Consider the following 55,646-nt stretch of genomic DNA (forward strand, 5'->3'; position numbering starts at 1 on the left):
GAATAAAATCACCCTGTTTGTATATATGGAAGGGGAGTCAGAGAGGAGGGTGTATTTTACCCTAGAAATGCCTAGAGGAATTGTGTGTTCTAGAACTAAGGAATTCCTATACCATGCATCCCAGTGAGACATACTTTGCAAAAACAACCCCCAAGATCACAGTTAAACCTAAATTAAGATCATAAGCTTCTAGGATGTGTCATTGATCTCCTTCTCTCTAATACTCTAGGTTAGTAAGAACTCAAGAAATCTTTCTTGCACTCAAAGTTATGCAACAGAGAAGGCCTGAACAATTAACTCTGGTGTAAAGAACTATACTTCTTTCTTCAGCCCACCTTGAACAAATGAAGACAACAGAAGTATTAGTACATCTTCCAAAGGAAAGTGCTCTAAATCCAAGGTAGTGTTAATATTTTCACTAACAGTCCAGATTGTTTTGTATACTTATGACTCTTAAGACTTTGGCTCTGCCCCACCCTAATTCTGACATCAGCAAGCATCACAGGTAGCTGTTCCTTGGTATCACCAGAAACAGAGTAAAGAGGAAATTCACCAGGAGACCATTCCAGAACCCACCAAATCTAACTTTGGTTTTCAACATCGCAGTAGATTATTGAAGAGGAACATTGCTGACAGACACCTCTAACAAAAAGAATTATAAAATGAGGTGTTCTATTTTAAGAAAACATCAGGCTGGCCCCCAAGAGACAAGCTATTATCTGTCCTGCAGAGTGACAATGAGACATGCCAAAAAATTATTTGGTATTTATCTGAAGTTCAAATTAAACTGCAGCATCTAGTTTGTGTATGTGTGTGTAGTTTGTGTGTGTGTGTGTGTGTGTGTGTGTTTTAATGCTAAATCTTGCCATCCTACATTCATGTTTTCCTGATCACAAGTATAAAATACACTTCCTGGTTGTAAAAGAAAATGGTTTTGTCCAATTCAAATTTATTCTACATTTTAAAAAATTACAGTATAGCTATAACCCAACTGTGCTAAGGAATTATTTATAGAATTGGGGGGGGGGGGGTTGTGTGAAATTAATGGAGGATTATTTTTTAATTTAAAAAAACTACAGATAGCATCATACATGTCTCACCAGTGAACTTTCATTATTGCTCAAGCAAGTTGATATGAGCTCAGTTAAATACCCACTATGACACGTACCTCACTTAGACCCAGAGCAGTCACCACTGTACTTAACAAGGCACTGGGCAGCACTGGGCACTTTTTCCTGGCAGAACATTGCACATGGTTATGAGATGGGCATACCACCTTGTTGTGTTTTGGGGCATCCAGAATCAGGGGCTTTGGAATGAAGAGATCCGTCTATTTCATATATTACATAACAATGTCAAAGGGATTTTATTTCTTTAAAAAAGTGGTGCAAGGTGGATTGGGAAATGATACATTTTTGACATTATGGGAACTTCTAGAGTCCTGGACTTCTCAAAATAATTGGATGGCAATCTTCTTTATAATTTTCCTGGGAATTATTTTTGAGATCATACTCTTAAAGATTTGTATGTCCTTTCAGAAGAAGCCCGCACTTCCTTCAGAAAAGGATAAGTCAGATGTCCACAAGGTAAGAAAAAAATGCTTGATTTCCTTTTCCAAGATTTTTCAAAATAACACAAAAGAATAACTTATAAAATTGTGTAACTTTGATATTTGGATTACTCTAACTGGGGTCGCAAAGAGTCGTACACGACTGAGCGACTGAACTGAACTGAACATTTTATTGTCTCCCTTGACAGAAAGAAGACAACGGAAGTTGCCTGACAAGCATGAAATTTGGTAAGTATCCTACAATTTCATCAGCTCAGTTCAGTTCAATACAGTTTCATATTTTAATATAAAACTTGTTCAGTCTGAACTTCTCCCACTGATACTCTGACTTTTTTTTATTCCTATTTCTCTCTAGATAATTGGTCAGCTATTTCATCCTCAGAAGCAAGGTAAATGATATATTTTGAAATTAGATGAAACAGATTGGTTTTGTTCTATTCAAAATTACATCTGAATTACAGAAAAAAGTTTTCCCATTTGTATAGAGTACAACAGCAGTTCAACATCATAATTCAGTCTAACTTTGATTTTTATTTTTTAAATTGATTTTTATTGGAGTATAGTTGCTTTACAAAGTTATGTTAGTTTCTACTGTACAGCAAAGTGAATGAGAGAGAGAGAGAGAGATATAAAAATATATATATACATACATCCCCTCTTTTTGGATTTCTTTCCCCTTTAGGTCACCACTGAGCACTGAGTAGCATTCCCTGTGCTCTACACTAGGTTCTCTTTAGTTATCTATTTTGTACATAGCAGTGTATATAGGTCAGTCCCAATCTCCCAGTTCATCCCACCCCCTCTTTCCCCCTTGGTATCCATACATTTGTTCTCTATATCTGTGTCTCCATTTTGTGAATAAGTTCATCTGTATCATTTTTCTAGATTCCACATATAAGTGATATATTCAGTATTTGTTTTTCTCTTTTTAACTTACTTCACTCTGTATGGCAGTCTCTAGGTCCATCTACATCTCTGCAAATGTCACAATTTCATTCCTTTTAATGATTAATATTCCATTGTATACATGTACCACATCTTCTTTATCCATTCCTGTGTTGATGGACATTTAGATTGCTTCCATCTTATGGCTATTGTACACAGTGCTTCAGTGAACACTGGGGTTCATGTATCTTTTTGAATTATGGTATTCTCTGGGTATGTGCCCAGGAGTGGGATTGGTGGGTCATATGGTAGTTCTGTTTTTTAACTTTGATTTTTAAATGGTTGCTCTATTCCAAACTGTATTAATGGATTTTTATATATTGTTGAAATTATCCTTCCAGGTAGATAGTATCATTACTGTTTTTTTTTTAATTTGTTTCAGAGTATGCATGAATACATATATGTATATAATATATATATTGGGGCTTCCCTGGTGGCTCGATGGTAATGCATCCACCTGTAATGCAGGAGACCCAGGTTTGATCCCTGGGTTGGGAATCTGGAGAAGGAAATGGCTACCCACTCCAGTATTCTTACCTGGAGAATTCCATGGACAGAGGAACCTGGTGGGTTACAGTCCAGGGTTGCAAAGAGTTAGACATGACTGAAGCGACCAAGCACGCACATAGTTGCTTTATAATGTTGTGTCAGTTTCTGCTGTACAGCAGAGTGAATCAGTGAATCATACACATACATATGTCCCCTCTCCTTTGGATTTCCTTCCCATTTAGATCGCTGCAGAGCATCATTCCTGTTTTTACAGATGAGGAAAATAAAGCTTAGAGGTTAAGTGGCTTGCTTCTTTCTCTACCCCAACCTCTCTCTCCAGTACAAAGAAGAAATAATGACAAGTTATGATAATTCAACTGAAAAAATATTCATTTAGCACCTACTGTGAACCCAGCAGACCTTGAGCTAGGTTCTTCAAGAGTGCCATGAAAGGAGTTTATACAATCAGAATTCATCCCACATCCTGAGGATACATGAGTGCTAGAGATTAAATACTGACATTGCTACTCTTGGTGCTATCAACATCTTAATTGTTTTCATCAAAATCCATTCAGTAATCATTAGATATCCCTATACAATGGACCTTGTATTATACACTGGTATTCAAATAATAAGCCCTGGAGGAGGTAGTGACCACCCACTCCAGTATTCTTGCTGGGAAAACCCCATGGACAGAGGAGCCTGGCAGGCTATGATAGGTGCTAAATAAATATTTTTCAACTGAATTATCAGAACTGGTGATTATTACTTCTTCATTTGTATTGAAGAGAGAGGTCATGGTAGGTAAACAATCCACTTAACCTTGAGCTTTATTTTCCTCATTTGTCTGTGGGGTCACAGAGAGTTGGTCATGACTGAGTGACTAAGCATGCATGCACAAATAATAAGATAGTATCTCTTCTCAAGAAGCTTATATTCTTGGGGAGGAGACATTCATAAAGGATGATTTTGTTTGTTTTGTTTTTGTTTTAATTGGAGGCTAATTACTTTACAATATTGTAGTGGTTTTTGCCATACATTGACATGAATCAGCCATGAGTATACATCTGTTCCCCGTCCTGAACCCCTCTCCCATCTCCTTCCCCATCCCATCCCTCAGGGTCATCCCAGTGCACCAGCCCTGAGCACCCTGTCTCATGCATTGAACCTGGACTGGAGATCTGTTTCACATATGATAATATACATGTTTCAATACTATTCTCTCAAATCATCCCACCCTCACCTTCTCCCATAGAGTCCAAAAGACTGTTCTATACATCTGTGTCTCTTTTGCTATCTCGCATATAGGGTCATCATTACCATCTTTCTAAATTCCATATATATACATTAGTATACTGTATTGGTGTTTTTCTTTCTGACTTACTTCACTCTATATAGTAGGCTCCAGTTTCATCCACCTCATTAGAACTAATTCAAATATATTCTTTTTCATGGCTGAGTAATATTCCATTGTGCATATGTACTATAGCTTTCTTATCCATTCTTCTGCTGATGGACATCTAAGTTGCTTCCATGTCCTGGCTATTATAAACAGTGCTGTAATGAACTTTGGGGTACACGTGTCTCTTTCAGTTCTGGTTTCCTTGGTGTGTAGGCCCAGCAGCGGGATTGCTGGGTCATATGGCAGTTCTATTTCTAGTTTTTTAAGGAATCTCCACACTGTTCTCCATAGTGGCTGTACTAGTTTGCATTCCCACCAACAGTGTAAAAGGGTTCCCTTTTTTCCACACCCTCTCCAGCATTTATTGTTTGTAGACTTTTGGATAGCAGCCATTCTGACTGGTGTGAGATGGTACCTCATTGTGGTCTTGATTTACATTTCTCTGATAATGAATGATGTTGAGCATCTTTTCATGTGTTTGTTAGCCATCTGTATGTCTTCTTTGGAGAAATGTCTGTTTAGTTCTTTAGCCCATTTTTTGATTGGGTAATTTACTTTTCTGGAATTGAGCTGCAGGAACTGCTCGTATATTTTTGAGATTAATTCTTGTCAGTTTCTTTGTTTGCTATTATTTTCTCCCATTCTGAAGGCTGTCTTTTCACCTTGCTTATAGTTTCCTTCTTTGTGCCGAAGTTTTTAAGTTTAATTAGGTCCCATTTTTTTATTTTTACTTTATTTCCATTACTCTGGGAGGTGGGTCATAGAGGATCCTGCTATTATTTATGTCAGAGGGTGTTTTGCCTATGTTTTCCTCTAGGAGTTTTATAGTTTCTGGTCTTACACTTAGACCTTTAATCCATCTTGAGTTTATTTTTGTATATGGTGTTAGAAAGTGCTCTAGTTTCATTCTTTTACAAGTGATTGGCCAGTTTTCCCAGCACCACTTGTTAAAGAGATTGTCTTTTCTCCATTGTACATTATTGCCTCCTTTGTCAAAGATAAGGTATCCATAGGTGCGTGGATTTATCTCTGGGCTTTCTATTTTGTTCCTTTGATCTATATTTCTGTCTTTGTGCTGGTACCATACTGTCTTGATGACTGTAGCTTTGTAGTAGAGCCTGAAGTCAGGCAGGTTGATTCTTCCAGTCCCATTCTTCTTTCTCAAGATTGCTTTGGCTATTCGAGGTTTTTTGTATTTCCATACAAATTGTGAAATTAGTTGTTCTAGTTCTGTGAAAACTACCATTGGTAGCTTGATAGGGATTGCATTGAATCTATAGATTGCTTTGGATAGTATACTCATTTACACTATATTGATTCTTCCGATCCATGAACATGGTATATTTCTCCATCTATTTGTGTCATCTTTGATTTCTTTCATTAGTGTTTTATAGTTTTCTATATATATGTCTTTTGTTTCTTTAGGTAGATTTATTCCTAAGTATTTTATTCTTTTAGTTGCGATGGTGAATGGAATTGTTTCCTTAATTTCTCTTTCTGCTTTCTCATTGTTAGTGTATAGGAATGCAAGAGATTTCTGTGTGTTAATTTTATATCCTGCAACTTTACTATGTTCATTGATTAGCTCTAGTAATTTTCTGGTGGAGTCTTTAGGGTTTTCTATGTAGAGGATCATGTCATCTGCAAACAGTGAGAGTTTTACTTATTCTTTTCCAATCTGGATTCCTTTTATTTTTCTTCTCTGGTTGCTGTGGCTAAAACTTCCAAAACTATGTTGAATAATAGTGGTGAGAGTGGGCACCCTTGTCTTGTTCCTGACTTTAGAGGAAATGCTTTCAATTTTTCACCATTGAAGATAATGTTAGCTGTGGGTTTTATTATTATAAATATAATTTATAAATTATTTATAATAATTTTATTATATTTATTATTTTTTTTAATTATATAGCTTTTATTATGTTGACATGTGTTCCTTCTATGCCTGCTTTCTGGAGGGTTTTTTTTTTATCATAAATGGATGCTGAATTTTGTCAAAGACTTTCTTTGCATCTGTTGAGATAATCACATGGTTTTTATCTTTCAATTTGTTAATGTGGTATATTACATTGATTTGTGGATACTGAAGAATCCTTGCATCCCTGGGATAAAGCCCACTTGGTCATGATGTATGATCTTTTTAATAGGTTGCTGAATTCTGTTTGCTAGGATTTTGTTAAGGATTTTTACATCTACAGTCATCAGTGATATTGGCCTGTAGTTTTCTTTTTTTGTGCCATCTTTGTCTCGTTTTGGTATTAGGGTGATGGTGGCTTCATAGAATGAGTTTGGCAGTTTACCTTCCTCTGCAATTTTCTGGAAGAGTTTGAGTAGGATAGATGTTAGCTCTTCTCTAAACTTCTGGTAGAATTCAGCTGTGAAGCCATCTGGTTCTGGGCTTTTGTTTGCTGGAAGATTTATGATTCCAGTTTCGATTTTTGTGCTTGTGATGGGTCTGTTAAAATTTTGTATTTCTTCCTGGTTCAGTTTTGGAAAGTTATACTTTTCTAAGAATTTGTCCATTTCTTCTAAGTTGTCCATTTTATTGGCATATAGTTGCTGATAGTAGTCTCTTATGATCCTTTGTATTTCTGTGTTGTCTGTTGTGATTTCTCCATTTTCATTTCTAATTTTGATTTGATTCTTCTCCCTTTGATTCTTGATGAGTCTGGCTAATGGTTTGTCTATTTTATTTATCTTCTCAAAGAAGATAGATAGCTTTTTTTTAAACAAAGCTTTTAGCTTTGTTGATTTTTGCTATGGTCTCTTTTCTTTTGCATTTATTTCTGCCCTAATTTTTATGATTTCTTTCCTTCTATTAACCCTGGGGTTCTTCATTTCTTCCTTTTCAGGTTGCTGTAGGTGTAGGGTTAGGTTATTTATTTGACTTTTTCTTGTTTCTTGAGGTAAGCTTGTATTGCTATGAACCTTCCCCTTAGCACTGCTTTTACTGAGTCCCATAGGTTTTTGGTTGTTGTGTTTTCATTTTCATTCATTTCTATACATAAAAGGATGATTTCTTGCAGTATAGTAACACAATAATAGGAAATCTAGGAGAACATTTTAGGAGACACCTACACCAGCTTAGGGGGTGTTGAGAATGGCTTCATGGAGAAGCTTATACTGGAGCTGAACTTTAAAAGGTAAGTGGAAATTAGTCAGAAAAAGACACTGGTTGGGAGGATAAAGAAGGCCTTATAGGCCATGAACAGAGGCAAGGAAATAAGAAACTGCAGGGTATGTACAACAACTTATGATTATTTCAGGGTTGCTGGAATGGTGAGGATGGGCCGGGAGTTGTGGGTGATGAATGTGAAAAAACAGGCAGGAGTCAGATCATAAAGGACTTTCTCTCATTGTTGTTCAGGCGCTCAGTCATGTCCAACTCTGCAACCCCATAGACTATAGCACACCAGGGTTCCCTGTCCTTCACCATCTCCTGGAGTTCGCTCAAACTCATGTCCATTGAGTCAGTGATGCCATCCAACCATCTCATCCTCTGTCTTCCACTTTTCCTCCTGCCCTCAATCTTCACCAGCATCAGGGTCTTTTCCAATTACTCAGCTCTTCGATCAGGTGGCCAAAGTATTGAAGCTTCAGCATCAGTTCTTCCAATGAATATTCAGGGTTGATTTCCTTTAGGATTGACTGGTTTCATCACCTTGCTGTCAAGGGACTCTCAGGAGTCTTCTCCAACACCACAGTTTGTAAGCCTCAATTCTTTGGTGCTCAGCCTTCTTTATAGTCCAACTCTTACATCTGTATATGACTACTGGAAAGACCATAGCTTTGACTATACAAAGTCTGTATGCCATGTGAAAAGCTTGGAGTTTATTCTGTAGGTAGTGAGGAACCACTGAAGGTGGTTGAGCGTAGGAGTGACAGTTTTGTGTTTCAGCTGAATCACTAGTAGCTGTGTGGAGTACAAACCTGAAGATTACTTGACTTCAGTCTAATTTCTTTTGGTTGTCAGGTGTAAAGGGGCTTTATTCATGTAATGTGGTTGTTCTATTTGTATTTATTTATAAATATTTATTTGTTTTTGGGTGTGTTGGGTCTTAGTCCTCACTGTGGTGCACAGATTTCTCTAGTTGTGGTACGTGGGCTTACTTGCCCCACAGCATGTGGGATCTTAGTTCCCCAGCCAGGGATTGAACCCATGTCCTCTGCACTGGAAGGTGGATTCTTAACCACTGGCCCACCAGGGGAGCCCCTCCCTCTGCCTTTCTTGGTGTTGGTTTTACCTTGAGGTAAATAGAAAGATTGCCACCAAGAGTTTCCAAATCAGACCAGCAATTTCCAGAGGATGTAAGAGGCCAATTCTTCCTGTGTCTTTCTTAGGAACAAGGCAACTTTTCCCCGAAGTTGTTAAATGTCTTTGTCTTATACTGGGATTATTTCATACCCACTCCTTATTCAATTACTTGGAAATGAGATTACTATATTAGATTTAGCATAAACCCTTGAGGTAGAATGGATGTTGAAGAGTACGCATCCATGATTATTACTCCAAGCTATAATTTTGCTTTAGTTTTAAGGACAGATGGTGGTACCAAAGGTGACATGATACTAAAGATGATGGGTAGGTGTATCAGTCAGGGTTCAGCAGAGAAATGCAAAAAAGAGAGAGACAGATAAAACGAGTTTTATAGGAATTGGCTTGCATGGTTATAGAGGCTGAGAAGTCCCCTGATCTACCAAATAAAAACTGGAGACCTAAAAAAGCAAACGGTATAATTCAGCCCAAGGCAGAAGTCCTGGGGTGGCAGGGAGTTGTGCAGTGCTGGATGGTCTCAGAGCCCAAAGACCCAAGAATCAGGAGCTCTGATGTTTGAGGGCAAAGAAGATGGACATCCCAGATCAATAAGAGTCGGGGAGTTTGCTCTTCCACGTATTTGTTCTATTTGAGCCCTCAGTGGATTGGATGATGCCAGCCAATATGCCCAGGGCATATCTTCTGTATCTTCAGGCTGCTGATTCAAATGTGAATCTCTTCCTGAAGCATCCTCACAGGTGCTCAGAAACAGTGTTTTACCAGCTCTCTGGGCATTCCTCAGCCCAGGCAAGTTAACACACAAAATTGACTACCACACCAGGTAACAAAAATGTGTATACAGCCTGTATATTAGACATTAATAGCTTCTCCTGACAGTAGAAAGAACTTGAAAAGTATTTGATGTATTTTAAACATTCACCTAATAATTTTGTGTTCCTGTGAAAAAAGGTAATCAATAGTTCAGTCTAAAATACTCCAAATTCTATTAATAATTAGAAGAATCCAAATCAATGAGATTTTCCTGTATAAGTAAACATGTAGAAAAACTATTTGTGCGATGGGGGTATATGTTGATGATTTAATTTATTAGCTTCATGGCTCTGGACTTCCCTGGTGGCTCAGACGGTAAAGTGTCTGTCTACAATGTGGGAGACCCAGATTCGATCCCTTGGTTGAGAAGATCCCCTGGAGAAAGAAATGGCAATCCACTCTAGGACTATTGCCTGGAAAATCCCATGGACAGAGTAGCCTGGTAGGCTACAGTCCATGGAGTCGCAAAGAGTCAGACACGACTGAGCGACTTCACTTTCACTTTCACTTTCATGGCTTTGTTCATGATGATGAGTTATTTAAAACTAGGGTCATTCTTCCAGTAAAGGACAAGATAATCTGTGTTCCCTGGAGAGACAGCCACCAGAATTTCTGACTTAATTATATGAGTTTCAGTTTATGATTTTAGGGTACCTTACCATGAAACAAACTTACCATGAAACAGACACGACTTAGCAACTGAACAATAACAACTGTGAAACAAAACTTAAGGGGCATCAGAATCACCTGGAGAGCTTGTTAAAATTCAGATTTCCAGGCCCCACACCTAGGGCATCTGATTCAGGAAGTCTAGGGTGGGATCTGAGATTTTGCATTTCTGGTCATTTTTGCATTTTGCATTTATGATCATTTTGCATTTTTGATCAAAGTGATGCTGATGTTGTTGGTCTGAGCATTGCTCAGTTCAGTCGCTCAGTCATGTCCGACTCTTTGCGACCCCATGAATTGCAGCATGCCAGGCCTCCCTGTCCATCCCAACTCCCAGAGTTCACTGAGACTCACGTCCATCGAGTCAGTGATGCCATCCAGCCATCTCATCCTCTGTCGTCCCCCTCTCCTCCTGCCCCCAATCCCTCCCAGCATCAGAGTCTTTTCCAATGAGTCAACTCTTCGCATGAGGTGGCCAAAGTACTGGAGTTTCAGCTTTAGCATCATTCCTTCCAAAGAAATCCCAGGGCTGATCTCCTTCAGAATGGACTGGTTGAATCTCCTTGCAGTCCAAGGGACTCTCAAGAGTCTTTTCCAACACCACAGTTCAAAAGCATCAATTCTTTGGTGCTCAGCCTTCTTCACAGTCCAACTCTCACATCCATACATGACCATGGAAAAACCATAGCCTTGACTAGACGAACCTTTGTTGGCAAAGTAATGTCTCTGCTTTTGAATATGCTATCTAGGTTGGTCATAACTTTCCTTCCAAGGAGTAAGCGTCTTTTAATTTCATGGCTGCAGTCACCATCTGCAGTGATTTTGGAGCCCCCGCCATGAAGTGATGGGACCAGATGCCATGATCTTCGTTTTCTGAATGTTGAGCTTTAAGCCAACTTTTTCACTCTCCTCTTTCTAGCATTGCTAGACCAAGCCTAATCATTTGAGGTAGAAAGGATGCTGGAAGGTCCACTTCCATGACCATTTGCTGCTGCTCTTTAGTCACTAAGTCACGTCCAACTCTTTGCAACGCTATGGACTGTAGCCCACCAGGCTCCTCTGTTCATGGAATTCTCCAGGCAAGAATCCTGGAGTGGATTGCCATTTCCTTCTCCAGGGGCTCTTCCTGACCCATGGAGCCAACCCGAGTCTCTTGCATTTGCAGGCAGATTCTTTACCTCTGAGCCACCTGGGAAGCCCTCTGTGATCAGTTGTTGTTATTCAGTCACCAATTCGTGTCCAACTCTTTGTGACCCCATGGACTGCAGCACACCAGGCCTCCCTGTCCCTTCCCATCTCCCAGAGTTTGCTGAAGTTCATGTCCATTGAATTGGTGATGCCATTCAACCATCTTCATGTTCTATCGCCCTCTTCCGTGATAATTATTTTAACCAAAATTATGTTGAGAAGCATTACCCTAAAATGTAGGCTTCTCTCTTGATCAAAAACAAACAGCTGTTAAACAATTAGGACTTATATAAAGCTATAGTTTATGACATTGGGCACTGTTCTGTTGTACCTCTTAAATTCCCATAAGGATGTTTTCATTCTTGTCAAAACTGTCACACAGAGAACAGAAACTGATATTCCTTGTAAAAGGATATAATCTTAATCTGCAACTTTGTCAAAATAGACAGTCAAAAGTAGACTTTTGGACAGATTTTTGTGGGGAAAAATCCCTCATTCTCCTAGATATGAAAATAACTTACTTCACTTTGTCAGTGGATTGATTTATTGAATGAATGCAACTAGGTAATGAATTATTTTGTAATGTGGATAATGACTTCCCAGCTTATCTCTACATTTAACTATGTTTTCATATACTATATTGGATTTCCTTAAATTTCAAAGAGAGTTCTTATATGAAATAGGTCCTCAGTGACAATTGACTCACTGTTTTCTTATATTTCAGAGTTGATAACTATTCAGAGAGAACAACTGCTTCATCAATTACATCTGAAGGAAATGAAGAGTACTTTGAAGACAGCGTTCCACCACCAGATGAACCACCACGGGCAAGTACCAGTGAAAGTAGATTTCGAGTAAGTCACTTTAGTGAAAGTCATATAACATCTTCAAATGGGACTAGCTCATCATCTTTGTCACTATTTCATTCTGAAGTACAGGAAATTTTGCTAAGGTGTAGCAGGTGCCCTAAAAATGAACATGAAACAATACAGTTTTCATCAAAGAAATTATTTTCCATAATGAAAAGTAACAAAAGTAAAAATAGGACATTTTCTTCTGACTTTAACTTTTCAAGATCTTCGAGAGTCATTATAGAAAGTGAAGATCTAGATGTGGCACCATGCCCTCCTGCCCATCTGTTTCTTTCTAGAGACCAAGTCAGACTTCTGGAAGAAAATGTGAGAAATCAAAGCCCTCCAAAATCCAAAGCCACATTAGAGAATAAAACTACCTCTCTGTACTCAATCTCTCTAGAGCCCTTGATTCAGAATCAACATTCTGCTACAATGGACCTTTCTGCCCAAGCACAAGCTTCTTTTTCCAGACAAAAGGCTACTCAGAGTCAAGGATTTTCCAAAGCCCAATTTACTGGTCAAGCCCACCAATTTTTTAACAATCAGGCATCAGTCAAAAGGCAGCCTGAGAATGAGGCCAGATACTCTGCTCTGCCTCAAGATTTGGTGAGGGAACCACTTACTAGCAGCACCCAAGACTCCTTCCAGACCGCAGACATGGATAGGTGCCAACATCTGGTCCAAGTTCCACAGTCTATTGAGACTCAAGATTCAGTCAAGGGCCTAGGGTCTGATACAAAACACTCGGATGAGACCCAGGATTCTGTCTGGTGTGAAGAGTCAAACAAGAGTAAATATTCTATCCCAGGGCAAAACACTATTTTAAAGGATGCCAGACATCTGGTTTTACCTCTGAGCCCAAATTCAGTTGATAAAGTGATGCCACAACTAGAGCATGTTAAGAGTGAGGGCCAGAAACAAATTGCTTCCTCAACATTAAACCAGTCTCCTGCATATGGCTTGCTGCCTCTCATGACCAGGCAGAAAAACAGAAGAAAAACATCACGCAGTAAAAGTGAACTTAGCCTCAAAGATCCACCTCAGAAGTCAAAGAAAACACCAGCTTCACAGGTATTTCTGACCACAGCATGTCATACTTCAGAGTGCAGCCAGTTAAGATATGAACATAAAACTAAGAAGAAAGAGTTACATCAAAGAAAAGGTGTATCAGGTATAGCATTGCATTTTACATATGCTTTCAAGCTTGTCCCTCCTTATATTAGGAAGTATTACAGAAAAAGACAAGCAAAATTCACTCCAGGTTTAACAGAATGTAGAGATTTTCTGCTGAAACCAGATCAGTCACTATGTGCAGAGAAAGTTAATTACATAGGGTCTGTTGAGGAAGAAGGAACCACGGGGAGTACTGAAAATGAAGAGCAGCATGGCAGAAACAATAAAGAACTAGAAAACATTTCACAAGAAATTCCATCTCAGCTAGAACAGTCTTTCGTGGTCAATACTTATCAACAGAAAGCACCTTGTCCTTCATTAACAGAAACAAACTGGATGAATAAAGAGTCTCTTGAAGATCCAAAGGAAATGGATATTGCAGAGTCTTGTGCCCCAGATAGCAAAACAACATCTGACGTGCCTGTGGCAAGGCAAGAGACACCTTTAGAAGAAGCCATATCAGAACCTTTGCAGAAATGTGTTTCCTCTCCCCAGATGGAGTCAGACAGAAACATGAAAACATGGGAGGACCTACGAGGTGCAGAGAATTCAAATCCTGCCCTTTCAAGCAGAGAGGAGTTACCAACGAGTATATCAGAAATGCAAAGGTGCTTCTCACAGGGGAATACAGACAGAAAATATCTTCTTGAAATTGTTCTGGAGTCTTCTGATATCAACTTGTTCGTTCCCCTAGGAACCAAAAAGCATAAAAGCAGTGGACAACCAGCAGGTGTAGAAATTCAGGAGAGGCCAGAAGATGTAACTGAGAAGGAAAAAAATGCCTTAAGAGCTCATGTGATGGAAGAAGATGACATAAGTGGAAGTGAGGAACTCGAAAGCAACACTAGAAGCAACATTAACAATATGCAAGATGAAAGAATATCTGCTGCGTTTCACGAAGCCACTCACACTGCCCTTTCTTTACCACCTCGTATGAAAATGCAGGGTGGATTAAAAACCAAGATGGATACATCAGAAATAGGACTTAGATTTTCAGCAGTAAAGCCAGACAAATTACCAGATGACAGGAAAATGTATTTTTCCTTTGAGAAGAACTGTCTAGTTAAAAAGCCACAAGAAGACAACAGAGAGGAAGAACAGGCTCCACACGAAGCAGCTTTGCAGCAAACGCCAGGCCTCAGGTTCAGCCCACGACTACAGCAGAAGCCCACGTATGTCAAACTGGAACCAGGACAGAGTAGTTCGAAAGGTCGAACCACTCAAAATAAAGACCTCGATGTTTACCCACAAACTCTCTCTACAGAGACGACTGTGGAGACTAACCCACGTCCCATGATGGATCCATTTCAAGTTGAGGTGAAGCAAAGCACAGACAGAGCCACGGGCAGGGAAACTGTAGACCCAGTGCATCCTCTCACCGTGTTTGAGAGCTTGCCAGTTTTAACTGAATCAACAGAATGTGGTGTCCCTTTGGGTGGAAGCCCTGAGAAGTTCCTGGATGCTCAGATTGCAGAAGAAAAGCAGGACTTAGAAGGAGTTTTACCTGAAGTTGCCCTGGGGTCTTTCCATAGGCATATGCCTCCATTATCAAATTTGAAAAGGAAGAAAATCAGAAAAAAAATACCAGGAACCACAAATGTACTTGGTTTCAAATGTGTAATTATGAAACTAAAAAAGCCACCAAAATGTCACAGAAGATTAAGAAGCAATTTCAAAATCATGATTAAATACATACTTCAAGATAAAACGATGGCAGATACGCTTCTGAATGTTACTGACCCTTGTCTGTCTATTTTGCCCCATGTTAGAATGCACAGCAGATTAAATGTAGGGAATCACAGTCATACCGAGCTAAAACAAGAAACATCAGAAGCTGAAAGAGAAGAAGACTATTTAGATATCATTAATAAAGGAAGTGACTCTGGAAACACACTAGAAGCAGCTCTGTTGCAGGAGGAAGTGAGTGGGGACCAGGAAGCTTCCCCAGAAGTAGTCCTTGAGGATTGCTGGAACCTCAGATTGGATGAAGATCCAGAGAAAGAGCTCAAATCCATGAAAGATATGCAACAACCAATCACATTTGCAGAAATCATGGCAGAGTCTATTCACATGGCCACAACAGGTCCAGTTCGTGTTGAAAATATGGAGGAAAGCCTGATAGCACCCACAGATTTAAGATGCACTGAAGATGATTCTGAGATATCTCCTCCCACATCAGAAAAATCACTGATTGGAGACCGTTTAAACCAAACAAGAGAAAGTGATGTGCCAGATGATGGAAGTGATACCAGGGCAACAGGTTACTGTTTTGCAGCAATGAAAGCAGAACGACCTGAAGATTTACCAGCAGTGTTCCCAAAGACTTTTAATTACCATATGCCTGTCTTATCTCATTCTAAAGTGAAGAAAACTAGAGTAAGATTTTCACACATAGAATGTAGAGTGAACTCCAAGTCTGTACCTATGAAGGCATTGAAGCCATCCATTTCACAAATGTGTGATTTCACAGGTCATCAAAGAAAGAAACTGGAATCTGACTTTAAGGCCAAGTTTGAAAAGATTGGCCAAGCTAATGGACTGGAATATGAATTTCTAAACACCCTTTACTCTCCTGTGCATAGCAGGTTACAAGAAGAGACAAAGAGCTTCTGCCGTGTTCAAGCAAAGCTCCGGGGTCTAGCCGTTGAAGAAAGACCACTGTATGTTGATTTTTTTGATGAGAGTAATACACTCTGTGACGGAGAAGAAAAAGGACAAGATGTAGAGGAAAAGGAGCAAAAGACTTTGCTAATAACGGCTCCGCAGCATAGCCAGTACCTCTGGATCAATGGATGTCGAGGAAAGGAGACTCACCTTGCCGAACCAGATGCAGGCCTGCACTGTTTAACAAAGGAGCAAGATAAACAGCACCAAACATGCTTTAAACAAGCTGCTTTGCAGACTGATGTCCAGATGGGTCCTCAAGAAGCCAAGGAACTCCTGAAGACCAACAAACCAGAAGATGACCTAACAGCCCCTGTGGGTCTGGAGATTCTACCTCCTGAAGCACGGAACTCATCACCTGTGAAACTTTTGAACATTCCAACAGAGAGTGGCGTAGCCTCTGGTGGAAACCTCACAAGGGAACGAGGTTCTTATTCTGTGGATAAAAATTCAGCATTACCAGAAAGTTTGCAAGTGACTTTCTTGCAGTCTTCTGATTCCATTGACACCTCCGTTTCTAAATCTCAAAGAAAGAAAAACACACTAAAACTGGCAAGAAAGCAAACAGTGAGTCGTAGATACAGAACTATGAGAGAACAAAACCTATCCACTCTGCGTATGCTCCCTGGCAGGCAGAGAAAAGCATTGCAATGCAATTTTCAAATGAAGAACTTACAGCAAAATAAAAACAAAGGAGATGTGTGTTCACCTGTCATTCTCTCCAGGGTGCCTGTTTTGCTGAACACCAAAATGAGCATCGGATTAAATGTGGAGACAGATACACAAAGGATAACAAGACTTGATCATACGCAAATGCAAGAGAAATCACCCAATGAAAGAAAAGTATGTTGCCCAGCTTCTATTGATATGAGTAGTTTACCTAACAGTGTGAAAGACAGGAAGGAGGAGGGGGCAGGGGAACAAGATTTACCAATTCCAGAGAGTGGCCAAGGCTTCATACTCAGTACATATCAGGAGCAGGATCATGACCTTATCAAATCAGATGAGGGGCAGAAACAAATAGGAAGTATAAATATCCAGGTACAACCACAAACACATTTTGCAGAGAGTATTTTGAGCTCTACTTCATGCCCAACATTGGATCCATTTCCACTGAGAAAGCTAGAGAGCGATGCTAGGTTTTTTCCTCCAACATCAGGAGAAGCAAAGTTTGATGAAAAAATATTTTCTGCAAGAGAAGGTGGTGTTCCATCTGAGGCAAACCATCAAAAGGAACAAGCTGGTGGTACTGAAAAGGAAGAGAAAGTGACTTTAGATTTCTGCATGGCTGCTTTATCTCTATCCAAAGGCAAGAGAAACTTCAAACAATATTCAGACATGAAAATCCTGATGAATCCCAAATATGGAATTTTAAAAGCAAAGAAACCACCCATTTCACACATGCTCAATATCAAGGGTGGTGCTAGACGAAATCGTAGGAAAGAATTGGGATATAACTTGACCACCAAAATGGGACAGGTGGGTCAGAGTACAAAAATGGCAGATGGCAGGGACTCCCTCCTGAACATCATCCCTGCCATTAATAGGTATAGTGACCAAGAAGGGGAAAAAGACATGTTAGGAGAAAAAAGACTCAGTTCTGAACAAGTAAAGCAAAATATACCCCCACATGAAGGGAATGTGACTCCAGATGACCCTGAAGAAGGTGATCTTCAAGATGAAGAAAGTGAACAGGAGATGTTACTAAAAGTAATTCCACAGCTCAGCCAACATTTCATACTCTGTTCAGACCAGACGAAGGAGCTTGAGCTTCACAAACCAGGAAGCAAAGGATATGGGGAAACTCTGTTTTTTACCAAACAGGACATCCCCCAGCACACACAGCCTGAAGATCCAGTGCAGACAACACAGCCGAAGAGAAGCCAGCAGACACAAAACAGCACAGTGTGGTCAGCGAGTTCAAACCTTCCTCTTCTAAAGTCGAACGAATCACTAACCGGTCAAGTTGTAATTGATACAATGAAATGTGACATCCCAAGTGATGAGAGCTGCACGGGAGAACTGGATGATCTTGGTAAAGAGGAAGAGTCAGAGTTTAAAAAAGATCTACAAGCACCTGTCCCTGAGTCTTCAGCTACTGCCACACCTGATCCCCCTGCACCTAAACAGGGGAGAAAGACATTTACATGTAGAGCCTTAAAAAGTAAAATGAGTCCCAAGTGTGTTGTTATGAAGGCACGAAAGGCACCAATGTCACAGATATTTAACATCCCTGGGAATGGCTGTCTGAAAACCCTCCCTTCGAAAACCCTGCGATCACAGATCGTTGAGTTTTTGATTGAGATAAAATCCTCTGGGGCGCTAGAACATGTTACTGCAGAGAGAAAGGAAGGAGGAGCCCAAGAATTGCTGGCAACAATGCTGGAGTTCTGGGATGCAGCCACACTTGCTTTACCTGTGTCGAAAAGAGAGAGAAACCACTCAGAACTTACAGACAAGATAAATAAAATGAGTCCCAAATGTATCACTTTGAAGGCAAAGAAGACACCGATTTCCAAGACATTTAATGTCACAAAACGTGGCGCGCCAAGCCGTGGTAGGCAATTTGAAGGCAAGTTCAAAACTGTGAGGAAACAAGGTCGATCACTGGCAGCCACCACACCAAAGGCCACCTCCTCTCCCGTGTCGGTTTCACTGGACATGAAGGTGCATAACAGAACCAAAGTAGAGACAGACATGCCGGGGAAGATGAGGTTCCATCCTGTGATACAACAGCAAGGACACTGGTCAGATGGAAGGGGAGCCTGGTGTCCCTATTCTAGGGCCAAGAGGGAAAACGTCAGGAAGGAACTCAAAGGCCACAGTGGAGAAGCAGCGCCTCAGAATTTCCAGCACCTCACTTCCCGTACTCATCATATGAAGGAGGCTCGCTTTGTGAAATCAGATCTCAAACAGAAGTATTCAGCAAGGGGGAAAATCCCAGAAGCACGAACCATAGCGGAGGAGCTGCAACAACAAACATTTTTCACACAAACTGTCTTGCGTTCTGTGCCTTCTTCTATTCTGAATTCACTTCCATCTGAGAAGGCACCAAAAAGGACAAAAACACAGAGGTCAAGGATTTTATCTCCAGCGACAGAGAAATCACTCGGCGAATCTTTAGCTGTTAAAGCACCAAGTGACGTCCTGTCTGAAACAGACCCAACAAAGGAACTTGCTAGTTCTAGTCCAGAGGGAAGGAAAGAATTACAAACGGATTTACAAGGGAGAGCCCTACAGTCTTTTGGTATCTCCAGGCCAGATTCACCTGAAATTAAAGGGTTGAGAAATGTAGCATTGATCCCTACGTCTCGAACTGGGGAAGCCCAGATGGCATCAGTTTTGAAGACAACTAATACCACTAGTCCCAGTGCCCCCAGCCATGGAAAGGAACTGGTCTACACCTTTGATAACATGGCCAAAGAGTTATCTCAGAGTATGTCAAGTATATTTATGAATACTTCTTTTTCACCTACACCTGTTTCACCTGCCACCAAAACACATAAAAAACGGAAAGCCAAGAAAGACCCAGTCGAAGTCAGTATAAAACCAGAGGGCAGGAAAAGACTGTGTAAAAGATGCAGCGCCTTAGGCACCACATCTCAGTCAAGACGGCAAAATGAAAGAGAGGGCAAGGAAGCTGCATTCAATACAGAAAGTAGAAAAGATGAAAATACGCTTATTACAGAGCAAGACATGCAGCAACAAACACTAGTTTCAGAAAATATATTGGAGTCTACCTGTTCTCCTCTGATAATTCCATTTCAAACTGAAAAGGTGAAGAAGAACATCCCAGCATACACAAACATACTGCATAGAAAATGTGAAAAGATTTCATGTGTAAAAAGAGGGAAAGCGATGTTCAACGGTCTTTTAATTGATGAGGAAGTGTTTAGGACTCCCACAAGGAGGCTGGATGCTTCCAGTCCAGCTCCCCTACAACTTGAAGAAGAGAAAGACATAAAAACTCAAAAAGTAACAAAATACACAGCTGATCAAAATATCCCACTTCCCAAGTCAGGGATCTCAGCGCTTGGAGATTCATGTAATGAAAGCTCTAGAAGGAAAGTGAGTGGTTCTATTGTCAAGAAACATAAAGAGTTGCAAAGAGATTTACTAACAATATCCACAACATCTGTTTTGTCTCAATCTAGAAGGCAGAAAAAAGCACTAAAATTTCCAGAACAGAAAGATCTTATGGGTCCCAGATATATAACCATGAAGGCAAAGAGGCCTCTTTTTTCACAGGCGCTTAATATCACTGAGCACGGTCATCAGTACTGTAAAAAGAAACAGGAATGTTATTTAAAGTCTGTGATAAAAGACAGGCAACAACATAAAAGTATAACGGATGCATTTTCATCTCTCACACCGGTTTCAACGGATAAGATAGATATTGAAATTGATAGCACACCCACAACAGGGACAGATCAACCAAGAGTACAAACACACAACCACACCTGCCCAGAGCTAGAGAAATCACTGAGTGTTGGGGAAGCATGGGAGGCCAATTTGATTGATACACAAAGCAGATCCAGCAACACAGGGAGAGTGAGTGTGCCACATGAGAAGGAAGAGGAAAATGTCCCAGAAATATCAGCAGAATCAGTTCTGCATGAGAGCCAAAATCTCTGTTTCACGCCTCATCATGTGAAAAATCTTGGCCCTTGCAAATCAAAACCTAAACTGGATAGTTCAAAAGGTAGAAGTACTTGGAATCTGTCTTATGTGCCACAAAACATGAGGCAAGAAGAACATGTTAGAAAAACTATTTTAAAGCCTGTCTCTAAAAGCGTGATGACTTTAATTAGAGTCCAAACACTGAAGAAAGGTCTTCATACTCAAGAGGAAATCCAACACATGGCAGATCTAAAGATCCCATTTCCAGAAGCTAGGAAATCAGAGACTGGTTCCTTACACTGTGATGGTGTCTGGGATGGAAATCCTAGGAGGAAACGAGATAGTCCCATTTTTAAGAAAAAGGCAAGGAGTCAGAGTGACTTACTAGGAACAGTCTTAAAGTCTTTAGGTTTCTCCAGCCTTGATTCATCTGAACCTGAGAGCCAGAGTCATGCAGTAGAGGCTGTAGGCAAGAAAAGTACAATGAGTCCCAAGCAGGTAACTCTGGAGGCAGGGAAGCTACCAGTTTTACAGGAGCTTAATAGCACGAGGTATCTTACCGGAAGCCATAGAGAGAAAAACCACAAAGCTAAGACCAAGGCAAGAGAGAAGCAATGGGATGAAGGTGCGAGAGAGACATCATTCCATGCCAGTGAGGGAGCTAAGAGTCCACCACCCACATTAGTGACTGATAAACTCTCATTTGATACCGCAGCAAGGGACAGTCTGGATAACCATAGAACACTTTACAAAAATCTAGGTGATTTTGTTACAGAGAAAAAGGCAGAGCTGGACAAAAACTTAGCCACAGTTCTCCTGGGGCCTTTCGATTTATTCATGCCTGTTTTATCTGACTCTGAAAGCCAGATAAACACAGTGCAAGAGAAAATCATACCGAAATGCAAATGTTCAGTGATGAAAAAAAAGGAGCCACTCATTTCACAGCTATTTAAAATCAGTAGGCAATCTTCCACAAAACAGAGGATGAGACTTAGATCCAGCGTAGAAACCAAAATGAAAGAGACGCACTCAGGTAAAAATGAGACTGATATGTGTACAAATGCCACTTACTTTGAAGTGGATACCTCCAACATTAGAAGGCAAAGCAGATTCCAAACAGAGGCAGACAGAATATCAGGGTTTAATCCTGTACAGCCAACACACATGCAGTTGCCAGTCGAAGACAGAGTGGTTTTACAGGCACTTAATGCTGCAGGTCCCGCTGCTTTAAGCATTAACAAAAAACAGGAGATAGACACACACAGAGAGAAAGCTGTGTTAAACACAGACCTAAAATCTACAGATGCTTCTCCATCTATTCCACCATATATAAAAATGGAGCAGTCACCTAACACCTCAGGTAACTATGAAGAATCTTCTGAAAAGAGAAATGCCCTAAAGAAAGCAAAAGGTATGGAGGAAAAAGAGTGTGAACAACAGGTCTTGTCTGGAACACCTTCACAATATACCCAGTCATTTGAGTTTCTGCAAAAGAAACAGCAAGAACCATGTGTCTCAGGAAACATCCAGAACTCTGCTTATGCCTATACACCTCCTTACCCCCAAATCCTAAACCATCAAGCTAATGTGAAAACAGCAGGTGTAGAAAGCACTGTGCCTACTGAACGGGTAAAATCGAAGGCAAAGAAACCATTTGTTTCCCTGATGTATAACAGAGCAGGGCATGGAACCCGAAGCCACGAAAAGGAAACAAGGTTTAACACCAAGAAACAGAAGCCAGGGTTCCAGCAAGATAAAACTGAGGTAGAATTCTCTCTGAAAACTATTTGTGACCCTGGGTCTATTCCACCTCAAATTCAAGAGTTGATGGAAGCAAAAAGGGAGAAAGGCAAGCCAGCAAGGCCAAAGAAATCGCTGAACACAAGACAAATAGCATTTTCACAGTCCCTTGCTAAGAGTGCCAAATCCAGAAATACGAAAACCCTGAGACAGTGTATCAGAGAGCAAAAAGAAAATTGCCAAATTGCTTCACTGGACCTCTTCCCACAGTGTAGATATCGATTCATGATGAGACAGCAACTGAAGAAGAGCCCCACCCATGTCAAGTACACAGTAAATTTGAAAAGAGAAGCACATCCCGATCAACCTTCACCAAAGAGAGAAAGCTGCTCCACTACGTTTGACATCTCAAGAGTTAGGTTACATGCAAAACGCCAACGCCTCATCGCCCTGGGAGTAAAGGAGGGAGGCAGAGACAAGGCCCAACCTCCAGCATCAACTCCACAGAGGACGGAAATATCTGAGAAAACAGATATTTCTTTAAGTTCAAAAGGACAGAATATGTGTCTTCTAGAGTCAGATGCTTCTCAAGAGAAGACTTGCAAGGAACAGGATCTGCTGAAAGAAGGAAGGAATTCAAGGACACTGGTGGAGCCGACTTGGTACTCCATTACGGAAACCCCTCATTTGGAAAATACCATTCCAAATCAACTGGGAAGAGATGGCTTAAGAGAAACTTATACCTTACAAGGTTCAAAAGGACAGATGTTTCTTTGTGCAAATGCAGAAGCCCGGCAATATACACCTGCAGTGGAGATTGGAGACGTGAAACCAGATCCTATTCCGGAACGTCTCCTGGATTCAACATCTCGCCCCAGTGGGGAACTTCATGTGAGAGAGGCAGGAAATGCAACACGGAAGGAAAGTGTTAGCATCCCTGTTGTTTCAGGTGTCAATCTATGGGAAACCAAGATGCCAAAGTTAACGAACCTTCTATTAACATCAAATGAACAGAAAATAAACTGTTCCGAGAAAGGGAGGACAGAGCAGCAAAACAGTTCTAACCAGAAGAAAGGAAGTCTTCTGGAATTCATTTCCTCTTGTATATTGTATCAACTCCATCTTGAAAGGCAAAAGAAAGAAATCTCAGCCAAAGGAATGAGTTCAGCAGTTTTGAGTCCAGTGGTCCAGAAAGCATCAAACACAGTAGATATTCCAGTGGATCAACCTCCGTGCTCAGAAAGAAGAAAAGAACTTCAACAGGAAGGTACATGCAAGACTCTCCCAACATCTCTTTCTCATTCTATGATGAATATATTTCAGATTAAATTACCAGGAGTAATGAAAGCAGCAAAGGAAGTAGATAGTCCAAGGCACCACGATTCAAATACAGAAGGAATTGGCTTGCCTGTTGCAGGAACAGAAGAGCAACCAGAATGTGTACAATGTATTTGGCCAAATCTTGCTTCTGATACTTCAAGAGATATATTATTTCAAAGTAAGATGCCATATGAAAAGACAGTATCAGAAGAAGTAGTTAGCACTGTGGAGTATACTCCAAGTACAGAAGGACTTGATTCACATATTACAGGAAAAGGAGACCAGCAAGAGAAATGGATGTCTGAGACCCTTCAAAAGTCCACATCTCACTCCCAAGCAGGTCCCCACCAAACTAATATCTCAGTGCAAGAAGTAAAGTTTGATGACACAAGTAAGATGCATTCTGAATATTCAACTCCACAGGCTAAGGAAGCATTAAAAGGAATGGATGTTATTTTTGGATATACACAAAAAAGTGAAAAAGGAAAAAACTTACCCAGCGTGGAACAAAAGCAGCAGCACCTACTGATTCCCTCTGAGAATTTTCCCTCCCTAAGAATTCCCTCTGAGCATATATCTTACCCTCAAAACAATCCCCGGCTCCTGCCGCATTTAACGCCTCAGACGAAGGAAGCATTATCAGAAGTAGGTAATGTGTCGAGCAGGACAAAAGGATTAGACTTGATTTCTAAAGAACAACTAAATACTCAACGTGAGTGTGGCCTGGAATGGACTGTACCCTCAGGTCCTCCAACGCAAATGACGAGACAAAATACAAGGCCACCTTTGGAATCATCCAGTGAAACTGCAAAATATCAGAATGTCTCGTTGCCGAAAGGAAATAAATTATTGGATGGGGAGCAGATAATTGATTCAATAACAAATGCTAGCTCCCCCAAGCTAAGTGTTAGAAAGAAGGTGCACTTAGGTAAAGCATGTCAAAAAAAAGTACAAAAAGAGGTGTGTCTGCCTGGATTTTTTTCACATTCTCTTTCTATCCATATGCCTCCTTTGCCTGAAAATAAAAGACAGAAGAATGACCTAAAACAAGGAGTTGAGAAAGACATGGTACCCACCCAAAGGACTTTGGAGAAATTGATATTTTCAAACGTATTTAATACCACTGACTACGGTGGCCCAGGCAACAGACCACAACTGCCGAGGAAGATTAGAATAAAAGGAGTCAATGTGAAAGGAACACTGAATCCCAACATTACCTTGAAGGCAAATAAACCATCACGATCACACATGCTCAGTGAAAAGGAATTGCCAGGGCAGTTGAACATTGTAGAACAAGAGATCGAGGGGCAGATAGGCAAAGGTATATCAGGTGTGAAACTGACAAACTTGTTTGCTTCTGTACCATCTCTGTCACCTCTTGATTTGAATTCAAGAACAAAAGGAGGAAGAGATACGTCAAGAATACCACAGAACTGCCTTCCACCACTAAAGCTCCAGGCAACATCAAATATCAGGAAAGCGTCATTTGCAGAGTCAATTAATAGAGAGAGTTTAAGCAACATAATAGAATCAAAACATTTCCCACAGCAAAAGAGGGAAGATGGAGACAATATAGTATATGTGAAAGATAAAAGGAACTGCAAAAGGGCCACCTTTAAAAGAAAGAAAAAACTTTTCAAACACACACCGCATGGAAATGAACCTCAGTGGAACAATAAAGAGCAAGAGAAAATGATGCAGGAAGATGAAAGTGATGGAAATGTAGTTCTGAATAAGCCCCATGCCTCCATTCCATCTTCTTCTCACCTGGAGCAGGGTCCTGGAGTAAAAGAAGCAGCATCACAAACAGTATCATGGTTCTGCCCTCCATCACTGACCTTCCAGGAACTGTCAGATGCAATGATAACATGTAAGGAGCCAGCTGATGATATTTTAAGCAATATAGCAAGATCAAAATATATGTCACAGGAAAACGAAGACAGAGTGGACATGGCTTTGAAAGAGGTAAAGCATCCCCAAAGAATGCCTCTGGAGGTGAACCAGTCTCCAGTTGCCCAAGAATTGCAGTTGAACATCAAAGAAAAAGAGAAAGAGATACAGCAAGATAAAGGTAAACATTTTGGGATTCAGAGACAGTCTTGTGTTTGCATCTCTTCTCCACCTTACTCTGAAGTGGACACAAGAAGGGAAGGAGAAGCAGTCATGCTAAGAAAAACAAGATCCTGTTTTCTACAACCCAAACTCCGGGAGTCATCAGATATGGGAAACAAAGCATATGAAAAGTCTGTTTCAAACAGGGGAAAAAAAGCTAAAGAACATACAGTACAGGAAGAAGAGGAGAGAGTTAATATGGAAAAAGTCCTACTTTTGAAGAAAAAGAATTCACCACTTTTACAGGAAATCCAGCTGGACGTCAAAGAGCAAAAGAACAAGATACAAAGAATTCGTGAACCAAGTGTGATTTTGATCTGTACTTCCAGACCTGCCACTTCTTTTAACTTGAATACAAGAATAATAGAAGCAGATGACAGAGCTAAAGTAACAAGATACTCTTGTTCAGAACTACCCCACCAGAAATCATCAGATGTAGAGAAAAAAGCAAATCGAGAGTCAACTGAGAGAGGTATCATAAGCGATGTACAAGCAGCAAAGGAATTTATGCCCCAGAAAGGAGAGGATCAAGGAGAAACAGCCAATATGAATTATATGAGGTACTCCAAAGAAACAAGTTCCAGGGCAAAGGAGTTCCCACTTCCACATGTTCCCAGTAACCCTGGGAGCCACAGCCCCCAGACTAGAGATGAACCAACAAACAGAAGAGAAAACCTGGGACATGCACAGGAAAGAAAAAGTGAACTAGATGAGGTCCTGACAGGACTTTGTCTACCTCAGTTTACATTAAACAAAGGCGAGAAAGAGAAGCAAGGAGCTCTCAAATCCTGTCTTCCACCGTTATGGCGCAGGAAGTCATCAGATGCACAGGAGTTAAAATATACAGTGTCACCTCTGAGTGAGATCTCAAGTGATTCAAAAAGAACAAAATACATGATGCAGGAAGAAAAGGATAAAGCAAATATTTTTGTGAGGGACCCAATGCATCCCAAGTGCTTAGCTTTGAAGGTAAGGAAATCCCCGCTTTTCTGTATGCTCGAAGCAAAGAAACTGCAGGTGAACATTAAGGAGCAAGTGAAACGGGAGCAGAAAGGCAGAAGGGGCACAGTTGTGATTCTGAGCAAAATCTGCCCTTTTGTCACTTCTTCAGCTCATCTTCAATCTGACACAATAAAAGAAGATAAAGGTGGTCTTGGAGTCCTAAGGCACTCTGTGCCACATCTTGAGATCCAAGCCTCACGGCCTTCAGTACAGAAAGCGCCTCTAAAATCAACTGATAGAAAGAAAGAAAAACAATATCCGCCACCAACAGAAAGGGACAGAGCACACGCTACAGTTGTGAGAGGCTCGGTGCATGCCAGTGGCTCAGATTTCAAAGCAAAGACATCATCCCCGCCTCATGTGTTCCGTGTAGCCAAGCACAATGCTCTGAGCAGGAGAAAGGAAGTGCAGCCAAGCACGGAGGAGAGTGCAGAACGGGGGCAGGGGAGAACAGGAGACCCTGGTGTGACTCCAACAAAAACTCATCCTGCCTTGCCGTCTCCATCAGACTGTAGACTGGATGCAGGAATCAAAGAAGACAAACACTTTCCTGCAGTCACGGGATTCTCTCCACCATTTCAGCTCCTTGAGTCATCAGGTACAGGGAAAATCAGACATGCAGATTTCAGTCAAGGTATTAGCTCGTGTAATATAACAGTAAGAGCTAACGGACGTGTGTTGTATAAAGAGACGGAGTTCAGAGTAAAAAGAAAAGACGAGAAAGATAGAACACACCCCAAAATCAGAGCTGTGGAAGCCCAAACATCCCCACTTACACATTTACTCAGTAGAAACAGACTGCCTTTGAATGTCAAAGAGCAAGGGAAGGAAATGCAGGATGGCAATGGTGAGCTGGGAATGGTTCTGAGGGAAACTCGTGCCTCCTTACCTTCTCCATCTTACCTGAGACAAGACATTAGCAGAAATGAAAAGAAAGATACAGAAAGAATAAAGCAATCCTGTTTTCCACCACTGAAGATTTTTGATCCACTCAATCTAAACACAAAAGCAGATGCTAAGTCATTTGATGGTTATTTGTTAAAAAACAAAGCTAGACTCAAAACAGATTATGAAGACAGAGTGCTTCCAATATCTGTGCATCAGAAGGCAAAAGAATTATCACTTTCACATAGATATGATACCAAAGAATCACAGTGCAAAATGAAAAAGCAAAAGAAAATGGTACAGAGAGAGGACAGTGAACTAGCTACAAGATTGAAAAGCATCTGTTCTTCTTTTCTGACTCTACCATATCTTAAATCTGATACACCAGAAGGAGACAGGTACATGATAAGAATCACAAAATTGCCTCCCCCACAAGCAGAATCACCTATTATACTTACACACAATCTAACTGACCTTCAGGAAAAAACTAAAGGCAAGGTTTGGGAAGATAAACAGGAGCCAGGTGATGCCATGCAAACTGAAACCTGTGCTTCTCTATCTTCTTCTCTTCACCTTGATGAAAACACCAGCATAAGAGAAGAGGGCATGTCAATGCTACCAAGGTCCTCTTTTCCCCCAGTAAACTTCCAGAAATCATCAAGTTCTGAGGAAGTGATACATGTAGAGTCAATGGCGAGTGATACTGTCATTAGTCCCCGCAAAGAAAAATATTTGCCCCGGAACAAGAAAGAGGACGGAGTAGAAAGAAGAAACTTTGTGTCTCCCAAACATCAAGGAAAGGAGATGCAGGAAAGTAAAGATGAACCAGGTATGCTTCTGACCAAATTTTCTACTTTATCCCCATCTCTCTCTGCCCTCAAATTGGATAAAGAAGTACAAGTTGATGATGAAATGCTAGCACGTACAAGGTCTGTTTTGCAGAGAGTATCATCTGGAGGGAAATTATATACACACACAACTAGTGGTGATACCCCGGAAGATGCTCGAAACCTGACCAAATCTACTTCATCACCGTTTCTCCCTGCCCTCAAGTTGGATATAGCAGTACAAGTCAATGATGAAAGGCTAGCATGTAGACAATCTGCTCTGGGGAGAATGTCGTATGCAAGAGAAGTAGTACATACAGAGACAATTAGTGATAATACCATGAAAGATGTTCAAAACCTGACCAAAATTTCTACCTCATCACCACCTCTCCCCACCCTCAAATTGCATAAAGAAGTACAAGTTAATGATGAAACGCTAGCACATCCAAGGTCTATCTTGAGGAGAATTTCATATCCAAGGGAAATAGTACACAGAGATTCACTTAGTGACATCACAGTTCAGTTCAGTTCAGTTCCAAAAGATGGTCAAAACCTCACCAAATTTTCAGCTTCATCACCATATCACTCTGCCCCCAAGTTGGATAAAGAAGTTCAAGTCAATGATGAAATGCTAGCACTTAGAAGGTCTGTTTTGGGGAGAATAGCATATGCAGGAGAAACAGTACACAGAGATTCAATTAATGGTGATACCATGAAAGATGGTCAAAACCTGACCAAAATTTATGCTTCATCACCATTTCTCCCCACCTTCAAATTGGATAAAGAAGTACAAGTCGATGACGAAATGCTAGCACGTGGAAGGTCTGTCTTGGGAAGACTATCATATGCAGGGGAAACAGGACGTACAGATTCAATTAGTAATGATATCACAAAAGACGGTCAAAACCTGACCAAATTTTCTGCTTCATCACCATCTCTTTCTGCCTTCAAATTGGATAAAGAAGTTCAAGTCAATGACGAAATGCTAGCACATAGCAGGTCTGCCTTGGAGAGAATTTCATATGCAGGGGAAATAGTACATATAGAGACAATGAGTGGTAATACCATGAAAGATGTTCAAAACCTGACTAAATTTTCTACTTCATCATCATCTCTTCCTACCCTCAAACTGGATAAAGAAGTACAAGTTGACAATGAAATGCTAGCACGTAGAAGGTCTGCCTTGGGGAGAATTCCATATGCAGGGGAAATAGTACATAGGGGTTCAATTCATGGTGATACCACAAAAAATGGTCAAAACCTGACCAAATTTTCTGCTTCATCACCATATCTCTCTGCCCTCAAGCTGGATAAAGAAGTACAAGTCAATGATGAAATGCTAGCTCTTAGACGGCCTGTTTTGGGGAGAATAGCATATGCAGAGGAAACAGCACATACATATTCAATTAGCGATGGTATCACAAAAGATGGTCAAAACCTGACCAAATTTTCTATTTCATCACCATCTATCCGTGCCCTCAAGTTGGATAAAGAAGTACAAGTTGATGATGAAATGCTAGCACATAGAAGGTCTGTTTTGGGGAGAATATCAAAGGCAGGGCAAATGATACATACATATTCAATTAGTGATGATTCCAGGAAAGATGTTCAAAATGAGGAACAACCTATTCCTGAGAAAGAAGAGAGGGACAGAGAAAAATCAGTAGATAGGAGAGGTGTGACACACACCAAATATATAATTTTGAAGTCCGAGAAATCACCTTCTTCATATACACTCCACAGATCAGAACTGTATCTGAACCTTGGAGGGACAGAGCAAAAGAAACAGGAAACTCAAGGTAAACCACCTGGTAAGGTGGTAAGAAATATTTATCTTGCTGCCCCTCCAACTAAGCCAAAATTAGACAAAGGTACACAAGTAGATGAAGGAAAGCTTGGAATTAAAAAACCCTCTCTACTTCCACAAATGATTTCAGCATTATCAGATGCAAAGAAGAGAACAGATACAAAGGGAATTAGTGGTGATGTAATAAAAAGAAAACAATGTATGTCAGAGAAAGAAAAAAAGCTTGATGTGAAAAATGTAGATATGAGGCTACGGACCCATCACAAAAAATCAGTGATTTCACCAATTCCAGATATCCTTAGTACAAAGAAATTTGTGTTGAATGTTATTAAAGAGCCAGGGGGAAAAGTACACAAAGATAAAGATGAACCAAGTATGGTCCTGACAAGGACTTTTGTTTCTATCCCTTCTGCACCTCTTTATTTAGACTTAGGGAGCAAAACAGACAAAGACACACCAGAAATCACAGGATCCTCTGGGTCACAGCAAAATCTCCAGGAAACATCAGATACCCAGAAAACAGCAATTAGAGAATCAGCTGCTGGTGAGAGGGAAATTGTTAAAAACGCAGAATGCTCAGTGCCAGAAGATGCCATGCAACAGTGGACATCAAACTTTGTGATCAGTGTACAGCAAAGGAGGGAACCTCTACAAGTCAAATCTGAAGGAGATGTGAGTCAGTTACTTTCAAATTCACAGCAGGAGGACTTTTATGTCACAGGGTATGGTACTATAAAAAGTGGGAAAAGGCTGGAATGTTTCTTTGCAGGGTCAGAGGCTCAGCAAGAAAAATACAAACCAGAAGCTTTGGCTACAATTCTTTCCTTCCCCATGATGGATCTCACTAAAATTGAAAGTCTGAAGAAAGAAACAGAAATAATGAGTAACTTAAACCATAAAATAAGTCCTCATGTTCTAGTTTCACTGCCAAGGAAACTATCCAAGGAAATATATGGCACACTTGGCTCCCCTGTCAGTTCAGAAGGATTTTCTGCTTCAAAGCAAGATGTCCACCACCAACAAGAAGCTTTATCACAAGCATCTCCAGCATCTACAGATCTATGTAAACTTGATAAGCCAGAAGAAGATAGACAAAACAATGGAAAAACAAATGAAATGTCCCCTCCCAAAGTGTTAGCACCACAGATAAAGGAACCCCTTGAGGAAATGAATATCACAGAGTCAGATGCACTCCAAAATGCAGATCAAGAAATTGTCATGAAAAAGCAAGTGGTGCTGCAGTCTGGGAGTGGACAAAAGACCAGAGTGGATTCTAGTCTTTCTCTGAAAATTCCAGTACAACATGTAAAGCAAAGGACATCATTGGAAATAGATGTGCGCAAGCAAACTACAGTGTGCCCTGGAATACAAATGCTACCAGGAATACAAATGGGTATGACAGAGTTTGATGCCCAAAGAGGGAAAAAGGAGCACACATTGCTTGTTCCAGATAAAGAGTCACACAATCTAGAACCACCTCAGAAGTCTGTTTCCTCCTGGACTTTTCCACTTCAATCTGGAGATGTGGGGGGAAAAAACGAAACTGACACTGGCTCTACGGGAAATCTGGAGCAAAAAAAGTTAGACATGAAAGAAGGGATATTAAAAATAGAGACAAACATAGCTGTCCATCTAGAAGAGGACAAAATAGAAATGCACAAACACACCATTGTTAATCTGGAGGAGGAGGCAATAAAAATGGACACAAGCAATACAGTGAACCTGAACACTGCATCTCTAAAGGCAGAGGAACCTCAAATTAAGACTCAGGTAATCGCTCCCATGGCAAACAGATGCCCAATCAAGCAAAAACATAAAAAGGAACAAGAAGTGTCCAGTGCAAAACATAACATTCAACTACAAAAAAAGCTTCAAAAACATGCTCTGGATTCATTTTATGCCTACATTCCTCTTTCTCCCAAATTAGGAGGCCAGAAAGGCAGATTAACAATAGCAGACTTGAAAAGAGAATTGGGCCCCCAATATTTAAATATGAAAATCCGAAAACATCCAATTCCACAGATTCTAGGCAACACGGGACGAGGTACTCCAAGCAATCGAAAGAAATTAGAGTATAACTTTAACAAATCAAAGAAAATAGCTTTGAGAAGAGGAGATGCCTCAGAAATATTTATCAGAAGTCTTTCTATTTCCACAGTGAGTCCATCTCAGACTAAAGACCCAGTAAAATCTCAGACAAACCTAGAAAGTGCAAAGAGAACCCGTATTTCAGAATTCCAGAAGAAATCACCAAATACTAGTGAAACTATGAAGACAGACAGTTCAAGCATTGTGAAAGAAGGGAACCGGAATTTTACAGACACAATTCCACAGGATTCCCAGCCCTTCATGGTAGACAAACAACAAATGCACAAACTTCCTAACATCAAATCAGAAGCAAACCTCAGCAGAGAGATAAATAAAAATTTAGCTCCACAAACAATCGAAAGGGTTGTTCCAGACCAGGATATCTCAAGGATCATAAAAGAACCTGATGTGCTTACGATCAAACAAGAAAAGGCACCAAAACCCACTGAAACACCCACAGACTGTCTAATCATGTCTAAAGATCCAAAAGAAAATGTGGAAAGGATTGTAAAAGAAACTTACTTGCTTATGGTTGAACAAGAGGCACCAAAACCCATTGGAACACCTACAGAGTGTCTAATCATGTCTGATCCAAAAGAAAATGCAGAAAGGATCATAAAAGAACCTGACTTGCTTACAGTTGAACAAGAAGAGGCACCAAAACCCACTGAAACACCCACAGAGTGTCTAATCATGTCTGAAGATCCAAAGGAAAATGTGGAAAAGATTGGTAAACAACCTGACATGCTTATGATCCAGCAGCAAAAGGCACCAAAACCCACTGAAACTCCTACAGGGAGTCAAATCATGTCTGAAGATCCAAAGGAAAATGGGAAAAAGATTGTGAAAGAACTTGATCTGCTTATGGTTGAACAAGAAAAGGCACCAAAACCTAGAGAGTGTCTAGTCATGTCTGAAGATACAAAGGAAAGTGTGGAATGGATCATAAAAGAACCTGACTCGCTTATGGTTGAACAAGAAGAGGCACCAAAACCCACTGAAACTGCTACAGGGTGTCTTATCATGTCTGAAGATCCAAAGGAAAATGTGGAAAGGATTGTAAAAGAACCTGACATGTTTATGATCCAGCAAGAAAAGGCACCAAAACCCACTGAAACTCCTACAGGGAGTCAAATCATGTCTGAAGATCCAAAGGAAAATGTGGAAAGGATTGTAAAAGAACTTGATTTGCTTATGGTTGAACAAGAAAAGGCACCAAAACCCATTAAAAAACCTAGAGAGTGTCTAGTCATGTCTGAAGATACAAAGGAAAGTGTGGAATGGATCATAAAAGAACCTGACTCACTTATGGTTGAACAAGAAAAGGCACCAAAACCCACTGAAACTCCTACAGAGTGTCTAATCATGTCTGAAGATCCAAAGGAAAATGTGGAAAGGATCGTAAAAGAACCTGACTTGCTTCCAGTTGAACAAGAGGCACCAAAACCCACTGAAACTCCTACAGGGAGTCAAATCATGTCTGAAGATCCAAAGGAAAATGTGGAAAGGATTGTAAAAGAACTTGATTTGCTTATGGTTGAACAAGAAAAGGCACCAAAACCCATTAAAAAACCTAGAGAGTGTCTAGTCATGTCTGAAGATACAAAGGAAAGTGTGGAATGGATCATAAAAGAACCTGACTCGCTTATGGTTGAACAAGAAAAGGCACCAAAACCCACTGAAACTCCTACAGAGTGTCTAATCATGTCTGAAGATCCAAAGGAAAATGTGGAAAGGATCGTAAAAGAACCTGACTTGCTTCCAGTTGAACAAGAGGCACCAAAACCCACTGAAACACCCACAGAGTGTCTAATCATGTCTGAAGATCCAAAGAAAAATGTGGAAAAGATTGTTAAAGAACCTGACATGCTTACGATCCAGCAAAAAAAGGCACCAAAACTCATTGAAACTCCTACAGGGAGTCAAATCTTGTCTGAAGACCCAAAGGAAAATGTGGAAAAGATAGTAAAAGAACCTGACTTCCTTCAAGTTGGACAAGAAAAAGCACCAAAACCCATTAAAATACCTACAGAGTGTGTAATCATGTCTGAAGATCCAAAGGAAAATGTGGAAAGGATTGTTAAAGAACCTGACATGCTTACGATCCACCAGGAAAAGGCACCAAAACCCACTGAAACTCCTACAGCGTGTTTAATCACGTCTAAATGTCCAAAGGAAAATGTTGCGACAATCATAAAAGAACCTGACTTGATTATGATGGAGCAAGGAAAGGCACCAAAACCCACTGAAACACCTACAGGGTGTCTAATCATGTCTACAAATGTGGAAAATGTGGAAACTCACATGAAAAGCACCCTAAATATGAACAGTTCTCCTCCAAAGGTAGAAGAACCACAAGATGAGACTCAACTCGTTGATACCACGGGGTGTGCCTCGCCACTCGATCATAGGGATCAGAGTGAACGTGTACAGGACACAGCCATGCAAAGGGTCCAGCAACTAGAAACTTCTCTAGGAATTGTGCCTATTCAACCCCAAGCTAAAGGTAATGAAAGAAAAACAGTGGGATATAGTCCAAGTGCGGGAATTATGATTCCTATTTGTGAAGCAATTAAAAATGTTCTTGAATCCCAGATAAAAAGCATGATTCAAAACAACTTTTTTCCTAAAAACCTTGAAAAAGTAAAAGACAATAAACCTGATGATTGGAAGTCACAATGTTTCACAAGGGGTCCGAGTACACAATCCATGACAATACATCCTGAATTGCGGCCAAAACCTATTTTAGAAAATTTTACTTGCAAAGAAAAAATCAAGCTCACGCATCATTTAGAGTCAAAAGCACCTGAAATAAGGCTGAATTTGATACCAGAGGTGGTAAAACAATCCTTTCAAAGGTTCAGCTTTTATCAAAAATTGGCTATTTCAAAACATAACAGTTGGAAGCTCTATCCAAGACCTAAACAAATGTTCTTTTTGCCTCTGGAAGGGATTGATACTATAAAGTTTAACCTAAAACACAAATATGAAAAAGACTCACCTCCTGTCGATCGTATGAAGTCACTGATTGTTAATGTTTCAAGAGGCAGTGAAGAGGCTGTGAACATTACAAAGTTAAGGAGGATGAAAGCGCTAGAAAGTGGAGCACCTTCATTGACTTCCACTAGAGAGAAAACATTGCCTCATATTCTCCAGAACTGCTCAGTAGGAGAGAAAAACAAACTCCTCATACACTTTTCTAAGAAGACACTGGAGATTCAAATGAAAGCCTTTCCCAGAATTGTAAGGGAATCTTACACAATGGCCAATGCTCAGGATGGAAGGAAACCTTTATCTAAATGTGTTCATTCTGTGGTCAAAGTACCAAAACGAAAAAACAGAGTTTTGTTACTTTTTGAGGAAAACTCTCTTCATCAGATAGATCTTGACTTACAATACAAATACCTTCGTTTTCTCCTGGGTTCTCCAGTTGCAAGGATGTTCCCTAAGCCAATTGCATTTCCCAAACATAGTCTTAAATTACAGACAGTTGCAATATGTAAAAAAGTAGACAGCAGTGGGGAAAGTGGCGGTCATTCCATTAATACACAACCATTAGAACATATCCCTTTCAAAAAACAAAGTTTCCATGAAAACTCATCATCAGTCAGAAATTTCTTGGCACCTACCCAGATGTGTGCCCCTGACCCTGATCAACACAGCACAGTGCAGAAAGACACCACGGCTCTTTCTACGTTAAAATCTCATGTGACTCCAGAAAAAGATAAAAAATGTCATGTATGGTTTCAAGAAACAAGTACATATGAATCTGTTGATTTAAAGTTTCAGAAAAAGGCTCAGGATGCAGGTGGTTCCCATTCAGTTCAGAATTTTGAAGATTTTACTGACAGTCAGACAGATATCGAGAATTCAGGTAACTCGGAGGAAAGCTCAGCTCATGATGTACTTGAGAGTGAAGACTGTATCTTTTTAGATGCCACCCCTTATTTAAGGCAGGAAGCAGAGAGTATTCTATTTGAATTACAGAAAGGCATACCTGTGGAAAATCTCTACAAGAAGAAGAAAGTCAAAATGGGTTTGAAACCACTTTACAGTGAAGCTTTGGGTTCCCATCATGTTAGAGGTCATCGACAACACCCGTCAATTGTGACACCCCATTCTTATGAATCCCATAAAAGCAGGACACACAGGTCATCCTCCAGCATTACACCGCTTTCTTATGAATCCCACAGAAGCAGGAAATATAGATCGTCCTCCAAAATGACACCATCATCTCATGAATACCACAAAAGCAAGAAACGTGGATGGTCCCCCAAAATGCAGCCTCCTGACCTGTGGTGTCACAGCTCCTTAAATATCATCGAGGTTCCATCTGTATCATCTTCCATTTCTTTCAATGGGGAGATGCTTTCACAGACTACAGTAAGTGGGAAAAATTATTTAGTTCCCTTAACAGAATCCAATATTAAATTACATCTTGCAAAAAGCCAAGGCAGACCTCACAGGCATTCAGAAAGCAGAGAAAGAAGGAAGGCCAAATTGGACTCCTTTAGAAAGAACAACATGCCTTGGGAATGTGATGAGAGTTACACAAAGAGTAAAGAGAAACACACAAGAAGGAAGAATGTGAGGGATTATGAATCAGAAAGACTGGATTATTTCCCAAGTAAATACAAATCAGCAGCAAAACCTCATCAGGAGAGTATCAGCTTCCATTCTGAAAAAAAACAAAACCAGCCATTTTTTTATGCCTGTATACCAGCAGACTCACTGGAGATTATACCCCAAACCATTCGCTGGACTATTCCCCCCAAAACTTTAAGGAAGAGAAATTTCAGAGTTCCCCTAGTGGCCAAGATTTCAACTTCTTACAGTATATGGAACTCATCCAAAAAGTTGTTGGGATCGCTGTTAGAGTCCTTCAGCTTACTTCATTAAAAATATTACCATTTCAAGATTCATCTAGAAAGGACAGCTGGTTGCTAAGATGGTATTCTTTGCAAAATAAAATCGTATTCAGTCAAATGGCTTCCTCATGAAGTGTTTTCTAAACTGACATTCTACAGTAGATTTGAATCTACTGTTCTGAGAGGGTGCGTTGGGAAAGCAAATGACTTTGGGTTTGGTCTAGCCATGCAGGAGAGCTCTCTTTAGTTTGTGCCGCCTCCTTATAAGCCCCCAGAGGAGAAGCCCCCAGGTGCCAAAGCCCCCTTCCCACCCCACCCCACCCCAAAGACTGCAGGGTGAGTTGGAGGAAGTGTAGCCCATCAATGAGATTGAGGAAGAACAACCTGAAAGGCAGGGGGACATAGATGCTAGAGGGAGACAGTTTCAGGGAGCAGCAAGGCTTGAACGTCACGTGTCACAAGATACAGGAATAAAACACTTCCCTGAGGACCCAGGTTCCTCTGATGACTTTGTCGCCGTCCCCAGTGGCAAGCAGAACCCGCAGCATCTCCATGACCTGCTCACCATCTGCCATAGCTGGGGCATCAACATGCTTGAGGACCTCAGACCGCACCCCCAGGCTCTTAGAGGAGGCCCGGAAAAGCCGAGTCTGCCCAGGGGCTGCTGGGAAAACCCAGATCTGTGAGGCTGAGGGTGCGGTGGTGGGATTTTTAGCACCATGTGAATTTTTTTGGTTGTACTTTGTGCTGGCTTATTTCTAGTATGTTAATAAAATATTGGTCTCACTTGGGGAAAAAAATCCTTTTTTTGCCTCAAAAATTCCATAATGTTGATCATTTTATTTTACTCTTATCACCATTATATTCATGCTAGGGATAACAGTGCTCCTCCCTCTATTATAAATGCTACTTGATCTCTTTGAAACACATTATTTGCTGTGTGTGGAATATTTGGGCATGCTTGATAGAAAATTATAAAACATTTCAATTTTTTTTTTTTTTTACCAAGGAAAGTATCTGATTTTGTACAACTTACACAGAACTTTTTTAGTACTAAAAACAATGAAATTATTTCACTTCTGATATTTAACAATAAGAAGACATTACCTCCCCAAGACAGGCCCCTACAGCCACAGACTAGACTCTGCCATCAGCATACTACTGGTCTTGTATCTTCTGTGAGTCGTCTGTCGTGTTTGACAATCAAGTTGAATATTTTCTTACTTTTGATTGTAGAGAATTTTGAACATACGCACAAAAAGGACAAAAGTATATGTGTGCCCCTCACTCAGCCCTAAAATATTAACCTCTAGTCATACCTGCCTCCTCTACTTCTCCATTAGTGTTTTGAAGCAAGTCACAGATATATAATTTTTATCATTTTACAAATCTCTACTAGAGAGATTATTTTAAATAACCATCTCCTATCTAAGAAGCAACAGAAATTACTTGGTATCAAATATGTAGTCAGATGATTTCCAGCTCTCATGAATGTCATTTTCTAATGGTTCCCATTCCATTGTTTTTTGTTTATTTTCTGACAATTTTTTCAAATCGAAGAAACCAGGTTGTTTGTTGTGTAGCGTTTCCCATAGCTTGCATTCTGCTGATCGTGTCCCCATTTCAGACTGAAATTATTTAACCCTGAATTCCTTCTTGTTCCTTAAAAGGTCTTTAAATAGATTACACAGCATGCAGCATTTAGAGTAAACTGTGTTTCAGAAGACTGTCTGGGGTGGGAGCTGGGAGGGCCATTCAAGAGATGGGGAACATACATAGACCTGCGGCTGATTCACGCTGATGTAAGGCAGAGACCAGCACCCTGCCACAGAGCAAGCATCCTGCAATAAAAAATAAATAAAATTTAAAAAAGAAGATTGCCTGTCACTTGTTGGCAGTGCAAACTAGAGCTGTTACCGCTATGTGCCTATTATATATTTATCTTCTATATAGAGCCGTTCTATAGTTACGTGTTCTATAGGGCTGTTACAGGGCTTCCCAGATGGTGCTGGTGGTAAAGAACCTGCCTGCCAATGCAGGAGACATAAGAGATGTGGGTTCGATCCCTGGGTCAGGAAGACCCCCTGGAGGAAGGCATAGCAACCTACTCCGCTATTCTTGCCTGGAGAATTGCATGGACAGGGGAGCCTGGCGGGCTACAGTCCATAGGGTCGCAAAGAGACAGACACGACTGAAGCAACTTCACACACACACACACACGGCTGTTACACAGTTACATGTTAGATACATGCTAAGTTGCTTCAGTCATGTCCTGTTTTTTGCAACCCTATAGACTATAGTCCACCAGCCTGCAGATGGTGACTGCAGCCATGAAATTAAAAGACACTTGCTCCTTGGAAGAAAAGCTAGGACAAACCTAGACACCGTATTAAAAAGCAGACATTACTTTGCCAATAAAGGTCCGTGTAGTCAAAGCTATAGTTTTTCCAGTAGTCATGTATGGGTGTGAGAGTTGGACCATAGAGAAGGCTGAGCGCTGAAGAAATTGATGCTTTTGAACTGTGATGCTGGAGAAGACTCTTGAGAGTCCCTTGAACTGCAAGGAGATCAAATCAGTCAATCCTAAAAGAAATCAACCCTGAATATTCATTGGAAGGACTGATGCTGAAGCTGAAACTCCAATACTTGGGCCACCTGGGGCGAAGAGCCGGATCATTTGAAAAGACCCTGATGCTGAGAAAGATTGAAGGTGGGAGGAGAAGGAGATGACAGAGGATGAGATGGTTGGAATGCATCACCGACTCAATGGACATGAGTTTGAGCAAACTCCAAGAGATGGTGATGGACAAGGAAGCCTGGTGTGCTGCAGTCCATGGGGTCGCAAAGAGTTGGACACAACTGAGTGACTGAACAACATCGGTCAAGAATTACCCATGTGGAGGGGGTACTGGCAAAATGATGAACACCCAAGCCAAGTCTTCTGGTGACCCTAATGGCCTGCCTTCTTTTAGAAACAAGTCTCTGGGGGAGCAGAGACACGTGTTTCCTCTTGGCTTTAAAGACCCAAGTTACAGCAGATGGTGACGGTGTAGTCCATGTGCCATGAGAACTGCGGACAGAGAGACTTAGGTTTGAGTTTTAAGGTAATGAGGGAACTTGGGGGAGGACAAGGCAGAGACGGTGTTTGTCATAAGTGAGATGAAGACTTAGGTCTGAGGATTTCCTAGTTCTATGCACACAACTGCACCCCATGCAGGGCGTGATTCATTATTTGGAAGAAATAGAGAAAGCAGGAGAAATTCATGCTTAAATCAGAGGTTCCAAACTCTCTCAATGCCTTCAGCGCTTCTGAGTTTTTTCATTGCACCCCTTAGGCAAAATGACCAGAGATGTATTAATACATCTTTTGTTACCCAAACATTACTGACTGGAGTGTTTCAATATTCATTTACATAATAAAATTGCTGGCCACAGGCATTAGTTTCTGCAAAAACCTCCCGATCAATAATGTGTTAAGCAGCATATGTTCACGACTTAATTATGTTTTATATCGCTTGGAAAAAATATATAAATTCAAAGAAAAAAATATTTGTATTTCATTCTCACATAACCACACTTATTAGTGGGATGTGTGTGCCTGCCTGTTGGGCACTGCACAACGTTTAGAACTTTAGGAATCAGATTGGACACTCCACATTAATTGTGGTGCAGTACTTGCTTTTCTTTCTGCAACAGCTAAAAACCTCAGCTTCACAAAGAAATTAACGTAATAGGAATGTAGCACCATTTAATAATCGTGAACTACCTTGAGCTAGCAGTTCACGCTGTGTCCAGCAGATGTCGCTCTATTTCCCTCACAAGTTAAACCGATTCCCCGTGGCCACAGGGCACAGGTTTGGAAGCACAGAGAAACACTAACAAAAGGAGTAGACAAAATAAAAGCCCCATGAAGTGACTGCTGTCTGTACCCAAAGGATCAGGAAAGAGGAAGCTGAGTAGGACACGGTACTTTTGACAGTACCCACCCTATTCCAGATACTGAGGCAAGAGAGGCGGATGGCTCTCCCCAGGGTAAAGCAATGGGAGATTCACTCCCTGCGGATGAAAACTGCGTGACAAGAAGAGCGAGACAGTTAAGGCGAGGTGGCTGGGACCCGCTCAGACCACATAGTTCTTATTCTCAAAGTCAGGAAACCGCCCTGACCACACATGCTCAGAAAAGGCTCCGTGGAGGCCAAAGGGGAGTTACGTCAAGGGATGTTCTACCCAAACGCCTTTTGGGTAAAATCCGTCTTGTGGTTAAGAGGTGTGTGTGCACGCATATGGGAGGATCCTGAGATATGCCAAATATGAACTGGGAACCAAGCAAATCAAAACGACTGGCCAAAGGAAACCCAGAAGAAATGCCCCATTAAAGTAATTCAAACCACTAGTCAAAGCTATGGTTTTTCCAGTAGTCATGTATGGATGTGAGAATTGGACTATAAAGAAAGCTGAGTGCTGAAGAATTGATGCTTTTGAACTGTGGTGTTGGAGAAGACTCTTGAGAGCCCCTTGGACTGCAAGGAGATCCAACCAGTCCATCCTAAAGGAAATCAGTCCTGAATATTCATTAGAAAGACTGATGCTAAAGCTGAAACTCCAATACTTTAGCCACCTGATGTGAAGAACTGACTCATTTGAAAAGACCCTGATGCTGAGAAAGACTGAAGGTGGGAGGAGAAGGGGACAACAGAGGATGAGATAATTGGATGGCATTACCGACTAGGTGGACATGAGTTTGAGTAAACTTTGGGAGTTGGTGATGAACAGGGAGGTCTGGTTTGCTGCAGTCCATGGGGTTGCAAAAAGTCGGACACGACTGAGCGACTGAACTGAAACCACTATGAGGGCAAGACTCCGCAACTCTCTCTCTGACTCTGCCCTTGTGTCTACTCACACACACTGTACTCTTTTTTTCCTCTGAATAAATACTTGCTTCACTGCTTTCTGTCTTTGTGGGAATTCTTTTCTGCAAAGCCAAAGGGCCAGGGCCCTTGTCACTGACCACTGGACTAGTGGCTAGGATCTGGTGCTTTCTCCACAGTGACCCAGCCTCAACCTCTGGCTGGGAACCCAAGCTCCGCTCCAAGCCGTTGCAGGCCAAGGCCACCTGAGATCGATACCACAAGTAAATCACACCCTTTCCTCTCTGCCCTGGGCCCCGTGCCAGTGTGGACTATGCCCTGTCCTCCAATAAAGAGTGGATGCCCCCCCCCTCCCTCCCAGCCCAGGGGTAAACTGTCCACAGACTGAGGCTGGTGCCCAGACTTTCACCAAATGGGAAACTGTTAATAACAGCCAAGGTAGAAGATTTAAAGAGGAACTAGAAAAAAGAGTCCAGAATGTATGAAAACATTACTCTCATCCCCCAAGAACCAGGAGCATGTCGTCTCACTTCAGTGAGAAAAGACAAGAATCTGTGCAAGATTTTAAAGCAGCCATCATAAAAATGCTCCAGTGAACAATTAGAAGCACTCTTGCAACAGATGAAAAAATGAAGACAGAAAAGAAATAGACGATAAGAAAAATCAATTGAAAAATATTTTGCCGGGAAAAATTCAATTAAAAAGCTCATTGAATGGGCTCAGTAGCAAAAAATGCAAATGACCAAAGACAGAATCAGCGAGAAATTCCCAGACAGGATACACCCAAAGAAATTCATGCCAAGATACACCATCATAAAATGTTTGAAAACTAAAAACAAAGAAAAATATTGAAAGCACTCTCTGCTATCCAAACCCTCCAATGAATCCCCATCTTATTCAAAGAAAGAAAAGGCCATACAACAACCTCCAAGGCCCTGCATGATCTGGCTCTCTACTAACCTTCCAGGTTCATCTTATATTTCTCTTCCTTTGACTACACACTCTAGCCACACTGGCCTCCTTCCTGTCCCTTGAATGTTCCAGATATGCATTTACCTAGGGCCCTTGCTCTATTTATTCCCCTTCTCAGAAATCTCCTTCCCCAAACATTTGTTGAATTCATTGAATGACTAGAGTGATAAAATGAGACCATCCACATGACACAGATTCTGAAAGTCCCCCATTCTTCCACTAAAATGTTCTATACTGGCTTCCCCAGAGCGCAACTATGGAAAACAGTATGGAGCTTCCTCAGAAACTTACAAATAGGAATGCCATACAATCCAGCATGTCTACTTCTAGGTATTTATCCAAATAAAATGAAAACCCTCATCTGAAACTATGTCTGTTGCAATATTGTTCAGGATAGCCAAGACAGGAAAATAACCTAACTGTCCACCGATGGACAGATGAGCAAAGAAAACGTGAGAGATTTATACATATACGTAGATATATTCATTTATTTCAGTCTTTAGAAAAAAGAATGAAATCTTGCCATTTGTGACAACATGGATAGAACTTGAGGGTGTTATACTCAGTGAAATGAAAAGCGGAAGTAAAGTCGCTCAGTTGTGTCCGATTCTTAGCAACCCCCATGGACTGTAGCCTGCTGGGTTTCTCCGTCCATGGGATTTTCCAGGCAAGAGTACTGGAGGGGGTTGCCATTTCCTTCTCCAGGGGATCTTCCTGATCCAGGGATTGAACCCAGATCAGCTGCATTGCAGGCAGATTCTTTACCATCTGAGCCACCAGGGAAGACCAAGTGAAATAGTCAGAAAGAAAAAGACACGAGCATATGATCTTACTTACAGGTGGAATCTAAAACCAAGCAAACAACCAAAACCCAGTCTTGGAGGCTGTCTGAGATATGAGATGGGGTGTGGATGAAATGGGGGAAAAGGATCAAGAAAACTCCAAAAGGAGGAGGGGGGAGTTGGGGGAAAGCAATTCTGTTACTTGTAGCAAACAGTGATAACTTGGGGACTTCCCTGGTGGTCCAGTGGCTAAGACTCTGAGCTCCCAGTGCGGGGGACCTGGGTTTGATCCCTGGTCAGAGAACTGGATCCCACACCCTACAGCTAAGAGTTTGCGTACTGCAACTGAAGATCCTGCGTGCCACAGTGAAGACCCAGCGCAGCCAGATCAATCAATCAATCAATAAAATGCCTTTTTTAAAAGCGATAGCTTGATACAAGTTAAAGTTCCATTTTTTCTAAAATTCATAGTGTTGTCCTTAAGGGAGAACATATTGACAACTAAATGTGTATATTTTCACTGATTTCATTTTAAGACTCATAAATTTCATATATATTTGTTAGTTAAAAAAAAAAGAACTGTCAAAGGACTCTTTCTGATTTTTCTGCACAACATATAAACCATCCCATAGCTTTCGCAGCAACTCAGATATTCCCTCTAAATACCCAGAAAAGCACAATACTACATCTTCGCCAACTGATTAGTAGATTTAGAACATGCATTTCATCATAGGATTACAAGAATTATTACAAAATAAGCCATATCACTTCTCCTTGCTGACAAAAATAGACTGGAACTCTGGAAAGGAAAGTGTGCCCTTCATCCAAGAATCTCAACTGATTGTGAGTGGCTGCACAGTAAATTTACCAGGACTCAGCATTGCTCTGTGTTTGTCCTAAGTTAACATGTCATCAGTTCTTCAAAATTCAGCTGTTGCTGCCATATCACCTGCCAAAGGGAGTAAATACATCGCAACGTACGTTCTAAACGCCATGTAATACCATCCTGAGGTTCTGATGGACAACGCAGAGCCTGTGACCTGACCACAGATGACCATTTCTTTAGGGAACTCCTGTTCCCATGGATACGGGAGAAAGTTCATCAGCCCACACCCATCAAGCACCAGGCATACTTGGTATACATTATGGCGTTTACTCTTCACGTGGACCCTAGCGTTAACTGCTCCATTTTATAGATGAGGAAACTGAGGTTCAAAATTTCCACAACTTGGCCAAAAATGAAAAAGTGAACGTGTTACTCAGTTGTGTCCGACTCTTTGGGACCCCATGAACTGTAGCCCACCAGGCTCCTCTGTCCATGGGATTCTCCAGGCAAGATACTGGAGTGGGTAGCCATTCCCTTCTCCAGGGGATCTTCCTGACCCAGGGAATGAACCGGCGTCTCTTGCATTGCAGGCAGATTCTTTACCATCTGAGCCACCGGGGAAGCCAAAGTCATCAATTAATGGGCAACATCTGAGTTCTGCTGCTGCTGCTAAATCACTTCAGTCGTGTCCGACTCTGTGTGACCCCATAGATGGCAGCCCACCAGGCTCCCCCGTCCCTGGGATTCTCCAGGCAAGAACACTGGAGTGGGTTGCCATTTCCTTCTCCAGTGCATGAAAGTGAAAAGTGAAAGGGAAGTCGCTCAGTCATCTCCGACTCTTAGCGACCCCATGGACTGCAGCCTACCAGGCTCCTCCATCCATGGGATTTGCCAGGCAAGAGTACTGGAGTGGGGTGCCATTGCCTTCTCCAATCTAAGTTCTACCCCCAGTCTAATTCCAAAGCTTGATCTCTAATTTGTTGAATCTCCGATTCATTAGAGAACAGGATACACAATCCACATTAGCTTTAAAGGTCAGGTATGAGATTCCAAAGGCAGCTACTTGAGGCTGTGTTTCCAGACAGACAGAAAGGAGGCACTCTGGGAGCTTCAGTTTCCTCTCAGCCCCTCTTTGAACTTTCTCACGGTCTTGTTTTTCCAAAACCACTGTTCCTTCTTAGCTGGCCAGTTGAAGCAAATGGGAAAGTGGAAAGGCACAGAACAGCCAGCCAGGGACCTTGGGGTCAGACCCAACTCCGTTACTATCTCCGAACCTCCCTGGGTTTTTCTATTGTAAAATCAGAGCACTGTACTAGGTTAGTGGTTTCCCTTATGTGAGCCTGAATAAAAGCTACTTGACATTTTGAGCTGGCAGAACCTAAGCTGTCTCCTCCTAGCCTAAGATACCATGACCGGCATGAATTCTCACCAAGCCCTTCTCGACAGCTCACACCAGCCCACCGCGATCTCTTCCTTCTCTGAATTCATGGCTCATTATCTACCACAGACAATGCTGCCCTGACATTTACAGGGCCCAGGGCAAGAATGCAAGGCCCACATACCCTTTGTCTAAACACGTAAAAGTTATCAATCAAACTAACAAGCTGTGATACAAAACATGTTCTAACCTTCGAGGTAACAAATAAATCTTCATAAAGCCTGGGCTTAAATTTAGAACTCCCAGACTTCGTGGGGATCTGCTTGGGAAACTGGAGAGGGTGGGGGTGCAGATCTTGGCTCATAGCCCCTCACCCCTCCTGTCCCCATTTGGCTCCGATCTCACAAGGAAGGACAACATCACACTTGCGGGTGTGGACACAGCACAACAGAAGCTCCATCAGCCTTCCCCAACACACACAAATACACACTGAGCGATCCTTGCCTACTGTTGCGTCCTGCCATGGGTGACTTGGAAAAAAAACACATCCAGACCCTAAGGGTTGGCTCAGGACCATGGGGAGGGGTATTCTGGAGTCCAGGGAACCCCCAGCACATGCAGAAGGTGGGTGGGTACCTCCCCTGCCACACACAGCAGGCACTCCTTCCCTGCAAGGTGGGCTCTGGCTGGAAGAAAGCCAGGCCCTCTGAGACCTGCATGCAGAGCAGGGGACTCTCTTGCTGGAGACTTGGACGCTTGCTGGAGTTATTGATGGAGATGTCACCAATAACTTTGGGACATTCCTTTCATGCTTTCTTAATCTCCCCTTATCTTCCCCTTGTCAGATAAGATCTTTAGATAGTTTTGCTTCCTGTGGGTCCCAGCCCTTCTCTAACTACCAGGTTTAGGTAAGAGAATTGGATCTTTTACTTCCAGACTACCGACAGAGTTTCCTTTGCAGAAAGCCTCTTCCCTTGCAAGCTTCCTTACTTCACATTTATACAGAATTCTAGAAATCCAAGCCACCAAGGCTGGTGACTCAGATGGTAAAGAATCTGCCTGCAATGTGGGAGACCCAGGTTCAATCCCTAGGTCAGGAAGATCCCCTGGAGAAGGGAATGGCAACCCACTCCAGTATTCTTGCCTGGAGAATTCCATGGACAGAGGAGCCAGGTGGGCTATAGTCCATGGGGTCTTAGAGAGTTGGACATGACTGAGTGACTTAACAAGTTCACACTCACTTTCAGGAACCAAATGTATCATCAGCCATTCGGATTTTCATAGCCTAAAAGTATTTCCTGTCCACTTCATCTCGAAGTTGATTTTCTAATTTACTTGTTGTCTATTGTAAACAGATTTCTCTAGTATATTCATCACAGTCTTTGAAACAGTGTATATCCACGTAGGGCTTCCCCTGTGGCTCAGTGGTAAAGAATCCACCTGCAATGCAGGAGACTCAGGAGACACGGGTTCGATCCCTGGGTCGGGAAGATCCCCTGGAGAAGGAACAGAGTCTGACACAACTGAGCACATGTCCATGTAGGTGTCTGTGGCTCCCTGGATGTATGGCTCTTCGGCCAGATATGGGATCCTTGGAGTCCAGCCTTTTCTAGCAGTGGTTGGTAAATACTATCTAACTGCCTCCCAGCCTCAAGTGATGACAAATGAGACAGTCAGCACTGCTCCAGATCTCTTTCTGTGGTAAATTTCTTATACTTTAGCTCAGAAGCTTTTCTGATCTGTAAGGAGGGAGTCCAACAGAGGGTGAGGGGAAAACGGGCAAGGTCCTTGTACATCTGAATCCTGGCAGGTCCCCAGGAAAAATATGGAAGTCCGGTAGCCCAGCAGCTGTTTTGCTCAAAAGTAGCTGGAAGAGTGGCACAGAGGTGTTTAGGTTGCCATCTTCCCAGAAAACCCACTACATTTACAGCACTTTTTTGTTTTGTTTTTTGGCCTCGAAGCATATCAGGGGATCTCAGTTCCCCTACCAGGGACTGAACCCGCGAGCCCTGCAGTGGAAAAGTCCTAACCGCTGGACTGCCAAGGAAGCTCTACAGCACTTGCTAAAGCGCCTGTTCAATCTTGAAGGGGTCTGGCAGACCACCACCACTCCCCCCACCCCCCCGCCATGGTGCCATTCCCTACTCGTATACCATAAACAATACGGTAGTGTTCTTCTCGTCCACAACTTCACAAATGTCAGATAACTGTCAGTCTTTGAAATTTTTCCCCTCTAATGAGAATGAAATGGTATCTCACTATTGAGATTATTGTTTAGATAGCTTTATCCAGATAGCGTTGAACACAGTAAACCACATATTCTTCAATAGTACAGTTTTCGAAGTTTGACACAAGTTGATACCCATGAAACCATCACCACAAACAAAATAATGAACATATCCAACACTCCCCCAAAATTTCCTCGTGCTTTTAAAACAATCTCTCCACCCTGCTTTTCCTCACCCACTCCACACCTGTTTTGCAGAAAACCAGTGACCTGCTTTCTGACAAGACAGATTAGTTTGCATCTCGTAGAATTGTATGTAAATGATTCATTATTTTGAGATTCATCTGTGATGTAGCATGCATCCATCACTCATTCCATTTTACTGCTAAGGAAGTACTCTGCCGAATGAATATACCATAATTTATTTATTCACCTATTGTTAAACATGAGAGTAATGCTTGGGGCTTCCCACGTGGCGCTAATGCTAAACAATCCACGTGCCAGTGCGGGAGATGCAAGAGACCCGGGTTCGATTGCCGGGTCAGGAAGATCCCCTGGAGTAGGAAATGGCAACCCATTCCAGGATTCTTGCCTGGAGAATCGCATGGACAGAGGAGCCTGGGGGGCTACAGTCCGTGGGGTCACAAAGAATCAGACACAGCACAGAATAGTATCTAGTTTTGGGCTACTCCGAATAAAATTGCTATGGGCATGAATGTAGAAATCTTTGTATAAATGTATTGCTTCATTCCACTTAAGTAAACTCCTAAGCTGGATTTGATGTCAGACGTCAGACCTACATTTGACATGTTAGTAAGCTATGGAGCCACCTGGGCTTGCCCTGGATTCCACCTCCCTTCTCTATTGCCTTGATACAGATGTGGAAATGGAGGCGCAAAGTTTCAACGTGTGTTTGTTAGTCTCTCAGTCGTGTCTGCCTCTTTGTGACCCTGTGGACTGTAGCCCACCAGGCTCCTCTGTCCATGGGATGCTCAAGGCAAGAATATTGGAGTGGGTTGCCATGCCCTTCAGGGGATCTTCCTGACCCAGGGATGGAACCTGGGACTCCTGCATTGCAGATGGGTTCTTTACCATCTGAGCCACCAGGGAAGCCCACCAAAGTTTCAGTAACGTGGCCAAAGTCACCAGTTAATGGACTCATCTGAATTCTGTCCCCAGTCTAATTCCAAAACCTCACTAGAGAATGGGATACACAAGTCACATTATTTTTAAAGACTGGGTATGAGATTTCAAAGGCAGCTACTTTAGATGGCACCCCACTCCAGTACTCTTGCCCAGAAAATTCCACGGACGGAGGAGCCTGGTAGGGCTACAGTCCATGGGGTCGCAAAGAGTCAGACACAACTGAGCAACTTCACTTTCTTTCTGTCTTTCCAGACACAGAGGGAAGGCACTCTGGGAGCTTCAGTCTCCTCTCGGCCCCTCTTTGAACTACCGCACACTCCTGTTTTTCCAAAGCTGCTGTTCCTTCCCAGATGGCCAGCGGGAGCAAATAGGAAAGCAGAAAGGCCCAGAATTGCCAGCCAGGGACCACGGAGTCAGACCCAGCTGTCACTATCTGCCGAACCTCCCTGGGCTTTTTCTATCACAAAATAAGAGCACTGTACTAGGTTAATGGTTCCCCCATGTGAACCTAAAGAAAAAATACCTTTTTAGCTGGCATAGTCTCAGCTGTCTCCTCTTAGCCTAAAATACCATGACCGGCAGTGAGTTCTCACCAAGCCTTTCTCAACAGCCTACACCAGCCCACCGTGATCTCTTTCTTCTCTGATTTCATGGCTCCTCACCTCCATTGACAAGGCTGCGCTGACGTTGACTGGGTCCAAGTTAATCGCAGCACTCACCGCTCTTGTTTTCTGTTTCTCCGGGATCGCTTCTTCTGCGGACTGATGTTCAGTGTATTGGGAACCACTGATTCCTGCAGGTCACCCAGTTTTCTGTTGTTTCAGGCAGATGGGTAAATTCAGTCCCCATTACTCCATCTTGACCAAATGCAGAGAAGTACCTCTTCCAAAGCCATAAATTCGTATTTATTTTTGTCTCTCTTTTGCACTTGATCTTAGCTAAAAGGCTGAGAAGTGATATTTTCGTCATTCTTTAAAAAAAATAATAAATACATTTAAGGTTACAAGTTTTCCAGTGAATGTTTCTTCCACATCCTTCAGACTTTGGATACTTAGTTCCTTTTCTGCTCATTTGAATGGTTTCTAATTTCTGCTTTGTTTTGTTACTTAATCTATTGTCTAAAACAGGGGTCCCCAACCTCCAGAGTCTAATGCCTGATGATCTGAGGTGGACCTGATGTAGTAATAGAAAAAAGTCATCCGCAAACCATCCCCTACTTGGTCCATGGAAAAACTGTCTTCCACAAATCAGTCCCTGGTGCCAAAAACTGTTGGGGACCACTACTCTAAAAGACTGAAGTGGGTTGCCATTTCCTCGCTTGGGGGATCTTCCTGACCCAGGGATTGAACCGGAGTCTTTTATGTCTCCTGCATTAGCAGGCAGGTTCTTTACCACTAGGACCACCTGGGAAGTCCATTATAAAACATGCCTCAAATTTCAGAGAACAGTGCAATGAATCTCTGTGTACCATTTCCCCAGATTCAGTAGTTATCAAGATTTTTCCATATTTATTTCATCTATGCATATCTGTTTTCTTTTTTATTATTGTTATTTTCAAGAGAATCCTAGACAATATGTCATTTCCCTCCAGCATATTTTAGTCCCTACAATAAAAAAACATTTTCTTCTTTAACCACAATGTTATTATCACACCTAATAAAATTAACAGTAATTATTCAAAACCGTTTTATGATCAAGTTCTCCTGATTATCTCAAAATATTTATACACATTGTTTATTTAAAATAGGATCGAGGGACTTCCTTCCTCCTGTGGTTGAGACTCCACGCTTCCAGTGCCTCCACTGCAGGGGCCACTGGTTCGATTCCAGGTCAGGGAACTAAGATCCCACATGCCAAGCATGGCAAGGCCAAAAAAGAAAAAAAAAATTTTTTTTAAAGGATTGAATCAGGGTCCATTCATACATTTGGTGGTTGTGGATTTTAAGGCTCTTTTGATCAAACTGAATCCCCCCTCTTGCTCCTTTTCTCCTGCCATTGGCTTGTTCAATAAGCCAGGCTAGTTGTCCTGTAGAATGTCCCACGTTCCGGTTTTATTTAACTTCTTTTCTATCCCCTGTATGTCTCCTACTTCACCGTAGAGACTTTATTAGGTTCAGGTTTGACTTCTTTTTGGCAAGTATGTCACAGATGGTGCTGTGTGCTTCATATCGCATTGCATCTGGAGGCAGCTAATGTCGAGTTTCTATTTTCAGAGACGCTAAGGTTGATCAAAGGATTTGGGTGGTGACAGCCTGATCACTCCATTAGAGCTCCCCACCAATCATGGGTCAAGTGACATCCTTTGCTGACTATTGTCTGACTCAACTATTGGGGGTGACAGAGTGTTACTTTCCTGTCATTTCTTATATGCATTAGCTGGAAAGTGAAAGTGTTAGTCACTCAGTCCTGTCTGACTCTTTGCAAGCCCATGGACTGTAGCCCGCCAGGCTCCTCTGTCCATGGGATTCTCCAGGCAAAAATACTTGAGTGGGCAGTCATTCCCTTCTCCAGGGGATCTTCCCAACCCAGGGATTAAACCCGGGTCACCTGCATTGCAGGCAGATTCTTTACTATCTGAGCCACCAAGGAGATTGGAATTCTAGTATTAGCTAGACTTCCGCTGTAAATAAGAACTGTCATTCTTCAATTAGGGCTGTTTGACTATCCGAAGGGTGAGGTAGGTATGTAATTCTTTCCTTCTAATTGCCAGTTTTCAGAGTAAGAAACTGGTGCCCTCAGACAAAACCCCGATTCCAAAACCTACAGGCACCGCGAGATTCACAGCAACACTGTTCACAGTACCCGAGACCAGGAGGCCCCCTAAATGGCCACTGGCAGACAAGTGGGCAAAGCGGATGCGGTGCATATATATATATGTACACACACAATGGAATATCACTCAGCCATGAAACAGGAATGAAAAATGCCATTTGTGGCAACATAGATGCACCTAGAGATTATCACGCTAAGTGAAGTAAGTCAGACAGAGACAGATAAATATCATATAATATCACTTATACGTGAAATATAAACTATGACCCAAATGAACTTATCTACAAAGCAGAAACAGACTCACAGACAGAGAACAGACTTCGGTTGCCACGGGGCACAGATGGGTCGGGAGGTTGGGCTGAGCAGATGCAAACTATTGTATACACAGCGCATGAGCAACAAGCTCCTCCTGCACAGCACAGGGATCTCTAGTCAATATCCTGTAATAGACCAGGATGGAAAATGTGGAAAAGAATACATATGCGTAACTGAGTCATTTTGCTGTACAGCAGAAATTACACAACATGATAAACCAGCTATACTTCAATTTAAACAAAAGCAAGAAAGGAAATGGGCGCCCTGGTACTTGCAATGATGTGCAGTGAGCTGGGTCTCTCTTTCATTTTCTCTCTTCCATATATCCATTCAACTGGTTGAATTAATTGAATGAATACACATTTCTTATTAATTCCCTAATTGTGCCCCTCTGTGAGTTGAGGGCCCTCTAGAGCCAACAGCTTCAGGGATGAGGTGGGGGTGGGGGGTAAAAATTCCCCCAAAGAGCCAGTGGCCACTTTATCTCAGAAAGCTATGATGCTGCTGGGGTGAGTCCTTCACAAGCAAACCTTGTTGGGCTCTCCCCACCTGTAGCCACTGAGTTCCAGTTTACTGCCTTTGGATGGGAATATCAGCCTTGAGAGTCACCTGGTTCCATGAGAGCCCAAGAGCCCAGGAGCTGCTCTTCAAAAGGTGGGGTTAGGGGAGTCGCATCAAGGGGTGACAAGTTCAAAACCCCTGGGGCTGCACCTGAGTGGAGGCTCCTCTCTTTGCCCAAGACTCCACTGCCAATAATCATTAGTCACAGAGACTTATATAAATAGCTCAGACCTGGCCGAAGGCCATCCCCCAGGGAACCAGTGCTCCTCTGCATGGTCAGAATCATTCTCTCTGGCACTCATGGGACTGAAAGGGCAAGGACCTAACATCGTCCAGATATAAAAGCATCTACACCAGCAATAGTCATTAACTTCATACCTTATTAGAGAAATGTAAACTCAATATCCTTGCTGAAAGGGACCTTTGCAGTTATCCGTTTCTGCTTGGGTCAGGTCAGAGAAAAGAAACCACACGTTAATACAACAGGGCATGTCGAATGCAGAGAATTAATAGCTGTAACAGGAGATTGGGATAACGAGGCATTGGCTATTAAGAAGAGAGCAAAAAGACTGTAGAAGCAGCAAATACAGGGAGCAGCTGCTACCCTTAGGGCTGGGACGGGACCCCCTTTTCCCCACTTACCTCCATCGATGGGGCTGAAACCCACATCTTGTTGAGAGGGCAAGGCCCCAGCAAGCCTGGTGGGAGAGAAGTTGCCCTGGTGGTTGGTGCTGGTCATATTCCTTGGAAGTCTGCCCTAGAGGGTGCCAGGGAAAGGTGTTCCCGGGGAAGGACTGAGCTACAAAACTGTTCAAGGATGTTGGGGGAGATGCGGGTTCACTGCTTCCCCTGGTGCTGCTGACTGCAGGGTCCCTTGCACAGAGCAGCAGAGGAGCTTTGAGCTCAGCAGAAGCTGGGGCCTGGGGAGGCCACGTGTGCCGAAGGAGCCAGACCTGGGAGGTCCTCTCGGTGGCGCCAGCACACCTGGACCAGGAGGAGGACCCTGTCCACCTGCGCCCTCTACTGGCAAAGGGTAGCATTGTTCCTGCGGGCAAAGGAAATATGTTTAAGGAACCCACAGCTATTTTCACAGAGCAGGCAAAAAAGGGTGAATTTCCCTGGTGGCTCAGACTGTAAGTCGTCTGCCTGTAATGCAGGAGACCTGGGTTCCGATCCCGGGGTTGGGAAGATCCCCTGGAGAAGGGGAATGGCAATCCACTCCAGTATTCTTGCCTGGAGAATTCCATAGACAAAGCAGCCTGATAGGCTGCGGTCCATGGGGTCGCAGAGTCAGACATGACTGAGCAACTTCACTGGTTCACTGGGTGGAGCTGAAAGGCAGGAAGCCTGTGATTGGCACAGTTCACCTATTGAAAGGGACAGTTCCTTGTATCACTATTATGAAAAAACTCCAGAAGCAAATGCTTCCCAGGTGGTACTAATGGTAAACGACCCACCTGCCCGCGAATGCAGGAGATACAAGAGATGCGATTTCCATCCCTGGGTCAGGAAGATCCCCTGGAGGAGGGCATGGAACCCACTCCAGTGTTCTTGCCTGGAGAATCCCACAGACAGGGGAGCCTGGCAGGCTACAGTCCATAGGGTCGCACAGAGTCGGACACGACTGAAGCGACTTAGTGTGCATGGATGCCAGAAGCAAATACAATAAAAGGTTATGTTAAAATTTTAAGTGGTGGGACTTTGGTATTTATTATATCTGTTTTGTAACTTTCTAGATATTTTAAGCTTAGCAAAGAGAAAAAGTGATTGATATATTACTTCAGCTCGAGAACCCTTGAGCTGATAGATAAATCCCTCTGTACTGTGCTGTGCTAAGTCACTTCAGTAGTGTTAGACTCTTTTCAACCTCATGGACTGTAGCCCACCAGGCTCCTCTGTCCAAGGGATTCTCCAAGCATAATCCCTCTACATTTAAAGAAATTGACCTACATCAACTTTTTAAACATGTAGGATCCTGAATTCTGTTGAAGACACAAGAGATAATTTGTTCCCATCATTTATTCATCGTGTCACTTGTCTTAGTCGCTCAGTTGTGTCTGACTCTTTGTGACCCCATGGACTGTAGCCCGCCAGCCTCCTCTGTCCATGGGGATTCTCCAGGCAAGAACACTGGAGTGGGTTGCCATGCCCTCCTCCAGGGGATCGAACCCATGCCTCCAGCTTTGCAGGCGGATTCTTTATTGATTGAGCCACCAGGGAAGCCCATTATTTATTCATACTTTAATTTATTCATTAAACCTTTAAGAGCATCTCTTCTATGATGATAATCATCCCAGCCCCCAGCCCTCAATTTCCTCACAGTCCAGGGGGCAAGAGATAAAATCTTGGCTCGTTAAAGTGGACCAGAATGGAAGAGAATGCAAGAGAGGTTTATACTCAGAAAGTTTTGGAAGTTCTCCTGGTACCAGGATGCCTGAGTTGTGGTGAAGGAAATAATAAGAATTATCCAGGAGAGACTATTTCAGAGAGAAA

At 42.0% G+C, this 55,646-nt stretch overlaps 1 protein-coding gene and 1 long non-coding RNA gene across 3 annotated transcripts; one reads left to right on the forward strand and one right to left on the reverse strand.

The window, feature by feature from the left end:
• The first annotated feature begins 985 nt into the window (after positions 1 to 985).
• CCDC168 (coiled-coil domain containing 168) lies at positions 986 to 39,143 on the forward strand. The gene is made up of 4 exons (XM_025262602.3): positions 986 to 1,586; positions 1,759 to 1,798; positions 1,926 to 1,959; positions 12,071 to 39,143. Exons 1-4 carry the CDS (start codon positions 1,317 to 1,319, stop codon positions 37,335 to 37,337), a joined length of 25,611 nt encoding a protein of 8,536 aa, XP_025118387.3. The 5' UTR covers positions 986 to 1,316; the 3' UTR covers positions 37,338 to 39,143.
• A 10,796-nt stretch (positions 39,144 to 49,939) lies between these two features.
• Positions 49,940 to 54,183, reverse strand: LOC123328951. Of its 2 annotated transcripts, none has more exons than XR_006543978.1 (4): positions 53,796 to 54,183; positions 53,532 to 53,592; positions 52,582 to 52,717; positions 49,940 to 50,475 (listed from the first exon to the last, which is right to left on the reverse strand). It is a non-coding gene; the product is annotated as an uncharacterized LOC123328951 (long non-coding RNA). The 2 variants fall into 2 exon arrangements; XR_006543979.1 differs by having other exon boundaries at positions 53,532 to 53,595.
• Between the last annotated feature and the right edge of the window lie 1,463 nt (positions 54,184 to 55,646).

This window comes from Bubalus bubalis, chromosome 13, assembly GCF_019923935.1.
Source record: "Bubalus bubalis isolate 160015118507 breed Murrah chromosome 13, NDDB_SH_1, whole genome shotgun sequence".
Classification (NCBI taxonomy): domain Eukaryota; kingdom Metazoa; phylum Chordata; class Mammalia; order Artiodactyla; family Bovidae; genus Bubalus; species Bubalus bubalis.

Coding starts and splice junctions, on each gene's coding strand:
- CCDC168 (XM_025262602.3), top strand. CDS start 1,317: ATGAAGAGATCCGTCTATTTCATATATTACATAACAATGTCAAAGGGA. Junction 1,587..1,758: donor ATAAGTCAGATGTCCACAAG/GTAAGAAAAAAA, acceptor CTCCCTTGACAG/AAAGAAGACAACGGAAGTTG. Junction 1,799..1,925: donor CCTGACAAGCATGAAATTTG/GTAAGTATCCTA, acceptor ATTTCTCTCTAG/ATAATTGGTCAGCTATTTCA.